This window comes from Nelumbo nucifera, chromosome 5 (assembly GCF_055504915.1).
Source record: "Nelumbo nucifera cultivar China Antique chromosome 5, China Antique-T2T, whole genome shotgun sequence".
Classification (NCBI taxonomy): Eukaryota; Viridiplantae; Streptophyta; class Magnoliopsida; order Proteales; family Nelumbonaceae; genus Nelumbo; species Nelumbo nucifera.
The window spans coordinates 7,073,323-7,136,544 of NC_142653.1; the positions used below are offsets into that span (position 1 = coordinate 7,073,323).

Genomic DNA, 63,222 nt, shown 5'->3' on the forward strand with positions numbered 1-63,222 from the left:
CTTCAAAGATGATGATGCAAATATATTGCATTTCGGTCAAGATATCAGAAATCTTTTAGTTCATATATCCCATATTCTTGATGACTCAGATCATAGTTTCTAGAATTACAAAAAACGTGTATTCTAATCGCCATCCTGAACAAGGCGGATGAAAGAAGAATCACTGGACAAACCCATAAAGAGGAGGAAACGAAGAAGCAATATTTCCCGGCTGCAGGCACTCGTTTTTGAATCGGATTTATCGACGCGGCCTAGGTTTTGTTCATTCTGTAACTCTGTAAGATCTGATCAAGTCAAGCCCGAAAAATTAGAATTTTGGTCCAGAAAAGTCAAAGTCAATATTTTTTCATGATGAGTAGAATTCGCATATAAAGCCCACAGAGGACACCCCATAGCATATCCTAGCGGTGTATTGAGAACATCTCCCATTAACAATTTTGGGAGTGCTCATTTTAGCTAAATGAGCCTGATCTTGGGATCTATTATCCACACACAGGCTCTTCGCACATTCCTACCCACACTACAGGCGTGCTTTGGGTAATTTAATGGTCAATATTATTTGTAGTAAACATTAAGGTGGCATTTAATAAATCTGAAAATTTCAGATCTGAAAAGTTAAAAAGATATTTTTTGTCTAAAATTTAAAAAGAAGCATAGGTGCTTTTTTACTTTTTAGAGGCTCTAAATTCATATTTGTTTGTTTTGGATCAACCCTTTACTATTTAAAATTTATTCCCCTTTTGAGGGAATGACTATTCTCTCATCCTCCCAAGGATGAAAATCTATTCCAATTGATTCTAATTCTAATTCTGATTCCAAAGAATTTCCATTCTGATTTTGATTCCTATTCTGACTGAAAACCAAACATACCCTAATAAAATGTGGGAGAATAGGGCTGTTAGGGGTGAGCATTCGGTTTATTCGGTTAAAAACCAAATTGAATAAATCAAAATTTTAAAAACCAAATTAAAAAAATAAAAACCAAAATTTTTGGTTAAAACCAAATTTTAATAATATAAACTCTATTACATATATTATAATATATAATATATACTATATATTATGAAATCAAATTTCAGTATATTATATATATATATATATATATATATATATATTATATGTTACATATAATAATAAAAAGTTTGATTAATTCAATTAACCGAAATTCTAATTCCAAAAACCGAAGCCGAAAACCGAAATAGCCAAAAACCGGATCGATTTAACCAAAAAACAAAAAAAAAAGGTTGTATGAATAATGCTCACCCTTAAGGCTGATGTAGGTTGTATGAATGAACAAGTGGCCATCTTATCTCAAGGGGTTACCAAATCAGCCCCCCACAATGTCCCACAACACATTCCTGCCGTGTATAGGGAACATCTCTTAATGATGACATCATCATTCCTGGTATATCATGGGAAAATGTACATGACAGGAATGTACTGTGAGACATTATGGGAGACAGTGTTGTGGTGGGGGGCTGATTTGAACTCTTCCCTACCTCCTTAAAGTATGGCTTAGATTAGTCGTTAGTCACATCATCCTCCCACATGGCCGAATTAAAGCAGGTTGCACAAGATCACATCAGCGCCCCACATCACATCTCGACCTTACATGGGAAACATTTCTCGATGACAAGTATGAAAGGTGACGTAACATCATCAAGAGATGTTCTGAATACAAGGTCGGGATGTCCTAATGGAACTCAGGTTGTACAATGAAACCCATTACTTCACCCAATTCATCTTTTACCCTTTTTTTCAATGTTTATTACTTATGGGTCTAAAAATATGGCCTCACCACCTATCTTTTTAGGCTGCATTTTGCAAGAACACACGTGCAAATATATTTGGTTTATAAAAATATACTTTGTTTGGTTTATAAATTTTGTATTCTTATCAAATATATTTGGTTGTGATGGGTACTAACATGAATTTTAAGATCTGAATTCAACTTGACCAAACTTTGGATGCAAAATTTTAAGGCTCAGATATATTGGAAGGAGTACCAAAAATACAAATATGTAGAATGCAAAACCTTATACTTTGTATTATTTTGTATGTATTACATATTTGTATTTATATTCTTTCAAAAGTGAGCTTAAAGCTCAGTTTGGAAAGAGTATATATAAATACAAATATATACAGTACAAATGCATGCAAAATAATACAAAATATAAGGCTTTGTATTCTACATATTTGCATCTGTATTCCTTCCAAACTAAGCTTAAGCCTCGGTGAGTATAAATACAAATATGTAGAGTACAAAATCTTATATTTTGTATGTATTTATACAATACATATTTATATTCATACTCTTACCAAACCAAGCCTAAATAAAAACAATGACCGCAAAACCGAACCAAAATTAATACAAATTCATTTATATTCAGCATTTGCATTCATACAAACTACACCTTTGAAATTATATAGTTTGATACAAACGTTTCACTTCTAGATATGAAGGAATTAGGAATTCAAAATGGAAAAAGATCAAATTCAAGTAAATTATTGCTACACACGCCTAGATTTACACTTCAACTGACGCCTGGTCTATTCATATTTACGTGACCAACTGTGTTGAAGGATTTGTTTGCACAGTTGCACGTTTAAGTTATTTAAAAGATGTATTTGCACTTGGTACGTGATTTGTTTTGATTTATTTTTCATAAAACAACATGTTATTTTTCCTTTCAGTCTTGTCTTCTCCATTTAATGGCAATCAACTAACTTTGATACGTGTAATCTTGTCAACCAAACAAGGGCATATGGAATTGATACTTGAAATCGACTTGAGAGCGAGATAGCATCCCTTTAATTTTTATAGATAAGGCAAGATAACTAACAACTGGATATGCATGTTAGGTACGTGTGTTAATAAATATTTGGATTTTATTTTTATGATCTACATGTAAATCAAGGCAAATATCTGTTTTATATGGTATAAATTAAGGGTAAAATACAAAAATTTCCCCTGAAGATCTCCATTGTTTCATTGTAACAAACACCTCCTCTGAACTTTTGAGAAACTTAACAAAAACCTCCCTTATATATATATATCAATTTTGCTCTTTGTAAATTGTTTTATATACAATATTACTTAAATAACCCCGCTTTAAACTCAACAAAACGCCCAATCGGCCTCAAGATAGATGACTCGGAGAGGAGCCATGTTCGAAATCCATCATCTCAAGAAGAGAAAAACACCAAAAGAACATTGACTCTCATAATCTTCCAACCCTTTAAACCCCAATCCATAGCAAGAGATAAACTTTGTTATTGTGGGCTTCTTCTCTCCAAGCTGTGGAGGATGCAAAGCTTTCCATCCGAAGGTATGATTAATCTCTACCATTATTCATCATAAGGAAGCAAATATCAGTGCCACTCTTTTCTTTATTTGTTTCTTCCAAAGTTGAAACTCGATACCAAAATCAAAGAAAAGGGTTTCACGGGCTTAAATCCAGACTTTTGTTTTGTTCTTTTTCTTTATACAGGTATGTCAATTTGCAGAGATGAACCCCGATGTACAATTTCTTCAAGTGAACTATGAGGAGGAAAAAGAACTCCTTTCTTTGGCTGCTCATGTTAACAACTTAATATACAGATCAACGTGGGTACTAAAAGTCTAGAATAAAGACCAAAGAGGACTCATATCTTTCTGCACATACTTGAAGTATTAAACAGTTGATGTTGAACAGTTTTCCCAGTTCCCAGTTTCCCACTATTTTACTTAATTTACACAACGTTAATAAAGTTAAATTCTTTAGACTTCTAACCATTCTTTTAATACCTCTTATTTTCAAACTTTAAACATCAAACTTGGCCACATTCTTATTTTCTGTCCTTGCCCTTCGTGCATTTTATTAATTATTTTTTATTAATAACACACATGTATGATACTTTATTATAATTTAATAAATAATAACACCAAAATATTCTTTTAATATTATTATTATTGTTTTGATAATATTCTTTTATTATTAACATATTATTAGAAAAACTAGAACAATATTAAAATATTATTATTTAAATTTTTTATTGTTATTTTATTATGTTATTATTTAATGTAAATTTTATTATTATTATTATTATTATTATTATTATTATTATTATTATTATTATTATTATTATTATTATTATTATTATTATTATTATTATTATTATTGTTGTTGTTGTTGTTGTTGTAAATATCCATTCTCATAATCAACTACAAGAACAAAATCGTAACTGATGGAGGGTGATTTGGCCCGACCTCGTAGCACGGGGACACGTGGGTACAACTTGGCATAAGTGACAACTCAGCGTGGCAGCCTGGCCATAACTTGGCGTAATGAACTCGCCGGAACCCGGCGTTTCAACTCGGTGGGCGTGGCAACTCGCCGAGAAGAAGCATTCAGTTTACCCCGAATTCTCCCTAAGGGAGGAGCGTCCCGAGCTCCCTTCAAGCGAGGACTCCCGAGCTCCTCCCAGCGGGCCCCAAACTCTTCCTTCCTGAGAAGGGAACACCCCGATCTACGGGTAAGTATCCCGAAGTGGAAGCACTTCGGGACGACCCCATCAACACTCTTGCCCATACTTACCTAAGGCTCGCCTCAAGCATAAGCACCTCGGCATGCCCCCAGCACCCCGGCGTAAGGTAGCTCGGACCAAGGCAGTTCGGTGCAAAGTAGCTTGGCAACCTGCAGGAAAGATCAGCCTGACAATAGAACCTGCCGAATCTAGAGGTTGTGCCCACGTCTCTTGTCAGGCGGCGTCGTGCTTGCTACTTCTGCTAGATGTGGCACGCCTGACAGGTCCATACCCTGCAACAGCTGCCCGCATCCGCCACCTCGGCTCTGGAAGTAACGGTTGTGGCAGAGGCGTTTACGCCTTATTTAAGAGATCCCCAATATAAAAAGACCCCGACCCTCGAGGAGCCAAGGTACTGAACTTGCGCCATCTCACTCTTAGCTCTCTCTTTGTATTCTTCAATTCTCTCAGAGTTCTAACTTAAGCATCGGAGTGTCCCCGCCGGGTGAGCTCCTCGGGAATTCTTCACCTTCCTCTTCGTTTCAGGCACCGTTTGTCATCAGGTAGGAGCTAGGTTTCCGCCAGCTAGGAGTGCCCGGATCGCGCAACATCAGTAACATAACCATTTTTAGAATTTATCATTCAGATTTTAGTACAATGCTCTCTACATTAAGATATCGAATAAAACAAAAAACATTAATTTCTAAAGTACTTTCTTTCAAAGTCTTTTGCTTTTCAAACATTAAACTTCACACCAACAATGATACCTATGCTAGAGTTCAGATCACCCACCAACAAACGACTCCAGATCTCTTGCCCACAAGAACTCTGCCCACGTCTACCCACAATATACTACTCCCGTGAATTGAGAATATCTCCCCCTGCATAATATTATATAGGAGGATGAGATATTCTCCATGTGTGACTACAATGTTATGTGGGTAGACATGGGTAGAGTTTGTGTGGACAGGAGATCTGAACTCTCAACAAACACATTCCAACACCCTCCCAACATGATCCAACATCTTACATCTCATACACGGCAGGTCCCAGTCTCATAATAAGATGTGCAGTGTCAAATCTTGTTAGGAGGGTGTTGAAACATGTTTTGTTGGCGGGTGATCCCATACACTACACTATAATAAGGGGATAATGCAAAACCTAAGCATAGGGTCTAGGTCCCTGTAACATAGTACCATCCTAGACTAGGATGATATCAAGATATTTGATTCCAAAATAAGTATTTCCATGATAATCATGAGTTCTATTTGAACCATAGAAAGCCCAGAAGTGACGTTTGATCTGAAGCAAAAGTAAACCAACATTTACAATTGGCCTATTTGTACTCCCATGTATATGCAATCTAGCATCAGTTAAGAGAAATGTTGTTTGGAACACTAGTACAAAGAAAGTTATTTTGCACTGCTCAGTAGTTTTATCTGCTTGAAAATAACGCAGTGATCCAGAGTAAATAATGGGCAATTCATGCGGTTCAACATAACACTATTGTTTCCTTGTATTTGATCTCTTCTGATTCTCAAATTAACATTAAAGAGCTATTGTGCAAACTATTTTGATTGCACAAGTTCTATTTACAATATAACTGTTAAATGCGGTTTGATATGACAAATAAGAAGCTATTTGATAATAGCTGAAGTGTTGCTTTGTAACAGACAAACTAACAAATCCTTCAGTTCACCCACTTAAAATTAAGGCTGCAACTTGGGCCGGGTTGGCCCGAACCCAACCCTAACCCAATCCAAAAAAAGTTGGGATGGGTTGGGTTAGGCTGATGTTCAGGTTAGGGTTAGGGTTGAAATTTATGAATCCGACTTTACTTTGGGTTGGGTTAGGGTTGACCCCTTAGCCAACCCGATTCTGTAGTACATGTCATATACAAATATATGTTATATGTAATATATAACATACATTGATTTGTTTAGATGCATGATATTTGTATAGTCTCCACCACATAGTGTCATGTATTTCTTTTAAATAAGGTTGCAACTTGGGTCGGGTTGGCCCAAACCCAACCCGAAAAAGTTGGGTTGGGTTGGGTCGGGTTGATGTTCGGGTTAGGGTTAGGGTTGAAATTCATGAACCCGACTTTAATTCGGGTTGTGTTAGGGTTGACCCCTTAGCTAACCTGACCCAACCCAAACCCGACTCTATAGTACATGTCATATATAAATATATGTTATGTGTAATATATAATATACATTGATTTGTTTAGATGCATGATATTTGTATAGCTCCCACCACATAGTATCATGTATTTCTTTTAAGATAATAATTTCTCTTAACCCTAATCAGAAAGACTAAAACCTTAATAACATTATTTTATGTTTTTTGAAAATTTTATTCTTCATCTCTTCTATGTTGTTTGCTGCCCAAGAAAAATCTATTATAAGTCATAACTCATAATAAACTATAGTCATTTCTAACACTTGTTTTTCTGAATTTTGTACCAAGAGAACAAAAAAAAAAAAAACGTCAACAAACAAATACTAATGAAACATAGGACTAATATATGTAGTGAAAGTTGAGTTAAGATATAAAATCGAAAAATTCTATGAAGTTTTAAGGGATGAGAAGAAGGTTGGGTTGGGCCCAACCCGAGCTCAACCCAATCCAAAATTGGCTTCAAGTTGGGTTGGGTTGGGTTGGGTTAGGGTTGAAGGAATTTAGTTAGGGTTAGGGTTAGGGTTGAGTTGGTCGAGTTAAAGGTCGGGTTGGGTTAGGGTTAGGGTTGGGGTTTAGAACTTAGGGTTGGGCTAGGGATGGCCTCAACCCGGCCTGACTTGCAGCCCTACTTTTAAAATAATCACTTCACTTAATCCTAATCAGAAAGACTAAAACCTTAATAACATTATTTTATGTTTTTTAAAACTTTTATTCTTCATCTCCTCTATGTTGTTTTCCGCCCAAGAAAGATATATCGTAAGTCAAAATTCATAATAAACTATAATCATATCTAACACTTATTTTTCTAAATTTTATACCAAAATAACAAAAAAGATGTCAACAAACAAATACTAATGAAATCAAGCCCATATAACTGCATTGTTCGTCGTAATTAGTTCACAGTATCTCACCTGCACCCTGCTCTGTCCCACCTTTTAATCCCAATAACGTGTGTGTGAATTCAGATTGGTGCCCCACTGAGTGTGCCCCATGCACATCTCGCTGTGCAGTGGGAATATCTTCCTTACATGTCATAAAGTTCTGTGGGGCAAGGTTCAAAGTATCGACATATATTAATCTGTATCGTTTGATACATATCATTTCGGAAACTTCCCGATACTAACCAGTTCGGGGGGTGGAGGAGCCTTAAGCTAATCTCCCTGAACCAGTTTTGAAAAAAAAAAAGTAAAAAAAAAATACTTATATAACCTGATATTTTGAACCTTGCTGTGGGGTGCGAATGCAAATTCAAAATAAGTATGTGCAGACTCTTGATCATGCAACGCGTGGGAAGTTTTGCAAGCCATGGACCAAAATTGGAGAGCCCTCACGCTGCTCTTTCATGTCTCCCATTAGGGAGCCAAGGCCTACCAATCCCAGCTTGTCCATTGGACTTTGGAAGCAATTCCATGAAAACTCTTGGCTCCAAAAATCGATCAATATTGAGATGGGTAAAACCGTAAAAGTCATAAAATATTATGGCTTTTTGGAGTTTGATTTTAGTCGGTGCAAAGCCCGTTCAAACAGCCTTTATAGCTTTGCATTGGAAATATATTTGTACTTATATGCTTTACTTTATGAGAATATATTTTTAATGCAAGATTGTAAGAGACTGTTCGAACAGTGTGAGCATGGACTTGCACTAACTGAAGCCGGGCTCTGCTTTTTGGTTTAAGGCCATAGGCACATTGATGTGGCATCTGAATGTACAACATGTGGCAGGTTATCCAGGCCACTGACCACAATTATGGGGGCCTCCAGTCTAGAACTAATCAACCTTGCAAGTAGGGCTGTCAATTGGACTGGATTTGGTCAATCCAGTCCAATCCAATATTGATCCATTTATAAATGGACTGGACCAAATTCAGTCCAAATCCATACAAATCAAGTTCAATCCAGTCCAAATAAAATGAAAATGGACTAGATTGCATCAATTCAATCCAAATTGAATCAAACATCAAAATAACATGAGAAATCCAAAAAATATATGAAAAAGTTACAATACTTGTTACATTCTAATCCCATCCAATTAAAGTGCAAAGGGACTAGATTGGGTCCAATCCAATCCAAAATGAATAAATAAAAGTACTTTAACAAAAGTTATTTCATAAAAGTACATTCGTAAAAATACTTTCACAAGTACTTTTATAAAAGTACTTTCGTAAAGATGCTTAATGGTCCAAATCAAAATCATTTTGGACGGATTGGATGAACCAATACTACTTATTAAACTAGATTAGTCCAAACTTAATTGTCTAAAATACTTATTAGATTGAATTGGACCTGATAGCCTAACATTTTCAACAGGGCATTTGGTCTAGTGGTATGATTCTCGCTTAGGGTGCGAGAGGTCCCGAGTTCAATTCTCGGAATGCCCCGTTTCAGCCTTCCATTTTTCTATTGAACGAAATAATTCCCACAGGGTCAATTCATCAGCCGAGATTGCTTTCCCTTTTTCGTGAAGGCCGAAAAAAAAAAGCTTTAGCTATGAGAAGTGAAGAAAATTTACATCCATGAGAAAGAATGAGAACCTAATAGTCTTTGTTAAGAAGATGATGAACAGAGACAAATATCAACAGAACATTACTATATTTCCCTTTTCTGTGCTATAATTTTAAGTGTGGCACCTATAATTCATCACACCCTCCCATGCTAATCTTTAAATGTTCCAATACGAAGTCAACTCACTAGAGAGAAGCTCCAGTTAAGAAAAAGAGAAATACTACATTAAAACTTCCAATTTCACTGATTCACTGATGATAAAATGCAATGGCATTTTTTTATAGAGTAAATTGCTAAAATTTCTCTGAAGTTTCGGACTGTTGTTGAAACATTCCCTAAAATTTGATAATTGTAATCAGTATTCTAGGGATGTCCAAAATAATCATGCAGATGCAGTTACTACTGAGGCTGATTTCTACAAGAAAAAAATAATACAAACTTTAGGCTCAGTTTGGAAGAAGCATAAATGCAAATATGTAAATTGTAAAACCTTATATTTTGTATTATTTTGTATACATTTGCATTGTATATATTTGTATTTGTACTCTTTCCAAACTGATGAACAAAACAAAAAGAGTTTAAAGTTGTAGTTTTACATTGGAGCAATTGATGTAAAGGGCAAATTTGAAAAATAAATCAATTTTAGAAAAGAGATTGGAGAGGCTTGGAGTAGTGATTGATATGAAGAAAAAATTTGGAAAATAAACATTTTGATCAAAAATAACTGTATGGCTATTTTGGATATTTATGTGCCTCTTGTTAGAATTATATAATATATTTTATATATTATATATAAGAATTAAATAATCGGCCGAATTTGGATATGACTTGGTTCGATTCGATAAATATCTGAATTCGACCGATTATTTAATTCTTATATACAATATATAAAATATTTTATATAATATATATAATAATTAAGTTATATAAATAATTTATATATTTATATACTTTATATCAATTAAATATTTATTTTATATATTTATTAATTATCTAAAACAATTAATTAATCAAATTCGACTCGAATCGAATATTCGAATATTTAATCGAATTCGAATTCGGATATTAATTTTCAATATATGTCGGATATCGGATTTTCTAATCAGATTCAAATTCGGATATTGTCTGATCCTATTCGAATTCGATCCGTTTACACCCCTAATAGAGGGGGTCTACTTGCAATAATGTCAGAAAGTTTAAGGGAGGTGATTGCAATTACCGAACTTTAGGGGACATTTTATCAATGGCCAAAAAGATATACCAATGAATGATGAGAGTCAATATTTTGCACTAAAAAAGTAAATAACAAAATATTAAAATAAATGATGACCACAATTGGGCATTTGGTCTAGTGGTATGATTCTCGCTTTGGGTGCGGGAGGTCCCGAGTTCGATTCTCGGAATGCCCCACATAGATCCATAGCCTTTCGTCATCTAAGAAAACATACAGTTATCTTTCTTTTTGTTGTTTTCTTTCCCATTGGCCTTTCATCATCAACAACTAACTGCATTTCAACTTACAAAGATTTTGAGACAGATACGGTTGTGTTTTTTGTTCTTCGTTTGCTTGTGGTCGTTTTTAATGAGTTCATCTTTCTACCAAAAGCGCCTATGGATGCATGCAACGCAAACAAGCAATTGTATCATAGATGGCATCTATCTTGACTTGCAAATAGGGGTGTCAATGGTCCGGTTTTGGATTGGACCCCATCCAAACTGAATTTGATTTGGACGGATCGGACTGGTCCGAATGTAATGGACTGATACAACTAACGGACCGAAATTGGACAAAAGCCAATGAATCCAGGTCCAGCTCAAAATTGTTTATTTCGAAGGTTAGGGATGTCTCCACATTCAAATGGTCTCACTCCCGATCTCTCCATCTGTGCAACATCATTCTCTCCGTTCGCACTGTATTTCTCCGACAATGCTTTCTATGTCTCCGGTCACACTACTTCTCTATCCCTTTATTTCTCCGGCAACGGGCGATGCTTTATATTTCTATCTCCTGGAGCGTCCAACCATTCTCTCTACAAGCTCTGCTGCGGAATCACTTTTTCCCACATTTAATAGCGGTTCCTTACTATTTGTTTCAGCTGGGGCAAAGCTTTTCTGGCATTTGACAAACAACGATTCCAATAGTTCCATTGGTGCCCACATTGTTTTTTTCTTCTCAGTTCCAGCATGAGAAAAAAGATAAAAAAATCCTTCCCCCAAACACAGCCTTCGGAACCAAATTTTACGGGTTAGTATCCCCACTGGCCAAAATGATTCAACAAGGCCTTCGGAACCAAAATGATTCACCATATTGAATCACAACCATACTAAATGATGATGTATTAATGCTCTTTCAAGCAAAAGTTAAGTTGCCTAAGAAAATTGAACGAGGTTTTGGAAGATTTTGTTATCTTACCTGGGCAAGAAAATAAATTATAAAAAATCTTGAATTCCATTCAGTGTTTAGTAGAAACATTCATAGATAACCAAATCATGTAGCCGACCCCATTTAATTGGGATATGGTCTGGATGATGATGATTCATGGAAAACCAAAATATGATGGCCGGAACGAACGAGTATAAAGACAGCCATTGGGGCAAAATTAGGGATAAAAAAAATTTAAAACAAAGCATTCCAGGACATAATTGCTTAGATTATGAATGTATGATTATCAAAAGTTGGAAGAACGAAATTCCTATTTATAACATAGCTACTACAATTCTTCCAAAGAAAGCAGCCCATGTGTCATTGAATGATGAAGACAGCTATTGGGGCAAAATTAGGGATAAAAAAAAATGAAAAACAAAACATTCCAGGACATAATTGCTTAGATTATGAATGTATGATTATCAAAAGTTGGAAGAACGAAATTCCTATTTATAACATAGCTACTACAATTCTTCCAAAGAAGACGGTAAACAATTCCTATTTATAGCATTATCAAAAGTTGGAAGAATGAAAAAAAAAAGTAAAAAAAAAAAAGGAGGATTGAGAATTTGAGATTCAAAAAAAGGGAATGAGATAAATAGATCATTGTTTGGGAAACATGTAAAAGCACTTCATGTTCCTGATTTCAAGGCATTGAAAACATAAAGTGAGGGAATCAGTAGTACAACATAATTGGTATACCTTTCTTTTGCCAATTTATGCAGAGAATGTTTAGCCAATCCGAGAGACATAATGACACTGCAAAATTAATCTCTAGCAAAGAAAAGTTCTTCATGACCAAATTAGGAGTCTTTTCTGTCTGAGCTTGAACCAAGAAATGCTCATCCAAATTTTAATTTAATACCTTATTCCTGCACAAAATTAAAAAGAGTTTCTCATCATTCAATGCAACAATTGAAATGCCAATCATTTTGCAGGAATGGTAAGCCTTAAAAAGATACATATGCATGTAGGTCAAGTAGCAGAAAATACATAATGTGTGAAAGGCAGGAACCCCAATCACCAACCCAAAAAAGAAATAATGCAAATCTCCCACAAGTTAGCAAACACATTAAATTTCTTGGACATTGGACAAGAGGGAGGATAAAATACTGGGAAAGACAAGAACCACTATTTTTTTTTTCTAAATAGACAAGAACCCCTATTGTTAATAGAATTTAATGCTTTCGTGGATAATAAATCAGGAAAAAAACCAAACCTTGAACCTCTTCAGCCGTGCACTTTCAGAACTAAACCGTGCAATCTGTGGTTGAGGTTTTGGAGCCACACTTTCATAGTGACCTGCTGGCATTGCCTGCAACCGGCCATTCTTCTCTTGTATCTGACTGTTTATTACTCTTTGCTGAGCATTTCGGAAAAAACCATCCTTAACCCATGTTGCCTCATAGTCAGCTTTAAGGCGTGATCCTTGCTGCAAGATAACATTCCTAAGTTAGACATGCATCTCCACCTACCCATCCAAAACAGGCTATGAAAATCTTAATATAAATTACTCATTATGGATGAACCAGTGGAAGATGATCATATCATCAGAAAATTTCCTTTCATTTTTAACTGATAGGAAAAGCATAAGCATCAAAGAATTAGAATCATTCAATTTTTAGGGGGTGTTTGCAAGATGGTTGGTTGTGTTTTTTGAAAACAAAAAATAACTGCCACATCAGCAAAAACAATACAATTTTGCTGATGTGGCAGTTGTTTTTGTTTTCAAAAACAAAGCCAACCATGTTGTCGAACACCCCCTTTATTGTAAAACAAGGAGGGTAATAAGTTATCTCATTATATAAAAAGGACAACATCTAATAAGATAAAATGGACCTTGGGAAACCACCTGCATCCTATGCTTTATGGATGCAGCTACCACATGCGGGGATCTAACAGGGTTATGGGATGTCAGAATCAAGAGTCTTAGAAAATAAGGATGAACACCTTAGTTTCAAATGTTTAAGCACATATAATCCACAGTTATTTTTATCTTATATAAATAATCAAATGCTCAATGGAAAAGGCAAAATATTAGCTTAGAGAAATAATTCATTATGAACACTAAACAATTAAAAACATGTAGAGAACACTGATGTGGGCCCCACAGCTACGGTCCCACTGTGTTCGTGGTGTTCTAGTCTTCCTAGGGTTAGCTATTGGTCATTTAGTTGTTTCAGTTGTTATTTATTTCAGTCTTATTTTTGCTCTATTTGTTATGTAAAGACTAAAGGCAGATCTGTCCTTTCCATGTAATGAGCATAACCTATAAATATTAATTGAAGTGGCGGCGGCAGAACATGAAGCTTCTGCTCCTCCTTTTCAACTCTTGTGTTCTATTGCTTCTCTTCCCTCTTCCTCCTCTTTTCTCTTTACCTTTCTTCTTATTTTCGAACCTGAAATCCATTAGAGTTCAAGACTGATAACAGTCCTGAACTTCTACTTGGTATCAGAGCTAGGGTTTCTCATGTGAGTCTAGTCCAGCCGACCACATGAGAACCATCTAAGGCTGGAAGCTGAGAAAGTAGAGTTCGTTGACTGATTCTTGGAGATCTCCAGAGGATTAGCAGCTGTTTGAAGAATTGCCACAGTTGCAGCGAGTTGGTGATCAGGAAGAATCAGATAAGGCTAGGGTTCGGGTAACCTTGGAAGGCAGCGAACAACATCCTATTGTAAGTTTTTTATTTTCTGAGAGAAGTACTATCAGAGAAGATAGGTTGGACCTATCTAGCAAGGGCGGCCGAACCACTCTAGGGTTTATCTTTCTATTCTCTAGGGTTTTGTCTTAATCCTGCGGCAAACCCTAATAGTTCTCTCCTCAACATTGATCAGTTTTAGGGTTTCATATTAACCCTACTACAAGCCTTATCCGTACGGTACTGTCTGGAGTGTATGGCTGAGAATTTGCTTTTAGGACTGATTAAAACCCCAATTCGGCTTCAGCATATCAGATTGTTCTTCAAACTGTTTTTCAGTTTTCTTTTGGGGTTTCGAACTCTTCTAAGGGGGTGAAAACAGTTCGGACTGTTGCTGTTGTGTGTGGTTACTGATTTCAGATCAGTTTTATACCTGTTTCATGTACATCTATTGTGAGTACAGATTGGTTCTATACTGATTTTGTGATTGTGGTTGATAGTCCAAGTGCTGGTTTTGACTGTAGTAACCCTAATTTTGAGACTTCTGGTTCTTAACCGAAATGGAGTTTAAGAATCAGGCAAAAGGCAGTATTAGGAACAGCAGTTATGTGGTATGTGGGCATTGTAAGAAATCCAAACACACAAAAGAAACATGTTGGAAGCTACACCCTTATTTGGTCCCGGCAAAGTTAAGAAGCAAGAAGAGTTCATGTGGCAATGCATACTAATTCAGCATCCTCGTCTGGCACAAGAGGCACATTCTTAGAGACCTTAGCCGCAGTTCGGGCTGCTCTTATACAGTTGGAAGGGGAAGTTGGGAACTCAGCTCAACCACCGCAGTCACCATTAGCCCCCGCCACATTTGCTTCCGCAAATTCAAGTACTCGAGCCTCAGCCTGCCATGCCTCAGCTCCAGGTACCACTGAACCCTGTTGGGTAATAGATTCAGGTGCATCCGACCATATGACTAGCTTGCCTTCATTGTTTACCACTTATCATCTATCTTCTGGTAGGGATAAAGTATCTATTGTTGATGGCTCTCTTGTCCCCATTTCTAGCAAGGGTGACATCAAGCTATCGGATACCATCTCCTTGTCTTCTGTCTTACATGTCCCTAAGCTTGATACTAATCTTCTTTCAGTCAGTAGTATTACCAAACACATGAATTGCTCAGTAACCTTCTTCCTTGACCGGTGTGTTTTTTAGGACCTGAAGACGAAGAATTAGGACTGGTCGTGAGACGAATGGGATCTATCTGCTCGGAGAGAGTTCTCGTCGGAAAGAGTCGGGGATAAGAAGTCACTTGTTTCCCAGAGTGTGAGTTCGGTTATGCCAAGCATAACCGATTGGGTCATTTGTCTTTTCGGTCCTTAAGGAGTCTGTTTCCTAATTTGTTTGAGTCTGTTGAGTTGTCCCAGTTGCAATGTGAAAGTTGTGAGTTTGCTAAGCATTGTAGACACTCTTATTTGTTGAGCAATAAAAGGAGCAATCGTCCTTTCGATCTTGTGCATACAGATGTTTGGGGGCCATATCACATTTCTTCCATGGGTGGGTACAGATATTTTCTGTTATTTGTTGATGACCATACCCGGTTTTCTTGGGTTTATCTTATGCGTTCACGAGATGAGGTTCCCACCCTGACCCAAAACTTTCACCAAATGATCCTAACCCAGTTTGATGCCAAGATCAAAGTTCTTAGATCTGATAATGCAAAGGAATACTTTGCTAAGCCATTGGCATCTTACCTTCTTACTCATGGGGTTATTCACTAGAGCACTTGCCCTCATACACCTCAGCAGAATGAGGTTGCAGAAAGGAAGAATAGGCACATCTTGGAGGTGGCTAGAAGCATTATGTTTACCTCCAATGTCCCTATTCGCTTCTGGGGTGATGCTATCCTCACGGCGGTATATCTTATTAATCGGGTTCCTTCCCGGGTTCTTCATATGTCATCTCCTTTTTCCCTCCTATACCCAGATGAGGAGTTGTTCATTGTTCCCCTCAAAACATTTGGTTGTACTTGTTTTGTTCAGCTTCTCGGTCCCCATCACTCCAAGTTCGAGCCCAAGGCCTCCAAATGCATCTTTCTTGGTTATGCACAAACTCAAAAGGGTTATTGCTGCTATGATCCTGTCTCAGGGAAGAAGTTTGTATCCATGGATGTCACTTTCTTTGAGGAGACACCCTACTATTCTCGGGTCTCTCCTCAGGGGGAGAGTAGTGAGTGTGGAGATTTGGGTCCATTTCTTCAGGGGGAGTGCAGTGAGGGCAGGGTTAATACTTTTGGGGCTGTTCCCCTACCTATTCCAGTGGGTGATGAGGGCTGCAGTAGCGAAGGTGGTCAGGGGGATCGGGAGTTGAGAGTATCACATGCGATGCAGGCAGGTTGATCCCGATCATCAGTAGTCCTGGCCAGCTCCAACCTCTTCTGCGGCTCCAAGTCCAGATATTACAGTCCCAGGGCCCACAGAGACTCCTTCCATTGTTGCTACCTCATCCCCTGCAGATGACCTTGACCTTCCCATTGCCATCCGTAAAGGAAAACGGCATTGCACCACATCTACAGCCCATTGCATCTCCTAGTTTTTGTCCTATGATCACTTATCACCCTCCTACAGGTCCTATCTCACTTCCGTTGCTAATGTCCCTATTCCAAGAACAGTGCAAGAAGCCCTATCAGTCCCAGAGTGGAGAGGTGCAATGCAAGTTGAAATGGATGCCCTATTGAAAAATAATACCTGGGAGCTAGTTGACTTGCCCAAAGGAAAGAAACTAGTTTGATGCAGATGGGTATTTACTGTGATTCTGTGAAGCACAATGCGGATGGTTCCATTGAGAGGTACAAAGCTCGGCTAGTTGCAAAAGGGTTCACTCAGACTTATGGTATAGATTACTTGGAGACATTTGCCCCGGTAGCCAAGATGACCACCATTCGGGTTCTATTGTCTCTTGTAGCAAGCTACCTTGGCCTTTATACCCAATGGATGTTAAAAATGCCTTCTTGAATGGGGACTTGCAGGAAGAGGTTTACATGCAGTTGCCTCTTGGATTCTATGATACAGAGGCAAGTAAGAAGGTCTGCCGGCTCAATAAGGCATTGTATGGTTTGAAGCAGTCACCTAGAGCTTGGTTCGACAGATTCAAACTAGCCCTTGGGAAGTTCGGTTATGTACAGGCCCAGTCAGATCATACACTGTTCATCAAGAGGGTGGAGTCCTCACTGACACTACTTGCAATATATGTTGATGATATTGTGGTGACAGGAAATGACAGCCATGAGATTAAATTCCTCAAACAGCTCCTTCATCAAGAGTTTGAGGTGAAAGATCTGGGTACACTACGGTATTTTTTGGGTATTGAGGTTGCTAGATCTAAACAGGGGATCTTTGTCTCTCAAAGGAAATATGTTCTAGATCTGTTGGCTGAAATTGGAAAGCTGGGTGTCAAACCTGCAAATACACCCATTGAACAGAACCACAGAATTAGTGCAGAGAGTGGGGAGCTGCTTGAAGACAAAGTTATGTTCCAACGGTTAGTGGGAAAGCTCATATATTTATGCCTCACTCGGCCAGATATCAGTTATGCAGTTAGTGTTGTCAGTCAGTACATGCATTCTCCTAGAACCACACACCTTCTAGCAGCAGAAAGAATACTAGCATACTTGAAGAGATGCCCGGGTAGAGGTATACTGTTCAAAAACAATGACCACATGAAGGTGGAAATCTATACGGATGCCGATTGGGCTGGGAGTGTTGATGACAGAAGGTCTACCTCTGGATATTGTGCTCTTGTGGGAAGTAACCTGGTCTCTTGGAGGAGTAAGAAACAGAGTGTTGTCTCCCGATCTAGTGCTGAAGCTGAATACAGGTCAATGGCTAATGGAGTGGCTGAAATTCTTTGGCTGAGATCACTACTTGAGGAGTTGGGTATTGAGTATGAGAAGCCCCTGATGCTGTATTGTGATAATCAAGCAGCTATTAATATAGCACACAACCCGGTGCAGTATGACAGAACTAACACATTGAAGTTGATCGACACTTTGCATGAGAGAGGGTCTCATCACAAGAAGTGTGTCTCCCATACATCACCTCCAACATGCAGCTGGCAGATATCCTCACCAAAGTTGTACCACGGAAGAAGCTAGAGGCGGATCTATCCAAGTTGGGAATGATAAACATTTATTCCCAACTTGAGGGGGAGTGTAGAGAACACTGATGTGGGCCCCACAGCTACGGTTCCACTGTGTTCGTAGTGTTCTAGTCTTCCTAGGGTTAGCTATTGGTCATTTAGTTGTTTCAGTTGTTATTTATTTCAGTCTTATTTTTGCTCTATTTGTTATGTAAAGACTAAGGGCAGATCTGTCCTTTCCATGTAATGAGCATAACCTATAAATATTAATTAAAGTGGCAGCGGCAGAACATGAAGCTTCTGCTCCTCCTTTTCAACTCGTGTTCTACTGCTTCTCTTCCCTCTTCCTCCTCTTCTCTTTACCTTTCTTCTTATTTTCGAACCTGAAATCCATTAGAGTTCAAGACTGATAACAGTCCTGAACTTCTACTAAACATATAATTGATTTTATTACATTTATTGAGAATTATAAATTAACAATTTGCTACCAAATTTTAGCCCAAGATCCAAGATATTTCGGTTGCAGATAATAGACTTGACAAAGAGGCCTGAAGGGCTTGGCCAAGAAAAGAGTCACTGGAGTGCATGTTAGGATTCAGCTGAAAAGAAACCTAGAAGAAACTAGTTGAAATGACATACCCTTACTTCTGGTAATTTATATCTGGGCAAGTGGAGAAGATGGTGGATATCTCCAACAAAGAATAAAATGGAAATTGTTATAGAGATGGTGATAGCAGCTTTTACCTTTTGTATAGAACGCCCACAAAACACTTTCAGAGTATTATGGAAGTCTTCGTATTTCTCAAACTGAACCACAATCTTGCACTGGAGACCTGACACAAGATCTTCACTTTCCTCATCCGAATTCTTACCTAGATCATTGTCCTCCGCAACATTAAGATGCCTATTTGGTGCGAGTTAACAGAACATCATCAAACAATGTCATACAATCAGGTTATAAGATTAAATTTGATGGCTTAGTGAAATATGAAATCATTACATCATTGATCAGAGAGAAAGAAAGATAGTCCTAATTCCTAAGCTTATTTGATGAGATAACATGTGGAGAATCAAATCTAACTTATATGTTCTCGAAATCTTGAAGTGGAAGTACAATTTCTAACATGTAAAAAATATTGGTAGCAAACTTACAATATCATTAGTTTTAGGCTTTTTTCCTCAAAACTGGATAATGAAGAGAAGCTTTGTATAACTTCAAGATGCATACAGCATCCAAGCATTGTGTTACTCATGGTCTAGGTGCCTCTCAGACATCTAGTTTAACACTCTGTTGGGTATGATTGCATAAAATCACTTTCTTTAATTCCTTTGGTTTTGGTGAGCATTGTCCTCTATATACCAATATGTGTAACTCCATACATTTCAGAGAGAAAAGAAAGTTTGGGAAAGAGTAAGAGTCTAGTAAAAAGGGATTCCCTTTGGTGGAAAATATAGAGTAAAAAAATGATCCACAGCAGTGAGCAGTTTTCTCTTGCAGGAGGGCATTTGTTTTCTAAATTCAAAATTTTCTTCTTTTCTTATAAAATACTAAGGCTCAGTTTGGAAGGAGTACAAATACAAATATGTAGAGTACAAAACCTTGTATTTTCTATGTATTTGCACTGTACATATTTGTATTTGTACTCTTTCCAAACTGAGCCTAAAGATCTGTTGTGGGTTGTCTTCAATAGTGCACCAAAGTGAAGTAGGTCAATATGGTTTTGTGCACTAGAAGATTGTTCAGTGTAACTTTTAGCATTTTTTCAACCACATTCATTTCATCTTGACTGCCAGTCTTATTGCTTGTACATATTTTGTAGATGAGAAGGCATTTTTGTTGATGAATGATTAGGCAATTTTATTTTAGAGAAAAAAGAGAGTACAATCGGCCTTGAAAGAGGCACAAAATGCTACCTCCCCATAGGGATGAGTACAGACCCAAACACTTATCAATAAGCAAGACTATAAGTTAGCCCAATACAAAGAAACCCGAAAAACCCTAGCCAGAGAGTCTGCCAATGCATTTTCTGATCTGCTGACCCACTGGAAATTGGCAGTCATATTTCTTGTAAGCCATTTTACTTTCCTCAAAAGATCTCTGTAGCCCTAAGTGACAGTGTCCGGATTCAGCAACCAGCCCACTATCACCTTGGAATCTCCTTTAACTACCAAATTTTCCACTTCAAGTTGGTTGGCAATCTGTAAGCCTTGTACAATTGCTAGTAATTCAGCCCTTGTTGAGTCTCCAACTACTACTAGGCCTAAGAATAAGGAGATAATGTTGTTATCCTTATCCCTCAAGATTCCACCAATACCCAAGGGCCCTGGGTTACCTTGACTACTGCCATCAAAATTCAGCTTTGTTGCTCCTTCTGGAGGAGGAGCTCACCTTTCTTGTAAGGAAGAACATAAAACCAACACATTGCTAAATGCTAGGTGATAGTGGGCTTAATCAACACAAACATTGCTAAATGCTGTATTGAACACTCAAAGACTTCAAAACCTGAACCAATAAGTAAGGAAGAACATAAAATGTTGTCCAATCAACACATTTTCTTCTTTTTCTTTACTAATTTTGTGTGTTTATACACTAGTTTCTTCTTCTTCCACCTTTTCTTTTCTTCTTTTCCTATAACAGAAATAGGGGTTCAGCCCCCCCTATATTTTTGAATTTTCTTTTCTTTCTTTTTCTTCTCATGAATATGTTGGAATATGTTGATTTTCTATACTTAAACATGAAGTTTATGCTTTTCTTGTGAAAATTATGGATATTTATTAAGGAAATATGATTATGGAACCTAGGTAACTACCCTAGGCTACATGTTTTTACTTAAAAAAATCCATCGCCTAGGCGACAAGGCACCCCCCTATCGCCTAGCCTCGCCTTGGCGCCTTAAAAACTACGGTTCCACCTACAACCAAATAAAGAGAAAACCCAATTCCAAATATCTCCAGCAAAGGAACAAGATATCAACAAGTAGTAACAGTCCTCATGCTATACTTTACACATTGTGCACCAATTTGTGGACAAGCACAAAAAAAGGTCCATGATAAACGTCTTTTGCAAGTTATCCAAAGTATTAATCTTACCATGATAAACTTCTCAACAAAAAGCCGTTGTACAAGAACAAAGGAGCTTGAAGAAGCAAGCACAAGGAGCCACCCGGTACCAAGGTCCAAATTCTTCTATCTAACTTAAGGGGGTCCAAGCAAACAAACTCCAATAAAATTAAAATCTCTGAAACACAGGTAAATACCTCATCCCTTAATCCTCTATGAAACTCAAAATCTCAAGTTGGAGACAAAGGAGTTATCAAGGAAGAAAGAAACCTAGAAATAGGCTAGGGAGGTAGAATAAAGGGAGGGAAAAAGGTTGCTTAGAGATTGATTACCCACCCAAACATCTTCCCAAAAAAGCGAAGTACCTGAGGCAAACATCATACCTTACAAACCGGAGGAATTTAGGAAAAATGTTGGAGATTGCCATCCAATTTCAGAACAGCCATGGATACTCTCCACCACCTCATGGCTCATGTCACAATCTCTCTCTTTCCAAAGGCCACCTCCAAAGCCATTTACTCTATAGGGCTTCATTCTTATTAACTAAGTTCCCTAACCCTAAACCTCCTTACTTACAACGACCCACTACCTCCCATCTAGATGAGATGGCTTTTGCTAAGTAATCTAAATAAACAACATGATAACATCAAGAGATTTGCTTCCTTTCCCATCTTTCCCCACTCCCTCTTAGGAGAAGAATATCTTGAAATAGGAAAAGATGTCTCAACAAAATGGAAATATTTAAGGTGATGAAGTGAGATACATAAATTGCAAGGTTAAGAAAAGAAAGGAAGAAAGAAATGAGAAAGCCCATGTGAAGACAGGAGCAACCTTTATAGGTGGTAAAAAAACAGAAATAACAAGGGGCAGAAAAGGAGTCAACTGGGATAGTCTAATTGTGTTAAATGAAAACCACCATGAACACAATTGGAAAGAAAAGTCTAGTGAAAATTGTGGAGTCTAGAAGGTCACAGGGAAGGCTGAAAGAGTGTGAAGAGTGTGAAGAGTGTGTGTTGAAATAGTGAGGTTGGCGATGTGATAAGTAACAACATATGCTTTAGCAGAAAACATTTCCCTAGAGAATAAAGTTAGTGGAAGAAGATTTCTCTAACTGGACCCACATTTTTAAACACTCGTTGTTGAAACTACAGTTACTTAATTTTATGGCAATATGGCTAAAGTAAATGAGCTTAATCAGGTACTCAAAAAAGAACACAAAAACTTTAAGCCCGTCTCTAGACATGAGGTTTCCATGTCCATGATCGTGTCAACTTTCTATGAAGAATCAATACACTTAAAATTGAACGCCAAACAGTATTTAAAAATAAATGTTCAAAAATCGTTTCTGCCAATCAACTTAGCTGATGATCAATTGATGAAGTTTCAATGCAACAAATTCAATTTCAACAGAAATATATCCTTCAGGAGGTAAGAAACCTCTTTTTTTCTCTTTTTTTCCCTTTTTTTGGGAGGGAGGTTGAGGGGAGGATAAAAGAGAATTAGGTCATACAATATGCCTCTTTACTTAGAAAGGATCTGAAACAATGGTGTTTTGGCATGTAAAAATTAAAACCGACGCCAAATAAGCAGGTAGTTTAAAAAAGATTACAAATTTTAAGTAGAACATATGTTGCAACAAGTAACTTTTTTCCTTTGGCATTCTATTGCAACAAATAGCTAGATAACAACAGTTTGAAAAGTTGAAAGGGGACCGACTGACCTTATCCTTCCAAATACAGAGAAAATAGTATGTGTAACCAGCATAGAAGGCTTGGAAGAAACTCGTGGTTCCGCGAACCATCTCGATGGAACACCTCTCAAAATAATTGTGTCGGGCTGTTGTCTCCCACCCCTTGAATAAGATCCTGCAGAAAACCAGAGTCATCAAAACCACACACCTCAACCCCCAGATACATCACAAACCCACTGGAACAATTATCAACTAGTCTTGCGTTTCCAAAACACAAACCTCGATTGTTGAACGCGTAAAAATCTTCCCAAGCTTTCTTCAGTCCTTCAAAATCATCACAAGGAGGGATACTGACGTTCAACCTGAACTTCACTCCTTCGAGATTCAACTCGATACCATCCAACCTATCCACAAGGGATCTTTTCCAGTCGAAGAACTTCTTCTCTAACACCTCAACATTTTCTTCCTCGTCGTCTTCATAAGTCAAATTCTGCTTGTTCTTACTGGTCTTACTAAGAAACCCTAAATCTCGCACGTAAAGAGTTCCGGAGGCAACTGGATCTTCGCGCTTGCGCTTTTTCAGATCCTTGAATCTGCGGATATCGAGATCTTCTTCGGGGACGGTGAGGGAGACAGAGAGGGAGTTCTTGAGGAAGTCTATGAGAGCACGTTTGAGCTGCCACTCGTCAATGGGTTTGACGGAGGGATCCGAGCGGTAGATGGTAAGGAGGAGTTTCACGCGAGGAACCAATGAAAGACCGCTCCCGATTTCTAGGGTTTCTGTTGGCGGGAGTGACTTTAACGGTCGGAAGCTCATTTCCCTGTTTCACACTCCAAAACAAGCTCTGCGTCTGATTTGCCTTCACAGTTCCCTGGCTATTTATGTCTCAAAGACGATAAATTGTGGGTCCCGTATTAGATCTCTGACTCAAGATTGAGTGAACTATTAAAATGATGGGCAAAGGACGGTTTTGATATAATAGGCTTAACTGGGTACACCTTAATATGATAGGAAGGTAAGTATAGTATGTTTCTTTAAGAAATCGTTGGATCCATAATGTATAAGAATGCATACCAACTCAAATGTCAAAGGGAGTGTGAAACTCAACGACAGGGAGAGGGAGAGAGATGGGGTTTTGCTTTGATTGCTTCGGTGGAGAGTCTGAGGAGAGTAGGCGGAGAAGAGAGGAAGAAGATCGCTTGGCCTCCGAGGAAGCTCGAGCTAAAGCAGCCGAAGCCGCTCAGAGAAGGTAATTTGTTTCTTCTATCTCAATCCCTAATTAGAACTGTTTTTCTATTGTCTAATCTTATCTCCCTGTTCCCTTCGGTATTCAACTACTTCTCAAGGTTCCGAGGTTCCTCTTCCCACACTTCTTTTCCTTTTTTTTCTTCGATGTGTGTGTGTGTGCGTGTGGGGTGGGGGGTATCCTGACTTTCGCAATCTCGGAAAAGAAGGGGAATTTAATATCATCTGCTCTTTTTTGAGGAAAGAGTAAATTAAGGGAAAAACGTGTACATGAGAGGATGCACGCAAAGAAAAAGGGAGGTGGGAGCCCTACCAAAATCAGGGCAGAGAAAGATCACTATACAACTCAGTTCTAACCCACCCCTGCCTTAGCTAAGCTGTCAGCCAAGGTATTTAGACTTCTAGGAATCCACTGAAACGAGGAGAGCAATCCACCTGCAATATCCCGAGCTTCATTCATGAGATGATTGAGTCTCCACATCCCAGTCTCCTGTAAGCCCATCCACTTGATAACTTTGGCTGAATCACCTAGCACGAGAGGAGCGGAGATGCCCAGTCTTTTGGCAATTTGCAGTCCAGTTAGGACTGCAACCACCTCAGCCTTTTGAGACATCTGCTACTATGATAAGACCATTAAACTTCCACAGAACTACACCTTCAGAGGAAAGAAAAACACCCCTGATCCCTACCCAATTAGCACCGAAGGAGTTATCCACTGGCCTTCCAACACCTGTAGTACAAAGACAATGGGTGAGGTTCCTCTGAAAATTCACTATAGAGGCATCCTTAAAGAGTTTATTCACTGACACTGAAGAGCAACAAAGCCACCAAATGCTGTCTTCTAGTACGGTGATGCTCCTAGCCTTGTTCTCAAATATATCATCTGCTCTTTGTATTAATTGCCCTGTAATTTAAGTGAGATCTGCTGGCACATTAGGAAGGGGGGATGGGCTACCTCAAAGCATTTAGAAAGGTGATGAGGACAGGGAATTGCTTTTAAGTGTTATCCCATCCTTGGTTGGAGATCCAAATATATCATGAACACCCATTCTAAGTTACATAGATGTAGTCTCTGGATTGATAAGTCCTGAATCCATAACCATATTGACATAATTGTGTGCCTTTTACCACCATCTCAGAATTCTGATTTAAGTTATGATTCTCTTGTTTAGAGCTTTAACGCTCTGTCCATAATAGCACAAAGATTAGAGATATTAGAGGATGTAAGAATAATATTGACTGTCTCTCAAACATTTATATGCTAAAAAACCAGGCAAGAGCAATTTGAGAAATCTGCTGCAGGAAAAGCTGCACGTGCACAGCTATTAGCACAAGAAAATGCAAAAAAATCTGCTACCTCCAACAGGGGTGAACCGGTTCTTAAGGTATGCTACTGAACATGTCATTTCATTTATGCGGCAGTTATTTTTGTTTTAAAAAACAAAACCATTTATGTTGCCAAAAAAAAACCCTCAATCACCCATAAACATATGATACAGATATTGTAGCCTTGTTGCAATTTTACACAACAGTATCAGTGGGTCAGTCATTAGACTGGAGACAATGTTATTCACATTTTTCATAATTTTTATTCCCTCAACCTGATGAATTGGTATGACTAGGAAAAAATTGATACATGAGCTTAAGTATTTGATAGTTTGTTATATGGATGCAGTGGCAGATGGGATGAAGTTTAAGCCTTTGGCTGTTCAATTATAACAGTTTTGTAAGTCCTTCAAACTTTTAACTTGGTGAGCTTCAGTAACCAGTTTATCTATTCCAATAACTCTAGGTGCAGATAAGATTTTCTTATCTACAGTTTTCAATGTGTTTTAGACAAAATTCACATTTGACTTGGATGAATAATGGGGTCCATTGCTTGGTATAATTGTAAAATATCAAGCTGACAAGCGTCAGAATGCTTGTTTAAGTCTGAGAGTGGCCACTGTGTGTAAAAAATTTCAAAGGTTAGGTCTGTATCCATCCCACCCTCCCAAGACTCCAGATAGCCAGGACCAACATTGGGTGACTATCAATTTTAGTTGGATGAATAACATAACATTGAACCTTGCATTCCATACCATGCATAAGGCCCACCAACTCATTGACCTGGACCATCCAATAACTAGACTTTGTAATCTGAAACTGCACCTATCAGACATTATTAGAGCAGGAATGCTCTCTTCTTCCATTAAATTTAGTGGCATCTCTTCTATAATTCCATGCCATGCATAAGGCCCACCAACTCATTGACCTGGACCATCCAAGAATTAGCCTTATTTTTTGTTTTGACCAGCAACAGAAAAATCCTTTTATTAATTTAGGAAGAAAAATTACAATATGCGTAGCCTCAGCTACCCCAAACTCTTAGGACAATAGCATAACCATATTCTTACATTTACAGCTGAGCCCAAAAACAACTCCCTCTATTGACCCCTTGCTTAGCAAAATGATCAGGTAAACTGTTTGCTGATCTAGGTATCCACTACACATTCACCTGCTTGTCTTTTGAGAATCTTTTAAGCTTCAAAATCTCATTTCTGAAATACCATGGAGTTTTATTGTTATCTTTCAGCCAGCTCATAATCACCTTCGAATCTCCTTCAATCAACAACTTCCTGATCCCTATTTCCCATGCCTTTTGGACCCCAAAAACAGCAGCCTTTAGTTCTGCACCCATTGAGTCCCCTTACCCTATGGGCCCAGAAAACAAGAACACCAATTTTCCTTCACTATTTCTTATCACCCCTCCCATTCCAGCAGCCCCAGATTACCAAAACAACTCCCATCAAAATTCAACTTGAAAAAATCATCACTTGGAGGTTTCCAGATTGACACTTACTTCTTCTTAGCTGAGGAGATGCAGCAATTGTGCCCCATTGTCTTAAAATATCATCAAATGTGAAGTCAAGAAACAATTTAGTTGTCTTCACCCAATGTGTCACCTTTACCATTAAACTTTCAATCAGAGCCTGTTTACTTCTTTTCTCCTGCTCAAAAATTCTCTCATTCCTTTCTTCCCACAATGCCCAGATCACTACAGCTCTTGTGCACTTCCAAAGTACTCTTCCCCTTTTCTTGGCAAGCTGAAAGTTGAGGGATCAAACAATTTATCCAAGCTAAGTGGAGTGTTCCACCTGCAACCAAACAAGGAAAAAAAACCAATCCCAAATACAACAAGCAAAAGGACAGGAAATGAACAAGTTATGAGCATATTCACCATTTGATTCACACAGGACACACCAGTTTGGAGCTAGACGCCATCCAGGTCTCCTCCTTTGTAAAAAATCATGAGTATTAATTGCACCATGGTAAACCTCCCAACAAAAAGCACTCACCCTAGGGGGGATTGGACAACACCACACTTCCTTAACAGGGAAAGACATTAGAAGTGAATGAGAGGAAACCAGCAATTTAAAGAATGATCACAAGTCAACATTCCAGAGGAATTACCTTCCATAATCGGCTATCCACTCTGCTATTATTGATAAAAACACCATCCAACAAAAGAAGCAATTGTGACACAAGATCCAACTATGAATCCTTCACATTCCTACAAACCCAAATTCCAACCAGTTCCAGATTCAGAAGGGGAATGGACCAAGAACTCAGAAATGGGTCTACCTTTGAAATATGAAATAGCAAACAGAGAAGGAAAAGACTCCATTAAAGGAGCTTCTCCAACCCATAGATCCTCCCAAAATCTGATTTTGTTTCCAGAGTTCGTATCATACCTAGTATGAGGCAAGAAGTGTGGCAGAATTTTGTGGATAGCCTTCCAAGGAGAAGCACTAGAAGCTGTTAGATATTCCAGCATCCCAACTGTTCTCTGAAAGCCCATGAATGCTCTCTACCACTCTATGCCATAGCTTGTTTGTCTCCCTTGGAAATCTCCAAAGCCATTTGCCTTATAGAGCCCAGTTCTTTTTCCTTCATCCTTCCCAAACCCAGCCCACCACACTCTTTCCTCCTACATACCACCTCCCATCTAATTAAGTGATCTTTCTTCTCCTCCCCAAGCTCCCAAAGAAGTCCCTCATTATTTTTTTCAAATCTTTTAACAATGGATTCAGGCATGCAAAAGACTGAAAGGTAATAAACTAGAAGATTAGCTAGTGTGGATTTAATAAGAGTCATTTCTACCTCCCAAGGAGATATAATTCCTCTTCCATCCCACTAACTTCCTTTCAAATTTCTCCACCACCGAGTCCCAAAAGGATAACACTCTAGGATCCACTCCCAAGGGTAGCCCCAAATATCTTGATGGCCATCCACTTGAAGTACACCCTAATTCCCTAGCCCAGTCTTCAATCTCATCTTGACTCAAATTGATACCAGAAACCACACTTTTGCTCATATTTACCTTCAAATTTGTCATTCTCTCAAAAAGATTCACCAACAATCTCAAATTCCTCGCATCATGTTATCCCCCCTTTTCATAGAAAATTATGATGTCATCTGCAAATTGTAGATGGGTCACCCTAACCCTATCTCTTCCTATCCTCCATCCCTTTATTAGTGCTCCCTCATCCGCTTTCACAATCAATCTACTAAACACCTCCACAATGAGAGTAAATAGGAATGGGGACAATGGATCCCCTTGCCTCACTCCTCTAAAGGCACTAAAAAAGGCCTCTACGGCTCTACTCTCCCATTCACCACCACTGAAAAATGACATGTCTTCAGGCATCCCTTTATCCATTTGCACCATTTTGTGACAAAGTCCCATTTATCCATAATCTCAATTAGAAACTTCCAATCCACATAATGGATGGTTTGGGGCTTGGGAATATTAGGAGAAGGAATATGACTTTGTTGGGAAAGTGGTTGTGGAGATTCCCCTTGGAGAAGGAGAAGTTATGGGCTAAAATAGTGGCAAGTATTCATGGGCTGGAGCATAATGGATGGGACGCTGGAATCAGAGCTAGGACCACAAGCAATTCTCCTTGGAAAGCCATTCATGACCTGCTACCAGTTTTCTCCCCTAATATCAGGTATGATTTGAATTCCGGTAACTCCATAAAATTCTAGGAACAAACCTGGGTGGGGAGTGCCCCTCTAAAGGATCAGTTTCCTTCTTTGTTTGCTCTTTCTGATCTGAAAAATGAGCCAATCTCGTCTTTTACCACCCCGTCCTCTTCCACTTCTGGGATTGGGTAGAACTTGGGTCTAAGAAGGGATTTGAGGGACTCAAACTTTGACAATATTTTGAGCCTTATTGCAATTCTTGATAATGTTGTCTTAGACCCCACTAGGGCGGATTCTAGAATTTGGACACCTCCCAACGGCATTTTTTCTTGTGCTTCTTTCTTCAAAGTCTTAAGTCAGTCCACCAGTCCTATCTTCCCTCCTTTTCCTGTTGATGAGGTTTGGTGCAGAGCAATACCTCCTAGGGTTGGTAGTTTTTGTTGGGAAGCTTATCTGGAAAGAATCAACACTGGTGATCTACTCCAAAAGAAGAGACCCAATACTTGTTTGTCACCTCAGTGGTTTGTTCTTTGTAAAGCGGATGAGGAGACTGGTTTTCACCTACTGGTGTCTTGCCATTTTGCGAGGTCAATTTGGGAATGGGCTTTGTCCCTATTTGGATGTAGTTGGAATACCCCATCAGACTTGCAAGGCCTTTTTTCCCCTTCTCTTTTTAGGCGGTGGATAAAAAGGGGAAGGACAATGTGGAGAGGACTAAGGGTTGCAGTATGTTGGACACTTTGGGAAGAAAGAAACTCCAGGATATTCTCAGAAGCTCAGAGAGGAGCAACAGATCTGAGGGCTATCATTCATATTAGGGTAGTACAGTGGCTGAAATCTTTGGAGCTTTTCATAGATTACACTGTGGATGACATTTTGAGGAAGTGGGGTGAAATTGCAAATTGCACACAGATTAAGTCAGTAATGAGTGTGGCTTGGACCCCTCCACCTAGTGGATTCGTGAAACTAAACTTTGATGGGTGTAGCAGGGGAAATCCGGGACAATCGGGGATTGGGGGTGTTTTTAGGGATGAAAATGGGGTCATTTCTGCTATGTTCTCAGGCCCAATTGGAGTGGGTGACTCCCTTAGAGCTGAGATCTTTGCAGTTATGGAAGGAGTACAGAAAGCTAAGGAGTTGAACATCAGGAAACTCTTAATTGAAGGGGATTCAGAGGTGGTGATAGGGTGGCTGATTAAAGATCACAATGGCTTATGGAATTACAATAATGAGAGGAGGAAATTCAAGTGGTTGGTGCGGGAGATGGAAGTTAAGATACTTTGGGTTAAAAGATCGGCTAATTTCCTAGCTGACGGTTTAGCTAAACAAGGGGCAGAAAAGGATTCACTTTTTTGGGCTAAGCTATAACTATAGTGTGTTTTCTTTGTTTTTTTTCTTTTCTTGAGGTTCTTTGTTGCTCTTGGAAGATAAGTGTGTTTGTCTTCCTATTGTAAATCTTCTTTTGATGAGTTAATGAAAGTGTTATTGATCAAAAAAAAAATAACTTCCAATCCACAAAATCATAAGCCTTCTCTAAATCCAATTTACACACAATTCCTTTCTTGCCTGATTTCTTAAAGTCTTCAACACATTCATTGGCAATAAGAATTTGATCACTAGTTTGCCTCTCCTGAATGAATGCCCCTTGGAATTGAGAAATAATTGAGGGAAGAACCTTTTTCAATTGCAAAGACAACACTTTAGCCAATATTATGTAGGGGCTAGTCACTAAACTGATTGGCCTAAAGTCCTTAGGATGATTGGCACCCGTCTTCTTAGGGATCAGAGCAATAAAAGTTGCATTCAAACCTTGGTTAATGATCCCTCGATGATAGAACTCCGCAAACACTTTCATGAGATCCTCCTTAATCCAATCCCAACCTTCTTGGTAGAAAGCCATGGTGAAACCATCCGGGTCAGGAGCTTTTGGTTGATCCATTGGCAAAAATAACTTCCTTGACCTCTATTTCCTCGAATTCCTTTTCTAAAACAATACTCCATCTTTCTTCCAAAAGAGATCCTTCAAGTCCTTCTAGATTCCATCTTGTAGTTCCTAGCCTCCTATAGATTGATTTAAAATGGTTCACAAAGCCCCTTGAAATTTCTGCTTGTTGGCTGATAGAACCATCCTCCATGTCCAGCATAGAAATGAAGTTTTTCCTTCTCCTCCCGTTTGCAATTCTATGAAAGAACTTAGTGTTCCCATCTCCTTCTTTGATCCATTTCACTCTTGATTTTTGTTTCCAACTAATCTCCTTCCTTAGTTATAACAAGTCCAATTCCTTCCTCACCTTGAGTTTCTCATTCCTTTCCCCTTCTATCAAAGTGCCTAGCTCTTCCTTACTGTCCAAGTCTTCAATTTGACTAATCAGACTGGATTTCCTTTCTTCAATTCTCCCAAACACATTAAATTTCCATTCTTTGATCTTCAATTTCAATTTTTGAAGTTTTCTATGGAATTTTATACCTTCCCAATTTGCCCTAGGTGCCTCCTCCCTCCACCATTCCTCCAATTTTTGCATAAATTCCAGAAATGTAAGCCACATATTCTCAAACCTAAATGGGACTGGTCCATCACCCTTTGATCCTTCTTCAATGCAAATGGGCCAATGATACAATGTGAGTCTAGGAAGGACTCTACCTGCCATCTCATTCCACTTCTCCCCCCAATCTGAGGTAACAAGAAACCTATCCACTTTTGAATATATAGGATTCTCTTGACAATTTGTCCATGTGAACTTTTTGTCCCATCTCTATCTCCTTCAGCTCAAAGGTCTCTATAAATCTGTTGAGTCTCCTCATGGTTGTAACCCTCTGTCTAGGATTATTGGACTCCTCTAGACATCTGATCACGTTAAAATCTCCTCCCAAACACCAGGGGCCTTCCCAAAGACCTCTAATGTCTACCAACTCCTCCCACAATTCATTCCTCTCTCTATACTCATTTGGCCCATAAATGTTGGTCATAACACAAACAAAGTTGTCCGCCACATTCCTTAATTTAATCGACACTGAGAATCTTCCGATCAACTCCTCCACACAATCCACCAACTCCTCATTCCACAGAGTAACTATACCCCCTAAAGCACCCCACTAGGGAGCTTGAACCCATCCAATTCCCCTTCCCTTCCAAATGCTCTTAATCCATCTCCTATCTATTTCTTGTAATTTTGATTCTTCGATCAACAGAAAATCAGGCCTTTCTCTTCTAACAACATCCTTAATTCTTTTTCTTTTGCTTGCACTCCCCAACCCTCCTACACTCCGACATTATCTTCATCCTATCATCACTAATCTAAGATCCCCTTCTTTCACATACCTCTAATTAATTTCTCGCCTTCTCTCCTACCTCCTCATTCCTACTCTTCTTCGTTCTTTCAACACCTTCCTTCTTGCCTAGCTTCTCCACCCTTGACTTATTAATCCTTAACCCCATCTTTTTAGCCCATTCTTTCAAAGTAATTTCATCCTCCTCTCTACAATTCTCTTTTGCCCCTTTTCTTGCTCTTGATTTCTACCTCTTCCTTCCTTCCTCCCCATGATAATATTATTTCCTTCATCCTTTTCTCCCTCCTTTCCATTACCCTTCTTAGCAACCATGGGCTCACAGAGATACAACTCCGGATCTGGAACACCTGTGAAAGGACCAGTGCTATTGTTAGTACCCGAAAACAAATGGACTGAGGTACCTGAGGAGTTTATAGAAGCAAATGAAAACAAGGGAGGGTAGGCATCACCAACAGAGTCCATATCCCCGGCCAAGGAGTTTGAAACTTTTAGTTGGTCATTTCCCGATGCACATCGTTGGACTTGACCGGGACCGGAATCCACCCCCATCCACAGTAGTTCTATATTTTTCTCCTGGTTATGCTTCTCAATCACTAACTTCTCCCTCTGCAACTGCTCTTGCATTTGGTCTGCCTTCCTACCTGTTTGCGTTGTGGTGTACCCCTATTTTGCTTGGGTATGAGGTTCCCCGTTTGCTTTTCCAACTGATCTTTATCTGTTTGGCTTCCAAGTCGAGTCCTAAATAACCTTTCCAAGTTCAGATCTTCGATCTCCTTTCTGTCTCTTCTCTCTTGTTCCTGCACACTTCTGATGCTAGACGACTCCTCTGAGCCTGAATTTTCTTCATCTTCCTCAATGCTGCTCCACTCTTCCTCACTTGAATCCTCAAAGTACATCTTCTTCCTTCTGGAGAATCTCGGATTTGGGTGTTCAGTCGAAGGATTTTGCCTTGGAGCCCATCATAAGCCCCTTCTTGTCTATCACCCTCACAGTCCCACAACCCATGTGAACTTTTAAGGTCTCACGTGAGTCAATATTTCCAGTCGACCTTGTTTCCCAAGCCAATGGTCCCTCCCTTTTCGAACCAACCAGTTCACTCAAGCACTTATTAGTAGGCTTGCCACTACCAGGTGGGCCCCACCCCCTAATCAAGTCTTTCCCATTCAGATCACCTTCCCCAGTAATTAACTCGTTGTTTAAGGCATTAACTACCAGATTTGAATTCAAATTTGGCATTCGTACCGTCCCACCTTTGCATGTCCCTAACTCCTTCCCGTCCCCCACGTCATTTTACATGTGTGAGTTTCTAACTCCTGTATCCTCACCACTTGTAACCCATCCAGCCACTTCATCATCTTCCTCCTTCGTCTCTTTCCCATTCCAGAGCGTCGATTCAGCTCCCAACGCCACCCACACCTTACTCCAAAGACCATCGCAGAGCAAATTTAAACATCTTGGAATAGCCACTGGCTTAACTCCGGCAATCCTCATACTGATAGCTCTCAGTCCCATTTGTTGTACAAGATTAACATGCCTCGCATCGCTCCCAATAACTTCAGGTGAATGCTATTATCACTCAAACCACTTTCCAATTGTCACAGTGCCTTCTTGCATTTCAAGCGTATCAAATTCCACACTGGTCTTCCCCCCATCCGTTGTAGCTTTTCTCTCATTGAAAGGTATGAGAACAGTACTACTCCCAATACCCAGCTTTTTTGTTACGTCTTCTAATATTCTTTTCCAATCTTTCACTTTGTTTTTTACTGTTACAACTAATCTCCGCTCCCAGTCTCCCTTCTCTCCATTTAAAGAGATTTTAGCTTCCGGTGCAGATAGAGTAACAAAATTACAGAATCCCTGTTTTCACACTGTTCTTCAAGCCCTAGCCTTTCCAGCTTCTTTATTCTTTTATTTTAGCTCCTCCTTACTACCAATACCTTCCAATGCTTCTACTTCCTTCATTAAGTTGTTCTCTCTCAGTGGGCTGTTCTCCTTCTTTGTCCACCATCCTTCGCTAACTATCTTGTGGAGTTCATCTGCAAACCTCATCCACCCCAATCGATTTTTACCTTCTGGGATTATAATCATCTGCTTCTTCCCTTTGTCAAATCTTTCTTCCAAGGATACAAACCATCCCTTTGAATTCCTCCTTCTCACTGCACAATATTCCTTGGTCAAGTATTTGAAGTTACCACTCCAGTCGACTCTCCAACTTACATTCGCCGCTCCATCCAGAAAGGATTGAAACCAAAAAGCTGCCTCCCCCTTCAGAAGAACAGTACCTTTCCTCCCTTACGAAACTTGACTGTAGTTTCCTTCTGCCGGTACATCTCTTCCATCAAGAACTCCTTTGACTCCACCTTAATGACACTCCTCCATCTCCTTGCCGGCAAGAAGATTCTTTCCATTCCTCCAGTACTCAATAGTGCATGTTCTTGATCATCCAAGAATTAGCCTGATAGGTGCATTTTCAGATTAAAAGAATTAGCCTTTGTAATCTGAAAATGCACCTATCAGGCATTATTAGAGCAGGAATGCTCCCTTCTTCTATTAAATTTAGTGGCATCTCTTCTATACAAGTAACTCTTATTGGAACATGAATATAATCCATAATTTTGTACCTTTTAGTCCAGATCAATAAGTAGTGTCATCCAAACCACTAGACCCTTTGCTTCATCCAATCACTTAATATGAAGCTCATAAAGCTACCCATCATTACCATATCCACTGGTGGTATACTGGTACCTAATAGAGAATATTGATGAAAAAGATGAGAATGAAAAGCAAGAAGGATCTTTTGCGTTTTTTTTTTTTTTTTTTTTGTCCTTTTTCAACTCAGACATCTATTACAAGGACTAAAAACTACCCACAACTCCCAATGGAGTTGAAAAACAAGATGATTCCACCACCTATGTCTGTTATAGCCAAAGAACTCTTTGGCATTATTTAAATAATGTGAAATCCCTTGAATCCATGATAGACAAATTAGTTTACGTGAACAAATCTGCAATTTGCTAATATTTCTTATCAATAACAAAATAATTTATTTATGATCGAAAGGAGACAAGAAAAGTTGATACAGAGGAAGAAGCAAGAAACCCAAAAGCTTACAATAACTGCTTTACATATAACCCTGAAGAGCCCAATGGAGGGGCAGCAGTATTGTAGGATAAACCTGGGCACCAGAAGTCTAGCCTATATGATAATGGCAAAAGCACCAGGGGACTTCATCCCCATCTCTTCCACCCAATAAGCACCTGAGAATCCTCCTCTGCCTGTATGTGAGTGAGATCTAGAGAGAACATGAGCCTCAATCCCTGAGACAACCATGGTGTCTCTGCTCATATAGAGTTCCCACACCTTAGGAAACAGGTAAACCCTGAAAATCACTTCCCCATCGTCTATAAAGACTTTTTTTGCTCTTGGGTACCCTGGGTTTCCAAGAGAACATCCATCAAAGTTTAAGCTGACAACTCACTGGGAGGGAGTGGAACAATGTTAAATGGCAGTTTTCTGAAGATAATCTTCAAACATTCCAACATCAAATTATTGTAACGATCAGGTTAGATATCATTCCATTTCCATGAAGATGTGAGTACTTAAATCTACAGTCTCCTTGAGGAAAGAGGAGCCTAGTCTATTGGGTCATCTGTACTGACCTCTTCTTTATCTTCATTGATCTTCCCAATAATGAGACAACAAATTTTAAGGAACAATTGGGTTCTTAATAAGTTCCACTTGTAGTATCTAAATTTTTTATCATCAATGCTTTCTTCTCAACTCATAATTTAGCAATGGATATGACACTAAAAACAGAACAGAATGGTAATTTAGCAATGGATATGACGCTAAAAACAGAACAGAATGGTGAAACAAGATTCATGTAGCCAATCCTATATAGTTTGGAAGACTTAGATGATGATGATGATGATGATGATGATGATGATGAATGTTTTCTCCTCCACTTATGCATGTCATTTGGCTGCATAATTGAAGGCACTCTAACATTTGGTTTTGGTTCATAAAAAATGAACTTTTACTTGTGGTCTCCCAGACATTCTCCCTTAAAGGGCTACATTAGACCAGTTATAAGATGCAGCTTGGGCATTAGTCCATTTTTCCTCCTTGGTGGTGTTTTGAACATACAATTGTCCTTGTTGCAAAGCAGCTCAGCCAGGTCAGAGGAATTTCATAAAAAACAAAACAAAACAAAACTTAGAAATAAAAAATAAGTGAAGATCCAAATATACATTCATGTATTTAAAGGTTCATGGTCCAGAGAAATGTGAAATCCAGGCCATATAGGATGTCTTTTGCTGCATGGTGGAGGGTTGGACTGTCTGGCTCTCCTAGCTAGTCTGGGTCAGACAATGCTATTAAAAATGGATAACATAACTACCCAAATTAGATAATTTCATGTTTAGCAAGAAACAGTTCTTCTATATGTTATAATAACATTATCTCATAACATCTTTCTTATTTGCACCCAGGTGGTGGTTTTCCATTCGAAGACTTAGTGCAGATGAATATTTGAAAGTTTCATTGATTTTATGGATGTAAAAATAAGAATAAATCCAGGAAAACCATAGCCCAAATATAAGCACCCCTAGCACCTGCCAAGAGCTGAGACCATGCCTAAGTAACCCCACAAACTGATGCCAGGGAAGAGCAAAATGCAGCACCTCTTAAGGATTTGAAGCCTCCATGGTCTTCCTTTTCTATTTAATGCTAGTACTTAACCTTCTTAGTGTTTAAAGGGGTATGCATACAATGTACGAATGTTGTTTCCTCAAACCATATTATTGCTTTCGTTTTAGGAATGTGTGAATGCCTGAAACAGATTTTAATCCTTTAGACTCTATATAGCAAATTCCTTGGGGTATAAATAGTGGAATGTAATATATTTCCATTTTGCATTTATATTGCTTCTGTTGTGTTAGGAGAAATTTCCTCACTTTGTTATCTTTGTTCTTTTATGCAGTTCTTTTTCAAAGCAGTTGAATGTATAATGTTGGTATCGCTATTCACTCTTGTTCTAAGGAGCACCAAGTTGAAGATGTCTAGAGCAACAATTCAACATCAAGGCAAAATAACCATACCTATCTTCTATAAATCTCCACTGCCTATTTGTCTCTCCTTATAAAGTTACAAGTATTTTAAGGCACTATCCACCCATGTCACGTTCCAATATCCAAGGGCTTGCTCTGTAATCAATTTGCCTTCTGAGGACAGTGGAATAAAGTTAAAGTTGCATATTCACACTTTCACAAAATTTGTTTCAAGTGATCTTTGAGTTGGACTGTAAGCCTTGGTTCAAGTTTTGTTTCCAAAAAAGCTTGCAAGTAGATTTTGGTAATGGAGGTAACAGGAAAATGAGATAGGAAATAGATGAGGTAGGGTTTGGAGAGAAATGGGGCAGAAAGGCTTGGATCTATTACAGATTTTTTTAAGAAAAATAAACAACTTTTTTTAAATTTTAGGGTTTGGAATTGGAGTGTTACATCGTGATCCTTAACATTTTAGTGAGATTCTTAAGTTTTGGGGGGCCAAGGGTACATTTACTTACGTTTCTGGCCTTGCCTCCACCTATATAAATAATGGTTTTGACAAGTTTGTTTTTCGCAATTATGCAACATTCATATCTAATGGGGCGTATTGTATTGGTTTTCAAGGTCACCGATATGGCATGTAATGGGAGTTGGAGATTTGAATGTTTTGGAATGTTAAAAAATAATGTGATAGGACCCTAGCAAAACATCAGGGGCCCATTTGGTGTATCTTTTTGGGAAGATCTTCTGGTAACTCTAACAGTCAAAAGATGCATGAGCTTTTGCATGAAGATCTAAGTAGTCCAAAGCACGTTTGGCAAACGAGCGTCTTTCCATGTATTTCCACCCAAGAATAAACCATGAAAGACGCTAAAAACTTCATTTGGAGCTTTCAAAAATGGGTTTTTCGTGTATTTTCAGCATTCCAGCTTTTGGCGGCTAGATCTTCTGTGTGCCAAATGGAAATAGGCCAAAAATCAAAGGCCTTTTACAAATAAAATTGGCCAGCCATCCTCAAGGACCACTCTCCCACCATGGAAAATGGAAACACTTGCATTTGTCACAGGAACCCACAACATGAGAACAATATCACTACACCGGATGACATAGGCAGAAAGTAAAAACTTGTACTTATTTACAGTTTAGTTGAAAAGGGAATAAAATACCGTCCCTCCTCCTACTTACCCTCCATACTTCTAGTATCTCAGATGCTGATGGCAGGTTAGATTCATGAGGGTAGTCAATTTTTTTCTGGTTGATCAGCATGTCTAGTGCCGCCTCAGTACAGTCATCTTCTGAGCTGCAACGTGATATGGATATTGAGTTCTTATTGCCAAACCAACCAGGTTTATTTAAGGATGCATTGTCAGTTGGATCATCCACTCTATTGTATAGACCAGTTCCTATGTCTTCATTGACAACATAACCCAGCAAGTCAGGTACCAAAGCTACACCACCATCATCTTCTATGTCACTGGTAATATGATGAACAGAAAAGCCAGATTTATCACCATTAACAATGTCAGGAAAATCCTTGTTAGGATCAGGGTGGCTATCCACCATGTCTACAGAAGGTTTCAGCATCTTCCAGCTTTTATTACCATCCAATTTCCCATCAATATCATCAGAGGGTGTTTTATCAGAGGTAGGATCTCTAGTGGAAATCGTTTCCAAAAAGTATTCTGACATGTTTGGTAACCTTGATCCACAGAAAGTGTTCAATGACCTTTTCAAGTTAGAGATGGTGGCTTCAGCCATCATATCACTATTTTGTATTGTCTCCAACAATTTCTGCAATTGAACCCTGCTGATCCTCTCCCTATTTGTATTGAAAAGGTCTGTCCATTGCTTTTCACTGACTTGAAATGAGGCATGAGCCATGGTGTTTACTATAGTAGCAACCTTCTCATAATTATGTTGAGCTGTAGCTTGGCAGACCATTTCAGTGAAGAATGACAGATGTGGAACTTCTCCGGATTCAAGAATTCTTTCAAATGCATGCTCCAACAAATGCCACTGGAAAAAAACAAAAAAAAAAAAGCCATTAAATAATTTGTATATTTTTCTTCTATTTATACCTTGATTAGACCAAATGCCAGAGAAATATTGCTAAGGGAATCAGTCTTTCCATAAAGGTGGCATTGGAATGAAATAATTTCAAATTTTTAATGCACAGTATCTATGCAAACACCCCCAAGCACACACGTGCAAACACAAACAGACAAAGACATGCACATTCACATAATGACAACAACAAAAGGGGTGAAGAAAAAAGAATTTAAAAAAATAGTAAGATCTGCCTCGGTGAGAAATAATAACTCCAATATTTCATTCAGCACACAAGAACACGGGTAAAATGAAGAAAAATGAGAGATGTTAAGAAAAAGTATACAGATATTAACTATTAAACGTAGCCAATGTACCATAGTTACAATGCTTAATCAACTTCCTGCGTTATGTGTGGCCTAAGCATCCAAACAAAAAAAAAGAAATTCAAGACAACTGAAACAGGGCCTACCATACTGCAAATGAACAGGAAATAGACGTATTATCTACCTTTCCAGCTCTAGAAGCTTCCACAAGTAGCCATCCATGTTTGTCTTGATTCAACTGGTACCCAGAGAAAGCCATCTCCTTGTATACATACTCAAAGTATTCCCACTGATGTGCACTAGCTGATGCCTCAAGTATTGAGCTATATGTATGTACATCTGGAGTAAGGAAAGCGCCACCATTATCAGGATAGGTAGTAAACAGAGATTTGGTTCCCTTGGCTTCTTCAAACAACTCTTTAGCTTTTGAGAACATATCGCTGTGCCCATAAACTTTCAACATTGCATTTATTGTCCCAATATTAGGAGCACAGTGTTCTTTCATGTGTTCAAAAATAGATATGCAGTCCTCCACATGTCCACCATCCATACAGGACAAGATCATTCCAGTGAAGGCTACCTCCAAAGGTTTAGTAAGAGAAAGCTTTTTCATCTTATCAACCTGCATCATGTTTAGGAAGAATGAGTTTCCTGGTTTAGCAAAACTTAGTAACAGACGGATAGCCATAAACCATGATGTAAAGCAGCTAACTCAAAATGGTATATGTTAGTTCAAATGGCTCAACATCCCAGTTAATTAAGGCAAGATGGTTCTCCAAAATGGTCACCATCACAATCTCCATTGAAATCAGCCAAAAAAATGAATTGCATATAAAGGAACTCAAATAGTTGGGACAAGGCTTAGATGATGATGATGATATAAACTAAAGGAACTTTATTAGAGTGGAGATCATGTCTTTGCTTGAAGGCTCGCTTTGATGTTTCCCTTGATCGTGACTAGGTGAAGGCTAGTTGTTAGATGAGGATCCAAAGATCACCCTTTTTTGTTGAAAGTTTGGCTAGGAGAGGCATACACAGGAGCAAATTACATCGAGTGTTGGCTGTCCAGGATTAGTTGATAAGGTGCTTTTTGACGTTGCATAGGTTTTTTTATGTCATGCTTGGAGTGTTATAGCCTCTTTCTTTGCGGGTCTGATCCTCTGGGCCTGAGAAGTCCATCTTATTATATCTTCATTTTGCCTCATGCTTATTTCATTTCTAAAAGAAATTCTCTGTTATTGATCCAATATATACGTATAATCAAATATGTCCAAGATGAAATGGTTCTACCGACCATCTCCAACTAAAACTAAAACAATCAATTATCCCCAAATCCCCAACTGAAAGGCGAATAAATTTCTAAGTGAAAATCAACCAGTAATATATATCTCATCTAGCTGGAAACTGTTGCTCAATAAACACCAAAAAAAAATCTAACAATTGTAGAAAATTTTCCATCTCCAATGTTGTTTTCTAACAATAGAAACAATAGGTTTTTAATAATCAGCCAATTCTATGGTCAGTACAGAGGAAGTGAACAAATCTGATTTTTTTACCAATAATCCTTTTATCTTACGATTTACTATGAGGTCCAATCTGTTTCCATATTTAAGTTTTTTATTCACTGCATTCTGTCTTGCTTAAGGGGTTGGATTTATATTGAGGATCACATGTGTGTTTTATTCTTAATTTCTGTTTCCAATCACTATAAGAAAATGAAAAAAAAAATCAGTCCACTATTTGGTGTTTCTTTTATGAACTTCAAGGCCCTTTATAATAAAGACCTTGATCAATGTGGCATCTGGGCCTTGAACCCAGCTTTCCTTCTATAAACCATAGCGTTGGCTGGAAATTCAGGCCAAAATGCATATTTATGCAACCACTTCGCTGGTGATTCTAGCAAAAAATCTAATTTATACACCTAAAAGACAAATCATACACAATGTTCAGTGGGAGTAGACCCAATTTCAGTGTCTGAGATGCAGAAAAACCAGGAACTGTAGGTGGAATTGGGATTGGTTCTCCTCTCTCTTTGATTGTAGGTGGAATCCTCCCACAAGTGTAGCGGATTTATTTGACCCTAGCTTTTTCCGACAACCAAAGAAGAAAGGAAGGGTGATGTGGAGAACAACGAGGGCAGCTATCTTGTGGGCAGTATGGGAAGAGAGAAACAATAGGATTTTCCAAGGGAAAGAAAAATAGGCTCCTGAAGTTATTGAAGGGATCACCATCAAGGCAGTACATTGGCTGAAAACTCTTGAATTGTTCAAGGATGTCTCTACAGATGATTTGATTAGAGGCTGGAATATTTTAGCAAGATCTTCTACTTCATCACCTACCATACAAGAAGTTTGGTCCCCTCCTTTGCAGTGTCATGTCAAACTGAACTTTGATGGCAGCTCTATTGGGAACCCCGGACCTTCTGGAATAGGGGGTGTGTTTAGAGATGCGGAAGGAAAAATCCTAGCTCTGTATTTTGGCCCAATAGGTGTGGGGGACTCGCTTAGAGCTGAAGTTTTGGTGCTCCTCCAGGGGCTCAGATGGGCCAAGCAATTGGGTTTCCAACAATTGGAAGTGGAGGGAGATTCAAAATTAGTAGTAGGATGGCTACAATCAAACAGTTTGGGAACGTGGACCCTAGACAACAGGTAAGGGAATTATTGAGCCTCACAATGGAGCTGGATGCAAAAGTGTATTGGTCTAGGAGGTCAGCAAATGCTTTAGCTGACTACCTAGCAAAACAGGGGGTGAATCGGGAGTTTTTGTTTTGTGCAGTGTTGTAAGATTTTTGTTATTCAGGGGTCACCTTTTACTTTGGAAAGTGACAGTTGTTTCTTATGGTTTTATCTAATGAAAGTTACCGTTTCCTATCAAAAAAGAAAAACAGGAACTGTCTCAAATACAGCTGGCTTAGACTCTCATTGTCATAAGGTCAGAGAAGAGAGAAGAGAAAACATTATGGCAAAAAATATCACATCCAACATTCTCTAGTGAGAGAGATGCTTTATGTTAACACTAGATATGCCCAAATTACAAAACAGACACCTAATGGGATCTTACACTCAAGTCCCTAAATATATTTTTTTCCTTGGGTGCCCTCTTCCTCGTACACGTTACAATGTAAATATGTTCTAACACTTCCCTTCAATTGAGTATTTGACTAGAAAGAAATCATGTAATTTCAGAGATTTTCCATAGCTTCTCTCAAACAAGGCAACTTTATGATTCCAGTTTGACAGAAACTAGTACTTGTACCACCAATGGGAATCCAATCAATTTGATTATACTCAACTTGGACCTCTTGGCTCTTATCCATGTAAAGACAAGTTTTCAATTTATTAGATGGAACTCATGGAGGCTCACAACACTTACCCAAGAGATGACCATCACGATACTCATGGGTGACCACAGCTCTTACTCAAGACACTAGCTATCATTAAAGTCCACTTTTTGGCACATTCCCTAATCATAACAGTGCGCTACCAACTTAACAGAGATCAAACCACAGGTCCACAACAACTCTCATATGAGGAAGAATAGACAACATATCAATTACCCCAAATGACAACACAAAAACAACTAAAAACGACAGTACCCTAGTGACAACACAAAAACAACTAGGAACAATAGCACTTCAATGACAACGTGAGAACAACTAAAAACAACAGTACTTTGACAAGACAAAAATTCTCCCTTAACCCAAACTTGTAGCCCCTTAGTTATTTCAATGAACATGTACGTGGAACAAAGAATACTGTTGCAGGAAACACACAAAGAAGTGTACACTATAAAATGCCATCAACCAACTAAAACAACCATTGAAAAGAAACAGAACCCATTCTCTCCTCTTGGATGCAACAGAAACAGGAATCTAAAATGCTTTCAACAAATGAAAGACTAGCTGATTATAAAAAGAAAGGGAAAGAAGACACACCACAAGTTAACCACAGGCAGGAATCCAAAATGCATAAAGAATACTAAGTTAATGAAGGATGACAAGAATAATAAGCAAGAACTGTAGCAAAAGAGAAAAAATAGATGATAAAGACACAAAAGAATTTAACTAACAGATCCCATCATTAACCTCACTCTTAGAATCTTTTAGTTGTGAATAAGTTGAGAGAATAGAGAAAAATAGAAGAAAATTAGAAGAGTGAGAAAATGATAGGACTAACAAACTACAACTACTCTACCTCTCACTAACAAGAGAGATGCTTTATAGTAACACTACAATTGTCCAAGTTATAAAACAAAGCCATGATGAGGTTGATAGTTGATAGTATTAGTGGTACTTGATACAAGTTTTCCTCCCAAAGTACCCACACTCCTTCATAACATTACAATATGAATATTCGAACATGGACACAAATAAAGAATTTTGAAATTTAATCCCATACACAAAGCTGTAAAACCTTATTGTAAACCTAATTTCAAATAAAATTCTCTTTTGCTGATCAAAAAAAAAAATACTACCACTAGTTCAAGTAACCCCAACTGCTCTTCTTGGGGATGCACAAAGTTATCTTCCTCAGTGCCAGCAACCAGGCTACCAGCAACACAACTGTGGGAGCATCAGTGGTGATAACACTGGAGTAATCCTAGCAGATGTGTGTGTGTGTGTGTGTGTGTGAGAGAGAGAGAGAGAGAGAGAAAGAGAATTTGTGGCCAAGGAAACTTCAACTGAACTGAGAATCTAAAAAACTATATATTCTTTTAACCACTTTGCACACTCATGAAAAAGAAAAAAAAAATAGAGAAAATTAGAGCACCCTAACCAACAATGCTCTTGCATTAACCAGCTTTCATGCTTTCAAATTCCAATCACAGAGATTTATTCATATGGTACATACCATCACCATAGCTTCTTGCCACCTCCCCTTGTTGCAAAGGCAACAAGCTAATTCATAATACACACTAGCCGTCCCAACCACTCCCCTTTGTTCCATATCACTGACTGCTACAAGCGCTTCATTCACTTTATCTTCCTTCCAGAAGGCCCTAACAAGAACTGCAAATGATAAATCTGTTAATATGTAAATGACAACAAATATAAAGCCAATTACTGAAATAGTGAAAATATAATTACCTCTGTATGTGAGGGCTTTTGGAGTTTCCCCACTTCTTCTCATTTTTCCAAAGAACTCATGAACAAGGTCATATTTCCCTGATTCCAGCATTACCTTTCAACAAGCACCTCCTCTAAGACTTGAATACATGTATATTTTGAGGATAGATTATGTCTTGCAGAAAAGGAATACTTTATGCTATTTAGGATCTATATATGCCTTTAAGGCTCAGTTTGGAAGGAGTACAAATGCAAATATATACAGTACAAATACATACAAAATAATACAAAATACAAGGTTTTGCACTCTACAAAATTGTATCTATACTCTTCCCAAACTGAGCCTAAATAAACTGGAAAAGAGTCTCAACACAAGATATAAATCAAAGATGTCACAGGTTGGATTCCAATATACAAAATAGAAAAGCCCAAACTACAATAAGATGAGAGGCTGTGGGTGCAACCAGACATGAGATGTTATCTTGTGAGAAGCCTCAAACTAAAATTAGGCTAAAACTAGTCATTGGTTTATCTTTGATGGAGTAGAATATAAGGACTGAAGTATTCAATTCTGAAAACTGATCTGTGGCTTACCTCCATTGCAAGTCCATACGTTGCTCCATTAGGTTTCAGGCCACTTCTCCTCATCTGCTCCAGCACCCAATATACTCCTTTCCACTGATGGGATGGAACACAAGCATTCAATACCTAGCAACCATTTTGGAAGAAATTAATTAATTGAGCTAATGTGTATATCAATTACGGTCTTGATAATTAAGTGAGGATACTGCAGTGTTTTCTTACAGCATTGAATACAACAATATCAGGTTCAAGGCGTGGGTCCCAGTTTTTGTTGCGCATATTTTTAGTTCTTTTGGATGGTTTTAGCCTCATGCTCTCAATAATGTTCAAAAGTTCTTTCAGAAGACCAGCTTGACCAAGTGTAACAGCAATACTGTGGTATGCAGGCATATCAGGATATATATGGCTGTCCTCCTGAATAGTTATTATTAGAGTTAGAACCCAAAAAGAAAAACCAAGTAAAAACGCAGAACACTTTCAAAATATAGACAAAAAGGCACAAATTCTCATGAACTTTACGTGCATAAGATTGAAAATGCGAAGAGCTTCACTTGGTCTCCTTGCTTTCCCAAGAACTGCCAAGAGTTTTGTGTAAACAAACCTGCAATAAGCACAACCTTTGTCAGATGACTATCATGCTTTCTCTGAACAACCTGTAGACAGGATGAGAAATACGATAGTAGTTAATTTTTCAGTGCTTCCTAGTTAAATACACTTAGAAGTAATCTTAGAAAAAAATGACAAAAACGAAAATCATCATGCTTAACATAATTCATAATTTCATACAATTTAATAAAGAATTTAATACGAAGTAGACATCAAGATTCAAATACCATCAATAGGTATCCAACCCAAAGTAAAATCAATTGTAGCAGGAAGAAGAGGTGCCAACAGCTTGTTGGGTGATATTAGAATCAACTACGATACAACTTAGAAAAAAAACGGAAAAAAAAACAAAACAGTATATAAATGCCCCTAAGAATATTTGAATTAATAGCACTTTATCACACAAAGAATAAGTTAATAACTTATAGTCACCACTTAAGTCACAGCATTGAGGATAGAAAGAAAGGAGGTCAATGTTAGTTGTTAGAGAAAAAAATGAAGCCTTCCCCATGGTTGTTTGAAGCGTGTTATTAACTATTAAAAAAGGTGATGAGGCACTACTTCAAGTGACAGTAACTGCTTAAACATGCATTAGAGGATTCTTTGAGCCAGAAAATCCTAATATCTTCCTATACATGTCAGTATGAATGGAAAAGCCATCAACTCTCTCACCAAAAATTCAAAATACATAATCTGAAGAGAAACAAGAAAAAAATGTTGGGACAAATTGAGGATCAAGGTATTTGTTTACAGCAAGGATTAGGATATAGAACTCATTATAAAGCACCATGGTAAAAAAGATTAAAAGATATAATATAGGTTAAGAGAAGTTAAAATAGACCTTAAAAGAATAAGGAGATGCTCAGTGCTCATTGAGAACTAATGCAGTCTCCCCACTCATAGGAGCATGGCACTTTCTGCAAATAGCATTTTGGATCACCACTTTCTGCAAATACCGGGAGTATTCAACTAATGATGTTTTAAGAGCTTGGGCCGAAATGGCACAAACGGATAGATTCAAGGAAAACTTGAGGATGGACTGGCAACCTCCAGCTGTAAATAGGCTAAAGCTTAACTTTGATGGCAGCCCAAACTCAAAGGGCAATCCAGGGAGGGCAGGAATAGGTGGAGTGGTGGCTTTGTATTCAGGTCCAATTGGTATTGGAAACTTAGCAAAGGCTAAGATTTGGGCCCTACCAAAAGGATTGAGATTGGCAGAGCAGATGGGTGTCAGAGACTTGGAAGTCGAAAGGGATACACAATTGATCATTTCATGGACCAGGCAAGATAATTTTGCACCTTGGCCCTACGGACATGCTTTCAGGGAAATAGACTTTTTTGCAAGGAGGCTTATTTCATCTATTAGATGGGTGAGGAGAACAGCAAATGAAATGGCAGATGTATTAGCAAAGCAGGGAATTGACATGGGAAAATTTGTTATCTGGTGTTGCTTGGGCGGATGGAATTCCCATCAGTTGTAGTATATCTCATTATAATTAATAAATTTATTTTTTCTTTTCTGATTAAAAAAAAAACACCACTTGCACCTGGACAGAGTCATCCACAGAAGTTGCTGGATGAACTCCAGTAAATGGAACAGCAAAAGACTGCTTTTATATAGTAAAAATAAAATTCATTAAAGTAAAAGAAAGGTGACAAGAAATCACCTGAGAGGAGAACAAATTGAGACTGCATTATTCTGATTGTCAACCATGAAAAGTTATTCTCAAATCTTTCTCCTATTTTGTTCCATTTATTTAGACACTGACTGTGGTATGCCAACCATATAATATTTTGCTCTGGTCTTTGGTGGGGGGTTGGCCCTCTATGTATTACCTTACCATGCATTAAATGGTTCTCTGGCTCTAAAGGGATAGTGGTGTTTTTACAAGACTAAAGTTAGACTCAATTTTATCATGTAATCTATGTTTGTTAGACCCTTCAACACTTGGAGATTGAGGAAATTGCTTCTTTCTTACATGCCCTCTAAGAGATTCATATTTCCCGTCCTCAGGACCTCAAAATAATTAGCATACTTGGTCTCTAAAGTTTTCTGTTCTTTCTCTACAAAGTGTCTTTTGAATCTATCATTGAAAGGAAAAACTTTAGCAATTTATTATCCCACTTACAGTATGTTTGTTTGGGTGCAAATACATGAAATGTTCTTCAGAGAAAAAGGATAGGGAAGCAGCCCAATATATCTATCCATATAGATCTCATAGTATGCAAAGAGGCACTTAAGAGGAAAAGGAACAGTCACATATTAGAAAGGAAAATGCCTTCTTGGACCTTGAAGCCTTGAGAGAAGACACGTTCTTTCTTCATTCATGAATATTTGTAGTGAAGGAAATTCAAAGGCATTTCATTAAGTGATATTTATTGCAATCTCTTTGAGAATTTTCAGTTTTCCCCCTAGAGTTCCTCATTAAACCCCATTTTTTGCCTTAGATTGTGGAGATGGTTAAGTTACAGCTTGATAACAGTTTGTCTGGCAACCCATCCTGTACATAATTAGAAGCACCTCAATATGGACAGAATACCCTTTTAGGTTTCCAGCAGCCTCTTTGAAGAAGCAGTCTACCAAGGCACACATATTAGTTCTCTGTAATGACACAGATCAAGGGCCCTTGCTTGTTACCACAACAAAATTAGGGAAAATCTGAATTAGATTATGGTTGGGTTAAGGATCTGTTGCAGGAAAGATACTATTGTCTACCAACAGATATATGCCTTAGCTTCTTTACTTTGGTGAGAGATGGTTCTATACTTACTCCTCATCTGTGTGCACCTTCTAATGCAAACATGCTTTCTTCTTCATTGATACAATTCATTATAGTTAAACTCCAACCCCCCACCCCGAAAAAAAAAAAAAAAAGACTAAGAAGAGGAAGAAATGAAGAAAACAAAATGGAGTAAGAGAAAAATAGAAAACAACCCCGTGTCCAACAAATAATTCGTTCTTGGAGTTCTCTTTTTTTTTACCATGAACTCAAAACATGAATTGAAAAAAAAAAAAAAAGTACCTGCTTTTATGATGTCTGTGTTCCTTAGAATTGTACACCCATTCCACAACAGATAATGCATGTTTCCAATTGCCAATAGCCCCAAGTCCTTCAACAATTCTAAGTAGATTGCGTTCAGTAAACTGCAACCCTGACTGGTTCATCAACCTAGAAAATTTCCAGTCATGCATACTAAGGTCTGAAGCACTTAGCCTACACAATAAACTCCTCATTAGACATGCTTGATTAGTTGGCATAAACAATAATAGATATAAAATAGTAGAAACGCAAACAAATTTTGTTGGGGTACAAAGGAGAAGATTCTATGAATGTTTTATTAAGTTTTGAGAGAGAGAGAGAGAGAGAGAATGAAACATGATCTCCTTAGGCATAATAGAAAGAAAACTCACGTGTTAAACATAGAAAACAATTAAAAGAGTTGCATATTAAATTTCTGAGACTACAAGAAACAACAACTAAATATATATTAACGTATAAATAATTATTAGTAACTTGGTAACAAAACACAAAATCTTAATTAAACTGTACAAAAAAGAAACCGTGAATTTCAACAAGCACCGCAAGGGCCAAATAAAATTTTACCTATTGTCAACTCTACAAAACCATCAATAACCTCTTTCCCAATAGAATAATCAAATCTACCGAAAAAGCGTTACTGATAATAAAAATCATCAAGGAAATTGAGAGCTAACCAGTTTTATGGGTATCTACGTTGGGAGATGTTAAGGACTTCCATCCAAACCTTTTCTAGAACTCTTTTAGCTGTCAACTTTTCTTATTCTTCTTTCAATGTGTAAAAGAGTATGCGTGTATATGCTTCCCAAGGTTAACAATATCAATTGACACCAGCTAACCTGTTTATGAGAAACCGAATTGTATCTGCATCTCCACCACGACTCTTTGTGGGAGACCGAATTTCCTGCTCAATAAAACAGCTTCCTTCTTCGATATCGTCATCCAAAAGGCACTGAAAATCGTCGTGGTTCCGCTTGGCAAGAATTTCACTCAATTCCTGCAAATTCTCCCCTCTAAGCTTCTCTCCGGTGTACTCCTTACTCACGCTGGCAAGTTCTCTCAGTCTAACTCTCTCCAATCCCTCCCATGGATTCCCTACCATCAATAATCCGTTTCTCCCTCCACTTTTTGCCTTCAAGTTCTTCGTAAACGCTCTGTACTCTCGAGCTAAGGTTTGAAAGTGAGCTTCTTCCACCAAGGCTCGCTTCTGAGATTCAGGGAGAGGTTTTTCCGGGGTTTTGTCCGCCATGCGCTTCGCCTTTCGTATAGACTTCTGGATTTCTTTCTTCCGCAACGTGTGGACAATTTTGGAAGTAGGGAAGACACCCTTCTGTATGAGCTTTCGCTTGATCTTCTCTTTATCTGGTTCAAAAGATGGAACGGGAACCCGGGGAGCTCCTGTTGAAGCTTCCATGGCCGAAGAGAAGTAAGAGGTGAAACCGTTGGGTATGGAAGAGTTGTTACGGGTAAGGGATATTATGTAGGGGTAATAGCATAAATGGGCAACTTTTGGGGTTTAATATCAATAAAAAGTAATATATTTAAAAAAAATCAAAAATGGTTAACTTTTTAAAAATAATATCAATAAAGGACAAAAACAGTGTTCATCATCTTCTTCTTGCCATTTATTCATCAGAGTTGCCGTACGTCGCCGCCGGTCACCACCCGCCATCGTCGTCCGCTACCGCCCGCTGCCGCCTCTGCCCATTCAGAGGTGGCGGAGGCAGAGCTGGTGGTCATTTCTCTACTCGTCGCCACCACCACCTCTGGCCCCACCAATTTCTGGCAACGTTGCCGGAGGCAGAGGCGGAGATGGGCGGAGGTGGTGGCGTTGAACAAAGAAACCACCAGCACCGCCACCTTTGCCTCTGGCCACCTTCAGCAATGTTGCCGGAGGCGGAGGCAAAGGTGGGTGGATGGCGGCTCGAACATATGGCAAGAAGAAGATGATGAACAGTGTTTTTGCCTGATATTATTTTTAAAAAGTTAACCCATTTTTGAAAATTTTTTAAATATATTACTTTTGTTGATATTAAACCCCAAAAGTTGCCCTTATATTAGTAATTATAATTTAGGTATAATGTCATTTTGGTGCCCGAACTTTTAAAACGTGAAAATTCAGTATTCAAACTTTTAAAACATGCCGATAACTGCCTTTAAATAACATTTGAAAAGACACAAATACTCTTTCACTCATCTAAATCAAAGCCTAATCCTCAAAATCTCACTATGACTTGTTACAAATCCAAGTTTAAAAACCAAAAGCAAATAAAAACATACTAAAATTATAAACCGTGAAAGAAAATATACTTATATAATTAGGATTTTCCATAAATGATGGCCAACATAATAGAAACTTCCGGTTTTATGAACGATAAAGTACAACTCAAGACTTGAAAAAACAAAATCCAAAAATCCTTTACTAAATCAATTAGCATATGGTCATATCAGAAGTAATTCCCACATTGAATATTTCTCACTTCTGGCATGCAATGCTCTTGATCAATGGGCCAAGATTGTTCAAAATTGTTTTTTTTTTTGTCAAAAACTGTTAATTTGGTTAGTGAAGTGAATTATTGACTTGAGTGGTTAAACCATTAAATTGAACAACAGATTTTTAACTATTTTTATTTTTTTATTTTTTATTAGAACAGGCTATCCGTTTGGACCAAACAATCGAACCATTTGATACAATAACTAGACCCCAAAACGATTCCTTGTCTGATTTTAAAAACCTTGAGTTAAACAACCCCATAAATCTTAACCTATAAGTCTCCCATCTTAGCGAGTCTCTATTTTTTTTCTTTATAAACTTGCATGCATTCACTTAATACCCAGATTCCTTGGGGAAAGGAGATGTCTTGATTACATCAAGGCCTTGTTCGTTTGTAACTTAGCCAGGTAAATGCTACCCACCCATGTTTTCCCCTCCACAATGAGTCAATGACCTGTTAAACCCGGAAAGTCTGTCGTCAGAAGTAATATATTTTTGCGGTTCCGTCACATCGCTAGATTTCTTGATCGGAATCCCAGACAGCCCGAGACCGAATCTGCTCCTCACGTAGGGCGCCTCACATCGACCTTACAGGCACATCCATACATCCTACCATGCATTGGGCACGGGAGATGTTCTATGCACGGTGGATGTGCTTGTGAGGCGCCCCTGTGTGAGATGCAGATCCCGTCACAGACAGCCCGGCGGCATCCTAGTTCCTGGTTGGTACCAACATGGTTCATTGTTCTGAACTCGTCAATGGACGATGCCATGTGATGTGACCAGGGCTGATACTCCAAAATTTGCAGCCTTTTGAAGGAGTGCAATGGCTAAAATATGGGTTGTGCTGGTATTGTTGTTGCCCTTGGGCATTTTGTGGCCATTTGGAGGGTTGAAAAGGTGATGTAATCAACTGTTTATGGGGCTGTTTACGGAAGAAAGAGGGAGAAATTATTGGGGTTTGCTGCCGATGCTGTTGCCATTGATTGATGACTTCCATCCTTGCTTTGAACCGAGTTTTGAGTGGGTTTGCATTCTGGGAAGGGTCCGATGAAGTGAGAGAGACCTAGGATGGCAAATCTGTGAATTTCTGTTGTTGGGTTGGGAAGGGGACGAAAGGAATTGGGTTTTGTGGGTGGAGATGGAGGGGATGTTCGGTTAGATTCGTTGTTAACTTGTTGCTAATGGATTTGTTTAGACTTTGAGAGTCTTGCACTCCCTAGTCCCTACTGCTAGGGCATAACAGAATGCTCTGTGAGGAATGGAGCTGTCCTTCCAATTGAAAAATCAGAAATGAGTAATTAAGCGAAAAGATCGTCACTCAAGAAGGACAGGAGGTTGTAGTTATTTTTCTTTTAGATAATTTTCTGCTTTTAGCATTAGATAAAAGAAATTATGAATCCAAAAGCTCCAGTTCCAGTCTGGTTTTGCAATTTGTTTCTCTCTCAGGACTCTTCCCAACTTTGAAGGGAAGTCTCTGTAACGACATTAATTAGCAGAAGGATGATGAAAGGGATTGTTTTGCCCTCAAGACCTTAATCACAATGGTCAATGACTTCTTTTTTAACAGAATGAGAAATGGGCTGACGTGATGATTTTTAGCAGATCTGTTAGCAAAAACGAAGATGGATTCTGCCATTGCCATTAATCTTTCCATTGAATATCCACAGCTCCATGACTTTTTTGGTCAATGACTTCTTTTTTAACAGAATGAGAAATGGGCTGACATGATGATTTTTAGCAGATCTGTTAGCAAAAACGAAGATGGATTCTGCCATTGCCATTAATCTTTCCGTTGAATATCCACAGCTCCATGACGTTTTTGGTCCATGCCCCATGGGATGAAAAAGGAGTGATGACTGATGAGCGGTAAGTTTAAAATTCGAATTAAAAAATAAAAACAATATAATTTTACTTCTAAATAAACTGTTTTATGTGAACCTGAACACGTATCATATAGAGCCCCCCCCCTCCCCCCCATCCACCATCCCCATATATTTACATTTTCTGAGAGTGACACTCGATCAATGCCATATATTTAAGACAATTGGGAGCAGGAGGACGTGGATCTTGTATGTTCATGTCCATGTTGCTTTTGGCATCAGTTGTAAATAATTATTGCATACTACTGCTTGCTAATGAAATTGATTTCAATGTGAAAACAATGAAAAAGTAATCCTACTTTTAAGTTTTAGCCATAGAAATCTCAATGTCATATTAGCTTGTTTACTGATATAAACCTTCTAAGCTTGTTTACGGAGAGGTGGATTCAATCCACCCATCATGTATTAGCCGGTAAAAGGAGGGAGACTAAGAAACATTGGGATGTGCAACCATTCGAAACCAAGTTTGGATATGCTAACCACGACAAATTGAAGCCAAGAACATCACCCATGAATGATTATAAGACGTTGCAGATGTGGTCGGCAGATCTAGACTCCTAGAGGTGTCAATGGACCTGTTTTGGATTGGACTATCCAAATCAAAATCATTTTGGACGGATTTGTCAGACCAACATGACATTGAATTAAGGTTTAAAGTATTGATATATATGGGCTGATACGTATCGTGCCGATGGCTTCTCGATATGTCCTTCCAGGGGTTGTATCGGGTCAGACCATGGTTCAAAGGGTAATCGGGCCTTAAACCAACCACTCTAAATCGGTTTTGAAAAAACAATAATTAAAACTTATTTATTCTAGATCCTTTGAACCATGGTTCAAAGTATCAGCCTGTGTCGATGTTGCTCCATAATAAATTTATATTGGATTGGGTTGGATTAAGACAATATCGGATCCATTGATAGAAGATAAGAATATAGATGTCAATGGACCAGGTTTGGGTTAAAACCAATTTAAACTAAATCAAATTTGAACAGATTGAAAGGTCCAGACATTGAATTGGACTGGTCCAAAATAAATATTCATTGGATTGAATTGAACCTGCTCTATTTGTAATGGACTCGCATTGGGCCAAGGTTCAAAATACCTGTTTACAGATGTTTCAGGACCCCACCCCTCTTTTTTAATAAAAAATATGCTTAACTATCTTCCCAAAAACCAAATTTTGAAAAAAAAAACCTAAAAAAATTCCATGTGTATTTAAGTACCAATACACCTTTGCCAAATTTGATTGAACCCAAACCTCTGTTCAATTGGATTGGATTGGATTGAACCATGCATTGGACTGGATTGGATTTGGTCCAATCCAATCCAATTGACACCGCTACATCCAAAAATGGAGACTTACATTAACAAGCACAGTCATCTTAGATCACGAGGATTGCATTGAAAAAAACCATATAGAACATACATCCTTGTAACCTAAGGCTTCGTTTGGTTTATGGGAAGATGTGGGTGGGATGGAATGGGATGGAAAAGTGTAAAAATTTAACTTTCCATTGTTTGGTTTTATTGGGATGAGATGGGATGGGAAAGTGTAAAAGGGGACCGAAATGGAATTGTTCACCTTCCTCCTTCGTTCGAGATGAACAGAGGCGATGGCTACCCCCTTCATCTCTCACTCTCTTTCTCCTCTCTTCTTTTTCTTCTTCTTCTCATTTCAACCTCTCTGCTTATTCTCGATTGCCACTATAACTTGTATGGCCTTGAGGCGACGTTGACGTTGACGTCGACGTCGAATGGTCGTGATCGGCGACGTTATTACCTAAACTTTTGATGTGCACCACCCCAATACTCGACACGATGCGCACCACCCCAACACTCGAAGCCCGGTTGGCAGCCCTGTTCGCACTTATAAACAAGGCTCCCATGCCTGCTACTTTGATAACAGAATTGACTCTCTTCATTGGAAACATGATATAGACGTTACCCATTTCTAAATCTTCATCGACGCTAAGCACTGAGAACCTCTATCCTATTTGCAGTGATTGGGAATTCACCAAGTACTTGGGTATCTCGAACATGAGTTCAGCCGCCTTGACATGACCGTCGAGTTGCCGGATTTCGCCGGTTGGTAGGATCACCTTTGCACCTCTTGACTATCTTCCTGCTGGGTTGGCAAGCATGCAAGAAGTGTAGTTCCCCATGACACAGAGACAGATAGAACAAGAGAAGGTAGTGAGTGGGATTGTCCGACTAAAATTGAAGAAGATGAGGTCAGCGTTGAAGAGTTAAAAGGTAAAGGATGTGAAGGTAGCAGAAACTTTGTTGTTAATGCGCGTGGAACCTTCAGCATGGTCGTTTTCTCAAGTTTTCCCACCGTGTGACCTCAAATCCACAATTATGGGATCTCACATCCCACCTTTTTTTCATCCCATCCCCCTCTTTTCCTCAAAACAAATATGAAAAAAAGAAATATGTTCAGAATATTCTATTTTTCTCATCCCCATCCCACAAACCAAACGGAGCCTAAAAGCTCACTTCTTATTTGCCATCTGACAATGCCTTTGATTGGTATTTCTCACCAAGGATATGTTGATTAACATATAAAAAATAAAAGAACGGCTAGTTATTTATAAGCAAGCAATATCGGCGGTTTCTGGACCTCTGCATCTTATCTCGATCTATCATATAGTCTGCTACATCTAAATTAAACATATTGATAATGTGTTATCACCCACCAAAAGAATTGCGCCTTCAAAAAGGAAATAACGCTACTATTGGGCATTTTCGTGGTTAATACGACTAAGCATCAACATACAAAATTACCAATCTCTTTAGCAAAACCATGGCTTCTCTCCGACTGCGAAGCACTGCAAACATTACACACCACACATCCAGAAGAGATTCCGGGTTTTTGCTCCAAAAATGTTGCGCATGCCTCATCAACAAGTGAAAAGGCTTGATCTCAGGCTTATGGTAAATGCAAATAAGTTAAACATCGCCCATGTGGGAACCCTTACGCTATGTATGGTTTGAATCAAACCAAGCATAGCCCTACAGTCCCAGAAAGCTGCTCGAGTACTTGAGTAATTTTTGCCAATTAATGCTGTTACTCAACACACTTTTATTCTGCTGCTCAACGTCATTCGGCTCCGCAACCCACAGGAAAAAAAAGGGATGCATTCTTTACAGGCACCCATTCCCCCCATTTTCATCCTCTCTAAACAATACTTTAATGGTGTAATTAAAAGTTATGATCAATAAAACCAACAGCATAGATGGAACAACTGAATTATTTAAAGAAAACATACACCAATAAATAACCTGCAAGTAATCCTAATGGCTAATGCATTCATAAATAAGTAATCAATTAGAACTCCAACGTCCAACCTCGTTTAAAAAATTTGATATGCCAAAATAAGGATGACTATTTTTCAACTACCAAAATTGCTGGGTCCACGAAAAAACTGCTAAAAATAATTAGTTCCGTTGCAACTTAAAGAGATCCCATGATTTCATAAACATAAACCTCATCTTCAAGCCCCAACAATTTCTGTTTCCCCTTCCATTTGAGTATCATCAGCAGGCCTATCCACTTTAACACCAACATCCTCAGAGTAATCACCGTGGACCTGCCAGTGGCAAGCACATCAACCAATTCAAGATGTAAGAATGCAATACAAATGCCAAAACCAAAAAAAAAAAACAGAAAGACTAAAAAGTAAAGCAGGTTCTCCTCCATGAAGGCAAACATGGACTACCAAAAATTAATAAAACTTACCTCCATCAGCTTTCCAAGGTCAAACTTGGGGGCCTTCAAGATTTTTACTTTGCGGATGAAGACATTCTGGAGAGGATAGATGCTTGATGTTGCCTTCTCTATCTCCTTCCCAATGACTTCAGGAATGAACTTCTGCACCAGCTCCTTCAGGTCACAAGATGTAGCTTGGTTGACCATTATTTCTCTCATCTTCCGGCGGATCTGAATAATATAATGATAAAAATACAATAAATTTCAAGCGCAATAGAAGATAAGCAATGCTAGGTTAACTGAAACAAGCAGCAGCTGGTAATACCTGTCTGATCTGGCTAGTTTGAGCATAGCAAGTACGCTTCACCTGATTAGGACGTCTCCTGGTAAAACCAATACAGAACATCCTAAGAGTGTAATTGTCCGTTGTCTTGACATCCACATGAGCCTCTATCAGTGTCTGCCACTTGCGCACTAGTGATCTAAGCTTGTCAGTGGTGAAATCCATGCCCTGGAAGATAAGAGAAAAAACTCAAGAACATGCACAAAACACACTGAACCAAATCAATGAAGACAATATGCTTTGTTTCATACCCAAAAGTTTGTAAGTACATTCCTTCCTTGTACATCCTCTGCACGGAGACGAATCTTTCTGTATGATTGGTCATCATCGTTTTGGAGATCAGCAAGGCAAACCTCAAAAACTCGATGCTTAAGGCCTTCAGATGCTATCTAGAAAGGTAACATGATAAGTGCAAATCAATAATAGCACCAAAAGGAGCAACATGAGAAAAACTGCACATCCTATTCAGTGATTGGATACACCATGAAAGAAATGAGAATTCTTCAACTGTCAAGGAACCATATGATAGAAACAAAAATGTATACTTTAGAAGCACTCCAATGAGAACAACAGAACACAATAAAAATTAAGCCCCCAATGCTCACTGGTATCCCATTCACCAGGTCTCCAAACAAGGAACCACGACCCTAACTTGTATCACTAGAAATGCATTCAACAACCATCACTAAAGTATTCACAACCCAACTCTTTACGCTGGATTCAGGATATGATAGTCAGAGACTGAAGTTAATAGATACAAGCCTGCCAAGGTGAGATACAGAGTGAATTATCACCTAAAAATAAAAAAGAAAAAAAAACTGCCACTGCCAGTGACTGTCCAGGAATGAAATTAAAGATCTAGGAAAATGAACCATATAAAACGGTGTCTTCGTAGCAAACCAAAGGCATCATCACCATGAAACTTGTGACATGAAGGGCTATCCTAGACATTGAATACCTTTGGCATTGGAATAGGAGAAGAGGGATGGGCGACTCGACCTCACTTAGGTGGCCAAGGAAAAAATAAGAAGCCTGCACTATAAGTGAATTAAAACAAAAAGAGAGAAACCATAAGCTAATAGTTTGGAGAAGATTAGGTTTACTCCCTTAATCGCTGAATAGGGCAATCGTTAAAAATAAAGAGAAAAAACCAATAGTAAAGAAAACAAAACTTGTCTCAAAACGTAGTAGTTCATCAATGCACACATCAAACTAGCATAGTTGAGAAAAATGAATTCCTGCTTGAGTATAAGTTGTCATATGTTGGAGTGGGCATTGCACAAAGGTAACACAGTTTTATACTTTTAAGAAGTTAGAAATGACAACGGGGCGGGCAGAGGGAGCCACTCACTGTCCCCGTCCCCGTCCCCATCCCTGTCCCCGTCCACGCCAACAGGGACAAGGTTATCCCATCCCTGTGGGGATCCCCACTCCCCATGATTTTTTAATGTCAACCATTTTGTTTTTGTTTTTATTTTATTTAAAAATAAAAAATAAAATAATTAAAATTTACAATCATATTAAAAATGATTCAAACATATTCAACCATAATTTTAAAAATATTAATATATAGATTGTGTACATATATACATATATAGACATATGTGTACATATATAAATATATATTAGCAGGGATCGAGGTCCCCGCGGGACGGGGAGTGCCCGCCCCATCCCTGTTCCGACAGGGGAAAAATCATTCCCATCCCTGTTCCGGCAGGAGAAAAATCATTCCCATCCCCGCCCCATTCAGGGCAGGTCCCTGTGAGGAATGGGGAAAATTGCCATCCCATCAATGTTTTAAAAGCACGAGGGGTTTTTGCACCCAAGGCACCAGATGCAAGGCATGGTACATCCATTTTTGAAGCAGGGGCAAATTTTCTAAAAAAATCAAAATAACCAAAACAATATTAATTAAAGAACTTAAATATTAAAAGAAGCTTAATGTTTAAAAACCCATTGACTCAAATTAAAATACATAAACATAACATGCAAACCATATTCAAAGTGAAAATGTTGAAACAAAGCATAACATATAAAACATATTCAAGAAATCAACAATTCAGGCATGTGAAACTTCCAATCCGCCTATTTCTTGGATTGGGATCAAGACTCCAAGGCATCCCCTTTGAGATTCTTCCTAACAACCACAAAATTGCTGCTTAAGCTTGAAAAAAAAACACATTGCTGAAATTCCATGATTGGGTGAAGCAATATACCCGTAAGCAACACTTATATGCATATTGATCCAAATACCCCAAAGATACTCCCTTAGCCCATCAGGGTGTTTTGGCGTTGTGCTTTGCTGCCAAAGGTATTCCCTCAAATGGTAAGAATGTTACTATTTGAGGCCATTTTTACCCAAGGGCAGCATCAAGAGGTAACTTTTCGCATCCCCCACCAATGAACCATACACAACACAGCCAGACTTCATGCACAATGGAAGTATCTTATTTGAATTGGAGAATTGCAGGTAAAGTCGGGATGCTGATGTCACAAAATTACCTATTTGCAAATAATAATATAAATAACTATCAGTGCATAGAGCCCTTATCCATAGCAGTCAAATGGGATCAACGATGCGGAAGTGATAGATGCAACTCGCTATTAGGGTTTTTCTTTTGGTAGGAGCAACTCGTTTTTAGTTCATGACAACTCTTAGCGTCATGGTTAATTGAGAAAACCCTCCGGTATAATATTTAGATAAGATTATAAAAGAAAAGGAAAAACTGGATTCTTCTTCAACATACTAGTAATCATCGCAAGTTTAAAGTTAATAAGCAGTTTTAACACAGCCAAAGAAAACAGATCCACCTCGGCACTGATCTGAAGTTCGGGTTCAAAAAAATGCAAGTTAATAAGCATGCCTAACCTTGGTACCCTGTGTCCTTGTCACTAGGGTTTTTCCAACGGTACGCACGTTGAAGACTGACGGGGCCTTGATATCATACCAATCTTTCTTAGCGAAGGGATCGACTCTGTAAATCACCATCGACAACTAAAGTGAAGAAAAAGAACCACAAAACAAAACACCTTAAATAAAAGATCAAACGAAGATACTGCAGAAATCAAACTCTAACTTACGCCTTCTTCTTCCCACCCTTCTTTCCCTTGGAAATCCTCTTGTTCTTCCTGAAAATCAACGAATCAAACAATTCTGAGTACCTGGAAACTATCAAATAGACTGATAAGTACAATCAACAATAAGATGAAAACACAAACCCGACGGCCATTGCTGATGCTGTTGAAGCGCCCGCTCAGAAGAGAAGGTACAGACCTAACGACTTGAAAGCTAAAATGGCCGAGAGGAGCCGCGGGAGATCTCATTCATCTCCTTTTATCCCTCCCTTTGTAGCCGGTAGCCCTAAATTTTGGGTGATTGTAATATGCTACTGGGCCCATTTTGACGAAGAGCGCGGAACGAAGCCTGATCAATATTTGTATTCATTTTGAGCTCGATTAAGGCCCATTTCCGGTTCGGATGTATAAGCCCATTCCGCATCTGCTACACAAATTGTTCCCACTTCCCACATCCCTACCCATAAAGTATCACCACCGTGTATTGAGAATATTTCCTCATGAATTACAACCCAATATGCAATATGCAGTTGCAATGTCTCGTAGGCAGAGATATGAGAACAGCTTATGGGTAGCAGATTCAAGCCACAAATCCATAAGTTTGAATCAGTTGATTATTAACACAAATATGGGAGATGTTTCCAATGATAGGATGTGCATGAGATCGGTATGAAATGCCCTATGTGAGTAATAGATCCAGCCTCGTCAATATCATTCTAACCAATCATTGCAGCCGTACATTAGGATGGGCACCCCACATATGGGAGACGTAACCCAATTCATGGGAGGTATGGGCCGTGGTGCGCACTCTGTGAGGAAACCCATCCCGTCTCTGCTTATTGGATCATTTTGAGAGTTTTGATAGTACAGGATCCTCCACGTGGCAACATTTGTCGTGATCAGGGCCGGATAACCGTTTAGGCCTAACCAAATTCTAGGCCAGCCAATGCCAACATAATTAACTATCATAGATCGAGACGAGTGACTGGAATTGGTCCTCACAGATTGCTCTTCATACCCGCCTTACAGCACTCTTGCAGTTGCAGCCGTGCATTGAGAACATCTCTCCATAAACAAAAGTATATAATAAATATATAAATACAAATACAAATATAAAAAAAAAAATACAGGAGATGATTTCATGTAGGGCTGTAACATGCTGTGAGGTGTGTGTGAGAAGGAAACCCAAACTCATTTTATAACTTATCAAACTCGATTTTAATGACTGGTAAAGGCGTTACTTTGTAGTTGTAAAATCTTAGGCTGGCAAATGTGAGAATGTAGATTGGAGTCTGAGATCAGCCATTTTGTACAATAAAAAAAACTAAAGTCAGCTCCTCACAGCATATCCTGATAGAACATCTCCCGTATTTGTATTTATTATTAGTGAAGAAATATTTCTAATACAGAGCGGGATTGTTTATTGGGTTATGGATATTTTGTTCACCACTGTGGTTGGTTGCAATGCAAACACTGGATCGGTGCTATAATTTCCTCCGATTTGATTTTGCAGACATTTGGATAGCGTGTGAAAATGCATTGCAAATGGACGCAAAAGGCCCGTTTATTTTGGTTATGAGGGTAAATGTTTACTTCATTTTTATCGAAGTACAAGTTTCCTCTCTTCATCCATCAAAGGTAATAGGCAACATTTTCTCTCTTCCTTGTCAATTGTCACTTTCCACATTGTTTCACTAGAGATGGACATCAATAACCATTTTTCTCTCATCCTTGCTCGACCTTCTCTCCCTTTTAAACCAGTCATCTTCACCAAGAAGACAAGCGACGATGATAATTAGAGGTGATGAAAAGCAATGACAGATCAGATACAGGTAGTGACTAAGTAATTAAACAGTATTTTCACTCAATTACTTGAGGTTTTTATGTCTGAAACCATAAATCATTCTTTTGAAGGATTTATTTTTAAATCGTGAAAGCATACTCTCTTTGCAATGTGATCGTTAATAGTGGAGAAGGCAAGCAGTTACTCACAAGATGAAGACAAAAGGCAAGGGACGATGGGTGTTAGGCGCATCGACGGATTTGGAGGAAAAAAGAAAAGATGGAGAGTCTCACAGTCGGAGACTGGTTGGGGTTGCTGGAGGACCCAACACAGGCATCAATTAATAAACAGGGCCGCCAATGAAGAAATTGTGTACAGGTCAACCGTTAGAGCTTCAAGATTTGCCATGAGTCCATGACCGAAAACAAACAAAAAGAGTGCAAAGTGGGCATGGAAAACTGGACCACTTTGCATTTATCAAACTGGGGTAGATGCAGAAATGCAGTGTATAAATTTGCATTTGCATGATTGCATCGCTTCCAAACACAGCCATAAGAATCACACCACACCCTCTTAAAGGGTTCT

At 38.6% G+C, this 63,222-nt stretch overlaps 4 protein-coding genes, 1 long non-coding RNA gene and 2 other non-coding genes across 9 annotated transcripts; 4 read left to right on the top strand and 3 right to left on the bottom strand.

The window, feature by feature from the left end:
* Positions 1 to 8,996: 8,996 nt before the first annotated feature.
* On the top strand, positions 8,997 to 9,068 carry TRNAP-AGG (transfer RNA proline (anticodon AGG)). Its single transcript has one exon. It is a non-coding gene; the product is annotated as a tRNA-Pro (tRNA).
* Positions 9,069 to 10,529: 1,461 nt separating this feature from the next.
* Positions 10,530 to 10,601, top strand: TRNAP-UGG (transfer RNA proline (anticodon UGG)). The gene has a single exon. It is a non-coding gene; the product is annotated as a tRNA-Pro (tRNA).
* A 1,591-nt stretch (positions 10,602 to 12,192) lies between these two features.
* Positions 12,193 to 23,951, bottom strand: ZCW7. Its single transcript, XM_010274505.3, has 5 exons — positions 23,414 to 23,951; positions 23,165 to 23,309; positions 19,129 to 19,288; positions 12,837 to 13,049; positions 12,193 to 12,489 (listed from the first exon to the last, which is right to left on the bottom strand). Exons 1-5 carry the CDS (start codon positions 23,949 to 23,951, stop codon positions 12,484 to 12,486), a joined length of 1,062 nt encoding a protein of 353 aa, XP_010272807.1. The 3' UTR covers positions 12,193 to 12,483.
* Positions 23,952 to 24,249: 298 nt separating this feature from the next.
* On the top strand, positions 24,250 to 37,941 carry LOC104608498 (uncharacterized). Of its 3 annotated transcripts, none has more exons than XR_737105.3 (4): positions 24,250 to 24,384; positions 25,654 to 25,765; positions 26,056 to 26,131; positions 37,618 to 37,729. XR_737105.3 is itself a non-coding variant. In XM_010274515.3 (4 exons), exons 1-3 carry the CDS (start codon positions 24,263 to 24,265, stop codon positions 26,068 to 26,070), a joined length of 249 nt encoding a protein of 82 aa, XP_010272817.1. In that variant the 5' UTR covers positions 24,250 to 24,262; the 3' UTR covers positions 26,071 to 26,106; positions 37,618 to 37,941. The 3 variants fall into 3 exon arrangements, 2 of the variants coding, with proteins under 2 accessions (XP_010272817.1, XP_088744741.1); XM_010274515.3 differs by having other exon boundaries at positions 26,056 to 26,106; positions 37,618 to 37,941; XM_088888615.1 differs by lacking the exon at positions 26,056 to 26,131 and having other exon boundaries at positions 37,618 to 37,941.
* LOC148791206 (uncharacterized) lies at positions 34,187 to 37,556 on the top strand. The gene is made up of 2 exons (XR_016076545.1): positions 34,187 to 34,315; positions 37,127 to 37,556. It is a non-coding gene; the product is annotated as an uncharacterized LOC148791206 (long non-coding RNA).
* Positions 37,942 to 38,719: 778 nt separating the features above from the next.
* DG1 (Tetratricopeptide repeat (TPR)-like superfamily protein) lies at positions 38,720 to 50,841 on the bottom strand. Its single transcript, XM_010274495.3, has 9 exons — positions 50,187 to 50,841; positions 49,333 to 49,524; positions 46,223 to 46,304; positions 45,926 to 46,117; positions 45,716 to 45,829; positions 45,143 to 45,236; positions 44,907 to 45,064; positions 40,241 to 40,678; positions 38,720 to 39,700 (listed from the first exon to the last, which is right to left on the bottom strand). The coding sequence occupies exons 1-9, from the start codon at positions 50,759 to 50,761 to the stop codon at positions 38,816 to 38,818; spliced, it is 2,730 nt and encodes a 909-aa protein (XP_010272797.1). The 5' UTR covers positions 50,762 to 50,841; the 3' UTR covers positions 38,720 to 38,815.
* A 6,164-nt stretch (positions 50,842 to 57,005) lies between these two features.
* LOC104608472 (small ribosomal subunit protein eS1-like) lies at positions 57,006 to 61,126 on the bottom strand. The gene is made up of 7 exons (XM_010274482.2): positions 60,999 to 61,126; positions 60,861 to 60,908; positions 60,649 to 60,754; positions 58,031 to 58,168; positions 57,762 to 57,947; positions 57,467 to 57,667; positions 57,006 to 57,317 (listed from the first exon to the last, which is right to left on the bottom strand). Exons 1-7 carry the CDS (start codon positions 61,007 to 61,009, stop codon positions 57,222 to 57,224), a joined length of 786 nt encoding a protein of 261 aa, XP_010272784.1. The 5' UTR covers positions 61,010 to 61,126; the 3' UTR covers positions 57,006 to 57,221.
* Between the last annotated feature and the right edge of the window lie 2,096 nt (positions 61,127 to 63,222).

What these genes read in the sequence shown, in the direction of transcription:
- ZCW7 (XM_010274505.3), bottom strand. Translation starts at nt 23,951, where the DNA reads ATGAGCTTCCGACCGTTAAAGTCACTCCCGCCAACAGAAACCCTAGAA. An exon ending in TTACGCGTTCAACAATCGAG is followed by an intron (nt 23,310 to 23,413) that starts GTTTGTGTTTTG and finishes GGTTTTCTGCAG; the next exon opens with GATCTTATTCAAGGGGTGGG. An exon ending in GTGGGCGTTCTATACAAAAG is followed by an intron (nt 13,050 to 19,128) that starts GTAAAAGCTGCT and finishes GTTATCTTGCAG; the next exon opens with CAAGGATCACGCCTTAAAGC.
- LOC104608498 (XM_088888615.1), top strand. Translation starts at nt 24,263, where the DNA reads ATGGGGTTTTGCTTTGATTGCTTCGGTGGAGAGTCTGAGGAGAGTAGG. An exon ending in GCCGAAGCCGCTCAGAGAAG is followed by an intron (nt 24,385 to 25,653) that starts GTAATTTGTTTC and finishes CTAAAAAACCAG; the next exon opens with GCAAGAGCAATTTGAGAAAT. An exon ending in GGGGTGAACCGGTTCTTAAG is followed by an intron (nt 25,766 to 37,617) that starts GTATGCTACTGA and finishes TCTTTTATGCAG; the next exon opens with TTCTTTTTCAAAGCAGTTGA.
- DG1 (XM_010274495.3), bottom strand. Translation starts at nt 50,761, where the DNA reads ATGGAAGCTTCAACAGGAGCTCCCCGGGTTCCCGTTCCATCTTTTGAA. An exon ending in GCATTTTCAATCTTATGCAC is followed by an intron (nt 46,118 to 46,222) that starts GTAAAGTTCATG and finishes ATAACTATTCAG; the next exon opens with GAGGACAGCCATATATATCC. An exon ending in GGCAAGAAGCTATGGTGATG is followed by an intron (nt 40,679 to 44,906) that starts GTATGTACCATA and finishes AACATGATGCAG; the next exon opens with GTTGATAAGATGAAAAAGCT.
- LOC104608472 (XM_010274482.2), bottom strand. An exon ending in AAACTAGCCAGATCAGACAG is followed by an intron (nt 57,668 to 57,761) that starts GTATTACCAGCT and finishes TATATTATTCAG; the next exon opens with ATCCGCCGGAAGATGAGAGA. An exon ending in ACCTTGGAAAGCTGATGGAG is followed by an intron (nt 57,318 to 57,466) that starts GTAAGTTTTATT and finishes TGCCACTGGCAG; the next exon opens with GTCCACGGTGATTACTCTGA.